The sequence below is a fragment of the Nicotiana tabacum genome, chromosome 8 (assembly GCF_000715075.1).
Source record: "Nicotiana tabacum cultivar K326 chromosome 8, ASM71507v2, whole genome shotgun sequence".
Classification (NCBI taxonomy): domain Eukaryota; kingdom Viridiplantae; phylum Streptophyta; class Magnoliopsida; order Solanales; family Solanaceae; genus Nicotiana; species Nicotiana tabacum.
The window spans coordinates 197,503,328-197,575,416 of NC_134087.1; the positions used below are offsets into that span (position 1 = coordinate 197,503,328).

General features: G+C 36.6%; 4 protein-coding genes across 4 annotated transcripts; 2 read left to right on the forward strand and 2 right to left on the reverse strand.

Annotated features, from left to right (window-relative positions):
* Nucleotides 1-26,626: 26,626 nt before the first annotated feature.
* LOC142163481 (uncharacterized) lies at nucleotides 26,627-27,160 on the reverse strand. The gene has a single exon (XM_075220770.1). The coding sequence runs from the start codon at nucleotides 27,158-27,160 to the stop codon at nucleotides 26,627-26,629; it is 534 nt and encodes a 177-aa protein (XP_075076871.1).
* Nucleotides 27,161-33,117: 5,957 nt separating this feature from the next.
* Nucleotides 33,118-39,717, forward strand: LOC107759651 (vanillin aminotransferase-like). The gene is made up of 13 exons (XM_075220771.1): nucleotides 33,118-33,124; nucleotides 33,262-33,359; nucleotides 33,459-33,539; nucleotides 34,175-34,427; nucleotides 34,755-34,843; nucleotides 34,931-34,958; nucleotides 35,341-35,414; nucleotides 37,186-37,273; nucleotides 37,370-37,448; nucleotides 37,936-38,026; nucleotides 38,118-38,196; nucleotides 38,278-38,393; nucleotides 39,198-39,717. Exons 1-13 carry the CDS (start codon nucleotides 33,118-33,120, stop codon nucleotides 39,336-39,338), a joined length of 1,224 nt encoding a protein of 407 aa, XP_075076872.1. The 3' UTR covers nucleotides 39,339-39,717.
* Nucleotides 39,718-40,165: 448 nt separating this feature from the next.
* Nucleotides 40,166-44,394, reverse strand: LOC107759669 ((21S)-21-acetyl-1-hydroxy-apo-melianone synthase CYP88A164-like). Its single transcript, XM_016577661.1, has 8 exons — nucleotides 44,168-44,394; nucleotides 43,161-43,629; nucleotides 41,962-42,234; nucleotides 41,798-41,887; nucleotides 41,100-41,178; nucleotides 40,895-41,001; nucleotides 40,356-40,477; nucleotides 40,166-40,244 (listed from the first exon to the last, which is right to left on the reverse strand). Exons 1-8 carry the CDS (start codon nucleotides 44,392-44,394, stop codon nucleotides 40,166-40,168), a joined length of 1,446 nt encoding a protein of 481 aa, XP_016433147.1.
* Nucleotides 44,395-50,644: 6,250 nt separating this feature from the next.
* On the forward strand, nucleotides 50,645-62,650 carry LOC107759660 (vanillin aminotransferase-like). The gene is given in 18 exon segments (XM_075220029.1): nucleotides 50,645-50,871; nucleotides 51,039-51,120; nucleotides 51,204-51,276; nucleotides 51,506-51,603; nucleotides 51,704-51,796; nucleotides 52,211-52,284; nucleotides 52,433-52,471; nucleotides 52,722-52,810; nucleotides 53,334-53,410; nucleotides 53,677-53,698; nucleotides 53,701-53,750; nucleotides 54,338-54,469; nucleotides 54,890-54,977; nucleotides 55,071-55,149; nucleotides 60,918-61,008; nucleotides 61,098-61,176; nucleotides 61,656-61,771; nucleotides 62,282-62,650. Coding segments are annotated over 18 exon segments (1,398 nt in total). The 5' UTR covers nucleotides 50,645-50,851; the 3' UTR covers nucleotides 62,378-62,650.
* The last annotated feature ends 9,439 nt before the right edge of the window (nucleotides 62,651-72,089 follow it).

A 72,089-nucleotide genomic window follows, 5' to 3' on the forward strand; every position in this document is an offset into this window, starting at 1 on the left:
CCAAATATTGGCAGCTACATCCCACTCTAGGTTCAACTTCTTCAATGCCCACATGGCCTTATGCTCTAATTCCACCGAGAGGTGACATGCTATACCAAATACCAACTGATATGGAGACATACCAATTGGAGTCTTGTAAGCTATTCTATAGGCCCATAAAGCATTGTCAAGTTTCCTTGACCAATCAGTTCGATTTGCATTGACAGTCTTGGATAGAATACTCCTGATCTCCCTATTGGAGACCTCAACCTGTCCATTTTCCTAGGGGTGATAGGAAGTTGACACCTTGTGAGTGACACCATACTTGGAGAGTAAAGTGTTAATCTTTGTTGCAAAAATAAGAACCCCCCAGCACTAATGATGGCCCTTGGGGTGCCGAACCTTGTGAATATGTTTTTCTCCAAGAAGGCCACCACACTCCGTATTTCATTGTTGGGAAATGCCACAACTTTAACCTACTTGGAGACACAATCCACAACAACAAGAATATAAGTGCTCCCACATGAACTCACAAATGGACCCATAAAGCTGATACCCCACACATCGAAAATGTCGATCTCAAGAATGGTAGTGAGAGGCATCTCATTCTTCTTGGAAATCCCATCGGCTATTTGGCACTCATCACACTGCTTGACAAGCTCGCTAGCATCTTTGTACAAGGTAGGCCAATAGAATCCATAGCTTAGGACCTTTGTAGCAGTTCTCGCCCCACCATGGTGACCACCGTAGTTCGAAGAATGACAAGCTTCAAGAATACCCAATTGCTCTTCTTATGGAACACATCTTCGGATAACACCATCGGTGCAAATTTTGAAAAGATATGGCTCGTCCCAATAATAATCCAAGCAGTCCCATTTGAGCTTCTTCCTTTGGTTTGAAGAGAACTCATTCATGAAAATTCCACTCACAAGATAGTTAGCCACATCGGTAAACAAAGGCATCCCAGTCAAAGACATGAAAAAGAGTTGTTCATCCGGAAATGAATCATTGATCTCAAGGCCATCATGGGGCCTCCCCTCCTATTCCAAACGGGACATGTGGTCCGCCACTTGATTCTCGCTCCCTTTTGGTCTGTGATTTCAAGATGAAACTCTTGTAGAAGAAGTACCTACCTCATCAATCTAGCCTTTGAGTCCTTTTTACTCATAAAATAGCAAAGCGTCGTGTGATTGGTGTGAACAATCACTTTGGTACCCATGAGGTACGGACAGAACTTTTCCATAGCAAAGATAATGGCTAAGAGTTCTTTCTCGGTCACCGTATAGTTGACTTGGGCGTCGTTCATGGTATTACTAGCATAGTATACCAGGTGGAATATCTTGTTGATTCTTTGCCCCAATACCGCTCCTATCATCACATCGCTAGCATCACACATGAGCTCTAGTGGTAAGCTCCAATTTGGTGCGGTAATGATGGGAGTGGTAGTCAACCTATACTTGAGTAGCTCAAAAGCCTTCATGCAATCATCGTTGAACACAAATTTTGCATATTTTTCCAACAACTTGCACAAGGGGTTCACCACCTTTGAGAAATTCTTGATGAACCAACGGTAAAACCCCGCATGCCCTAGAAAGCTCCTCACTCCTTTAACGGAAGTAGAAGGAGGGAGTTTTGATATCACTTCAATCTTTGCTTTATCCACTTCAATACCATTCTTGGAGATCTTATGGCCGAGGATAATGCCTTCCTCTACCATAAAGTGACACTTCTCCCAATTAAGCACCAAGTTAGTCTCTTCACAACGTGCCAAGACTTTATCAAGTTTACCCAAACACTCATCAAAAGAATCCCCCACAATAGTGAAATCATCCATGAACACCTCGAGGAAGTCCTCCACCATATCTATGAATATTGCCATCATACACCACTTAAAAGTAGCCGGTGCATTACATAGACCAAACGGCATCCTTGAGAATGCAAATATGCCATACGGACAAGTGAAGGTGGTCTTCTCTTGGTCTTCAGGTGCAATAAGAATCTGGTTATACTCGAAATACCCATCCAAGAAGCAATAATAAGCACGTTCGTCTAACCTATCCAACATTTGATCAAGGAATGGAAGCGGAAAATGGTCTTTCCGAGTCACTTTGTTGAGCTTCCTATAATCCATGCATACCCTCCAACCGATGATAGTTCTTGTGGGAATCAACTCATTGTTGTCATTTGTAATCACAGTCATGCCCCCCTTCTTTGGGACACATTGTACCGGCAAAGTCCATGAGCTATCAGAAATGGGATAGACAACCTCATCATCCAACCACTTGATAAACTCTTTCTTAACAACCTCTTGCATGTCCTCATTCAAACTTCTTTGATATTCCACGGAGGGTTTGGCATCCTCCTCCAATATCATTTTGTGCATGCAAAAGGCGAGGATTATACCCCAAATATCCAGCAATGTCCAACCTATTGATTTCTTCCTCCTTTGGAGCACCGCAAGGGTAGCATCTACCTGTATGTTAGTTAAGCACGAGGAAAGAATAACAGGTAAAGTGGAACAAGGGCCTAGGAACTCATACCTGAGGTGTAAAGGCAAAGGCTTCAACTCCAATATGGGAGGCTCCTTGATTGAGGGCTTTGTTGGTAGAGTCTTCCGGTTCTCAAGGTCCAAGGAAAGTTTTTGGGGCTCATATGTATATGAACCCATTCCTTGCAAAGCATTAACTTATTCAACCAAGCCATCCTTCTCATCCAAATCATGATTCAACAACACAACTTCCAAAGGGTCTTCCACATTAATCACAACATTGGTGTGTTCAACAATCACCTTGATCACAAGATCCACAAACGAACACACTTCGTTGCTATTAGGCTGCCTCATTGACTTACAAACATGGAACACAACTTTTTCATCGCCCACCCGGAAGGTGAGCTCCCCTGCTTCCACATTAACTAAAGCCTTCCCTGTGGCTAGTAAAGGTCTCCTCAATATGATCGGCACCTCGTAGTCAACCTCACAGTCAAGTATCACAAAATCTGCGGGAAGTATGAACTTGCCGACCCGAACTAGCAAATCATCAATTATCATCAGCGGCCTCTTAATTGTCCTATCCGCCATTTTCAATCTCATGGATGTGGGCCTTGGTTTCCCATTCCCCAATGTCTTGAACACAGAATATGGCATCAAGTTAATGCTTGCCTTTAAATCACACAAAGCTTTGGCGAAATCGGCACTACTAATAGTGCATGGAATTGTAAAGGCACCGGGGTCTTCTAACTTTGGAGCCTAGGAGTGCACAATAGCACTCACTTGATGTGCCATTTTGATCGTTTCATAGTTCATTGATCTCTTCTTTGTTACCAAGTCCTTCATGAACTTGGCATATCCTGGCATTTGTTCTAGAGCTTTAACCAAAGGCACATTTATGGACAAACTTTTCTTCATACTAATAAATTTCTTGAACCGGTGCTCATTGTTTTATTTTGTTTTGCTACCCTTTGTGGATATGGTGGAGAAGGCCTTGGTAAATGATCCTTGGCTTTGGACACCATTGTTTCCGGTATGTCTATCACGTGTTCCCTAGACGGGTTCACATCATTTTGTGTCTCCTCCATGTTGTCATCAATGTCTATCCTCACTTCATCATTCACAATCTCATCATTCACTTGCACCAACACATTATCACTCACAACATTTCTTGGATTAGAGTTACTTGTAACTCCACCTCTACCACTTCTTATAGTCACCGCCATAGCATGGCCCGTATTGTTCCCACCCTTCGAGTTTACTACTGTATCACTTGGTAGTGCCCCTTAGGGTGAGTATTCAAAGCTTGAGAAATTTGGCCAAGTTGGACTTCCATGTTGCGGATAGAAGTGTTGTGGGAGGCCAATAGGGCATCAAAGTTGGTATTTTTCTTCATCATTTGCTCAAACATTGTCTCTATCCGTCCCATCTCATTATTGGAAGAGTTAGGACCTTGTGATGTATATGGAGGGGGTTGTTTGGTTGTCGATACATCGGAGGCCTGTGAAAGCCCGGCCCCCGATTCCATTAATTATTGTTGTTCCAACCCTCTTGATTGTTATTGCCTCCCCAATTACTATTGTTGTTGCCACCCCAATTGCCTTGGTTTCCTTGGTTGCCCCAATTTTGATTGTTGTTGTTCCCCCAGTTGCTTTGGTTGTTGTTGTTGCCACTTTTCGAATTTCGTTGTTGACCTTGATTTCCCCAATTCCCTTGTGATCTCTGATAACTAGGGATTCTAGCCTATTTTATGCTCCTTTTTGCTTGAGTTTTGGATTAAAAGTGTGTACAAGTAATCCCAAAAGCTAACTCGTTGAGCTTGTTTGTAGTGTTTGGTCATAAAGAGACAAGGATGTCATAACCAGCTCAAAAAGGAGTGAAATCTGCACAAGTTCAAAGCCAAGTCAAAGCAGCGCTACAGCGAAAAACCAACCGCGGATGCAGAAGATCCACCACTTAGGCGGTCCTTTTATCCCGATCCGCGGTGTCATAGATTCAAAGAGATGCAATTTTTTGGATTTCAAGTCACCGCTGACTACGGTGTTTTTGTGCTGTATCGGTGCCTCTACCGCGACAGTGGTGCTTTTACCACAGTCCGCGAAGGAGAGTTTCAGAGAGTCTAAAGTTGAGCTGCAAGTTGAAGATTGTTGTCCGCGGTAGCCTCACCACTGCAACGATCCATTTTCCGTTGTCAGCGGTACCTCCGTCAGGGGCATTTTTGTCCGGAAAATTTAGCTGTGTATAAATACTTGTTTTTCAAATTTTAGGTCATCTTATTAGTAGTGAGCATGTGAACGCCGTCTTTTAGCTATTTTGAGTAATTTTTTTAGCTTGTTTAGCAATTAATATTAGAATCTTATCTTGTAATTACAATTTATGGGTTATTCTTCATCTCAATCTATAATTTCTTCTTCAATTATGAGTAGTTAAACCCATTATCTAGGATTGTGGCTTAACCATATTTTGGGTATTTGATGGGTCTCTTATTTTAGGGCTTAGATGTTTATGGGTGATTGATATTTGGCCTGATTCATGCTTTCTATATTGAATTAGTGGTTGCAAACACTAATTTGTGCCTTTTTGACTTATGCTCTTCTTGAGAAAGAGAGCTTAAGTCTAGGAAATTCAGGCCAACAAGGAATTGGGGTGTGTTCAAGAGATTGATAGCCCCAATTAAAGGGTTAAACCTAGAGATAGTAATACCCGACTTGAGACAACATTGCTTGCACAAATTGAAAACCCAATTGGGCTTGAGAAATCCAATTAGGGCAAAGTCACTAAAATACCGAGAGGTATAGAGTGAGTAGTTTCGTGCATTGGCTATATCAAATCCCAACTATAACATTATTGTCCTAAGTTTGAGATCCCATTAGATACTCACATAGGAGTAAGTCACTTCCCTATTGCCTTTTTACCCATTTAGAAAACCCTAAAAAAATATCTACTTAGCTTAATTTCGTGCATCTTTAGTATTAAAATTAGAAATAACAAACAAACAAGAATTATTGAAAGTGCAATTAATAGAACTACACATTGCTAAATTATATAGGAATCCAACTCCAAACATTATTTTAGCTCCCTATGGATTCGATCCTGACCTTCTCGCATAAAAGCTGCATCGACCGCTCTCGCCACTCTATAGTGGTGTAGGGTAGGACCCGATCAATCTCCACTGTTGTTGATTCAGAGCATTTCCCCCTTAACTCGGATAATTTTTCACATATTGAACCTCTTCACTTTGATCATCATATGTATCATCTTGATTGTACCTGCTACCACTTTGCTCAAATTGGTCCGGATTGTTTTGAACTTGTTGACCTTGTTGCCTTCTCTTATTGATCATCACATTCACTCCTTCCATGGCATTCACTTGTTTTGGCCCTTGAACTTGTTGCAACTGAGCCTCGTCCAATTGGTTCATGGTAGTAGTCAACTCGGCTATTGCTTGGTCGTGGTCATGGAGCTCCTTGTTTAGGTGAATAACATTAGGATCACCTTGTGGCACATTAGCTCGACTTTTCCATGCCGAAGAGGTATCCACAATCTCATCAAGTATTTCACACTCTTCGGCATATGGCGTGTTCATGAAGTTTCCTCGGTGAGTTGGTTAACTACACACTGGTTCGTAGTGTTGATGTCGCGGTAGAATGTTTGTTCGATCATGGCTTCAGTCATATCATTACTTGGACAATCTTTAACCATCATCCGATACCTTTCCCAAATCTCATGAAGCGGTTCATTTAGCTCTTGTTTAAAAGCAAGAATCTCATCTCTTAGCATCGCCATATGTCCCGAAGAAAAGAACTTTACGATGAACTTCTCGACCAACTCATCCTAAGCGGTGATGGAATGGTTGGGCAACCTTTCTACCCAATCCAAAGCCTTCCCCTTAGAGAAAATGGGAAAAGCCTTAACTGCAATGCGTCCTCAGAAATGTTGGTTTGCTTGCTCCCCCAACACGTGTCACCAAAACCTTTGAGATGCTTGTAGGCATTTTTGTGTGGAGCTCCGATGAAGAAACCCCTCTGTTCTAATAGTGTAAGAGTGATATTGGTTATTTGGAAGTTGCGCGCCCTAATTCGGGGCGGGACTATTGTACTTGCATAGCCTTTGTTGGGCAACACCCAGTGTGCTGCTCTTGTTGGATGTGAGGGAGGGTTTGGAATATTATCATGAGGCGGTCGGCCTCTCCTTTGTGCTTGAGGTTCAGGTTGAATCTCATCCACATGATCATCATCTACCTCCTCCCCCAATGGCAAATTTCCAAGGGCTCCATTGTTAAGAGCCATTTGGTACCTAAGAGCAATTCACACACAAATTAGAAAAATGGAAGGACAGAAAAACAAAACACACAAATACTCAAATATATAGCTAAAATTGTTTAACTCCCTAATAACGGTGACAAAAATTGATCGGGTCCAAGCCTGCACTACTATTGAGTAGTGAGGATGGTCGATGCAGTTTTACCCAACAAGGTAGGGATCGAATCCACATGGAGTTAATTTGTTTAGAGTTAGGTTAATATCCAAGTAGAGATGTGCATTTTGCACTTAATTACACTTCCACATATGGTTGGTTGGTTTTCTACTTCTACATCTACTCTATAGCATGTAATATTTAAAACTAAGTACAATGTTTTTGTTGTTGATTTTCAAAGGTTTAAAGGGACTACGGTAGTGACTTATACATAGGTGGATATCTAACGGGTAGCAAGAATCTAGGGCAATCATATGATTAATTAGGGTCGTAATATAGCTATCACACTCGGGTACTCAGTCTATACCTCTTGGTAGTTTGAGTGATCTTGCCCAATTTGGCTTTCTCAAGTCCAAATGGGTATTCATGCAATACAAGTGATATTAGCTCAAGTCGGGTATTATTATCTCTAGGTTTAACCTTTTAATTGGGGCTATCAATTTCTTGAATTCACCCCAATTCCTCATTAGCCTAGTTTTCCTAGAGTTAGTTCCTCTTTCTCAAGTAGAGACTAAGTCATAAAGGCATAAATCAGTGTTTGCAACCACTAATTCAATAGTTCTAGCAAGAACTAGGCTAAATACTACTAAGCCATGCACATTCAAGCCCTAAAATTCAATACCCATCTAATACCCACATTAGGGTTGGGTCACAACCCTAGTTATGGGTTTTTCTACTCATGGAAATAACAGAAATCAAAGATGAAATTAAGATAAAATCCATAATACTAGATTAAAAGATGAAAAACTAATATTAAAAGTTAAATCTAATATAAAATTGCACAAAATAAAATATCCAGCCTTCTCACGTGCTCAGCAAAAAATAAAACTTAACCTAAAATTGACAAAACTGTCTATTTATACTTGGCTAAAATTTCCGAAAAAATAACCCTGCGAAAGTTTCGCGGCCGCGTAATTCTGACCGTGGTTGCACTCTTACTTTCGCGGTCCGCGTAATTTTGATTGCGGTCCGCGTTTCTTCAAATTTGGGGACTGGGTTAAACCTTGTTACGCGGACCGAATGTTCATCGCGTCCGCGTGAGAGCCTTCTGCGGCCGCGTAATTTTGATGCGGACCGCTCTTAACATTTTTGCATAACTTATGAGCTCTCTGAACCTTAGAAATTGCAGTCGCGAAATTCCAATCGCGGTCGCGGAGGTACTTTTGCGGCTGCCACTTTCTGATGCGGTCCGCATCCATGTCTGTGCCCAAAAACCACCTCTCTAATTCTACATTTCACGGTTCGTGAATTAATGACCATTTTCGCGTTGATACTTACGCGGCCGCACTTTTGTGTCGCGGTCCGCGTTCTACACCTCTTGGCCCCGTCTAAGTTTGACTCCTTTACGAGTTGATTATGGTTTCTTTGGCTCATTTTGACCAAACCCTGCAAGCAAGCACATTAAGTTAGTATCCGAGAATACCTTCACGCATTTTTGGCCAAAAACATAAATAAAAGAGAGCAAATAATAGGCTAAAATCCCCACTTATCAACATTACCGATGAAGATGTTACACCCCGCAATATTACGATAATGTTACGCCATGCAGTATTACATTTTATAGTATTAAGTTACGACGATGTTGCACCCTGTAGTATTGTACGTTGAATTTGTCGTAAGGTAATTGACATCAGTCCCAGTAAAAGATTATTTGGAAATTATAAGGATTATGCTATTTCACATGTGATGAGTAAATTCGTGAAGGTGAAACGGGAAGCAAGTCAAAGAAAATAAATTTTCGTCAAAGTTTGGCATTTTGGGGTAAAATACGGCCCGAGCTAAAATATCCGGTATTTATGGACTAGTGCCATACAAGATACTACATGACCATAAAGTGTACAAGGTATGTTAAAAGAGAATAGTATTTTAAGTAAGTTGAGATAATATTTAATTATGCGAGTAATTAATTAATTATCGGGTAACGGGACATTACCTAATTACCTAATAAGTAGATAAATACTGAAAATTCTCCACTCCATCCCTCGTGGCAGCAAACTACTTTCCAAACAAGTGACAATTAGTCACCTTTGGTTAGGTGGCAACCCAAAATATTGGTTTCAAGACACCTAAATTCCAGGATCCTCTAGCTTTCTTCCAAAGCAATAGTGTTCGGTGGTCACATGTACCAAACTTGCTGACTATCTATTTGTGTGCCTCAATATTTAATGTGCCAAGGTCATGAAATATTCTTTTACCACTTTGTAAGTACTGTTGGACTGAATTATTAAATTTCATGAGATAAAGAAGAATTTCAACTGAGTTGTACTCATACAGTTAAGCTTGTATAATAGTACTTTCCATACATCATAGTGAATGAATATAGGGAAAAGATGCTAATGAATTCAGGCCTGATCATGTTGCTTCTAAATTTTTGCCGCCGGTCCCCAGAATTGTGTTGGCCAATCTTTTGCATTAATGGAAGCCAAGATCATATTAGCCATGTTAATGTCCAAGTTTCAATTCACCATTTCCGAGAGTTATCGCCATGTAATTGCTCTTTAACGAAAATTAATCTTGAGACAGAACAATTCCAACAAGATTTTTTAGCACCGTAACAACGTGAGATTTTGTGATTCTAAAGGAGTATGGTGCAACCTTTTCCAAGAATATCATACGGATTTTTACCTACTTCAGGTATGTTAAGGTTATCCCTTCTTTTTTTTGGCATAACCCATACGACACAAACAAAATATGCAAATGCACAATTTTCATACATGACTCTATTCATAGAAATATTAGAGGTGCTTATGTTCTTGATTCCCCATGTGCCATATTATTCTATAATTTGTTCGTGGGTCTCAGAAAAATATGAAAGTTGAAAAGAGTTTACTTTTTGATATTACTCAAAGGCAAAATGGTCTTATGACATTCCGAAAGATTTTATTAACGTACTTTTCATGCATTGCATTCATGTACATTGACCCATGACCAGATGGCGTGATATATGCATAAATATGTATGTATATATATGTATATGTGATATGGAAAAGGTTATGGTATTATATACGTACCACCACCTGATCAGCTGGTATACGTTAATGATTTTGCCTACAGTGGCCAAGATGATATGATGGGATGCCCTCAGAGGCTGATGATGTTATGAAACAGGTACATATGCACGACATGAAATTCATATGCATATACATGATACTATCATTATTTCATGATTTACAAAGTTATTTAAACTTACAGGTGGATTCATTTACTCTATATTTCCTCCATGTCTGTTATGTGCTTATTTATGTGCCTTACATACTCAGTACATTATTTGTACTGACGTCCCTGTTTGCCTGGGGATGCTGCATTTCATGCCTGCAGGTTCCGATAGACAGGTCGAGAGCCCTCCAAGTAGACTACCAGCTCAGCGAAAGATGTTGGTGCGCTCCATTTGCTTCGGAATTGCTTGATTGGTTAGTATGATTTAAACAGGTATTGTTTTGGTATGGCGGGACTCTGTTCCGAAGTTTATAAAAATTATATATTCGTAGATGCTTGTAGATAGATGTCATGTACGTAAAAGATTGTATGGCCTTGTCGGGCAATGTTCAGTACACGAGTGGATATTTTGGTCTTAAAGGCCCGTACTTTATATGTATAAGTTTGTATTCCCTTATGCTCTACTCCGTTTCATTTACCTGTGATAAAATAATATGAAAGATACATTACGTTGGTACTTGGTTGAGTAAGGTACCGCGTGCTAGTCACGGCCCATCGGTTTGGGTCGTGACAGAAAATACCACCACGCTCGAAAATACTAAGTCTCGTTACTCTATCAACCCAAACTTGAATATTTATAGTCTGATTGCCTTTCCACCACCAAAAATAAAATACCGAATCTCTGAACATGCACTGAGTAAACTCCTCTCAAGTCATTCACAGCCCCGACACATAGGCAAACATCTTACCATCACCTCAATACTGTGCGATAACGACTCATGAGCATCATAACAACCTGTACATAGCCTCAAAGCACTCAGAAGTATAACTACTGAGCTGAAATGACAGAATATCCTTTCACAAAGCGACGACAATAGCCCAATCAACTACGCAAGGAGAAACATCCTGCATTGCATCTATAGTACTATTATGATTCCTCAATTTCCGATTGATAGCAAGTGCTTCATGTCACATATGATTGAATTGGAAGAAATAAAGGCATAATCCCCAGAGGAATCAAATCGCACGATGAGGAATCAAGAAGGGAAGTGCTCCTAACAGCCATGTACCTCTCGAAGATAAATACAGACGTCTCCGTACCGATCCGCAAGACTCTATTAGACTTGTTTATGGCTCATGAGACCTAAGTGAACCTAGTGCTCTAATACCATGTTGTCACAACCCAAAATACGTTAAAGGTCATGATAGCGCCGGACACCACTATTAGGCAAGCCAACACTAAATAGTTAATTAAATTCTCATTTTAATATTTTTAAAATCATAAATTTTCCTTCAAATTAACTAGTAAAAGACGAACTTCACATAATAATAATAATAATATTTTCCAGTTTCAATACTGAATATCCCATAATCATTCCAAAATCCAGCGCCACAAATGCATGAGCAATTACTAGGAAATACAATGAAATACAATAAATGACCGGAATACAAGTTTGGACAGAAGAGAAAATACAAATACTCTTAAGGAGACTCTGCTGGTTGCGGATCGTCTCATAAGATGCAGCTCACCTAAGTCTCTGTATCAACTATGCCGTGCCCACTAGGCCACTAGACATACATGTGTATGTACAACAAAAATGTACAACAACTGTAGTAAGAGTACAAAAATAATGTGTACCCAGTAAGTATCTAGTCTAACCTCGATGAAGTAGTGACGAGGGTTGACTTCGATACTTACTAGTGGTCCAATAATATCAAGTACAGTAAAGAAGTAAATAAGTATGAGACAGGATAAATATATGAAACAAACAAGTATAAAATATGTGGTACAATTCCCCTCTTTACAATTTACTCAAGCTCTCAACTAGCAAGTTCCCTCCGTAACCAGAGCATATATATAGATATAGTGGATTTCATCAAAGAGGCTATCATAATTCAAATCAGGGAAAAACCATCAGATACATTGGCTTCTTGCCAAATATTACGCATGATTTTGTGAGGATAATATATATAAGAAATGCCGAGGTGTACGGACTGATCCAACATTAAAGTAAATTGTGCACTGTCGAGGGTTGAACGACGCGAACCATAGATGCATCTATTAACCTACCGAGGCAATCGGCCGCTCGTATGAGAGTAGTAGAAGGATTTACCCCGCTCGCGAATCATACTTGTGACACCGTCAAATATAAGTTTAAAAAATTACCCTGCTGGTAGATCATACTTGCGACGCGGTCAGATATAAATTTAAGGAATTACCTCGCTCGCGGATCATACTTGCAACGTGGTTACACAAAGTTTTCTTAAATTATTATAGTATTTTTCCATTATTTACAAAATACGAAGTTCAAATGAAAACTTTTAAGATCCCAAAATTTTCCTCAATTTCAACTCATTTCAAAACATTTAATAAGCAAACTCGATCTCGCTCCTTCTTAAGGCAAACAATCATCATAAATCAATAACAATATCAATGAGGCATGATGTAACCCTAAAACTACCCGGACATAGGCACATCTAGTAGTTACGTACAGACTCTCGTCACCTCGTGCATACGTAGCTCCCACAAATAGAAACACATAATAATTTAGTTCACTTATGGGGTTAATTCTCTCTTATAAGGTTAGAAAGGACACTTACCTCGCCCCGAAGTTCCATAACTGGCTCCCAAGCCCTTCTGACGACTCAAACTAATGCCCAACGCTCCAAAATTAGTCAATAATTATGCAAATCCATTTATATATACTCAATTACTCATTATAATCCTATTTACAATAATTTCCAACTCTACTTGAAAAGTCGGTAAAATCACCCGCAGGCCCACGTGCCCGGATTCCAAAATATTTCGAAGATAAAATTTGCCCATAACCTCATGAACTCAAATATATAATTTTTTTCCAGTTCCATGCCCAAATCGTGGTCAAAAATTCAAAATACCAAACTCTAGATTTTCTACCAAAAACCCACAATTTCTACTAATTTTCATGTTTAAATCCTTATACAAACCATGTATTTAACTTTCAATAAGTGAGGATCACTTACCTTGAGTTGCTTGATGAAAATCTCCCCTTGAAGCTCTCCAAACTCACCCAAACCAAATGAAAATAGGAGAAAAATGGGCCAAATCCCCGTTTATAAAAACCCTTCTGCCCAGCGGCATTTCCACACCTACGGAACAGTAGCCGCTTCTGCGGTGCCTTCTTCGCACATGCGTCCTTTTCTGCTTCTGCGACCTTTGCCTTCGCACCTGCGTGCCCGTAGGTGCACCCAAATGTCCACTCCTGCGATCCTTCCTACTCTAGTCCATTTTCTCTTCTGCGACCAATATGTCGCACCTGCGGCCAAAGTCACGGAGGTGCAATTACACCAGAAGCATTAAGCTTCAGAAATTCTTAATCCAAAAATCGATCTGTTAACCTTTCGGAATCAACTCCAGGCCTTCGGAACCTCAACCGATTATGCCAACACGTCCCAAAACATGACACAAACTTTTTCGAGGCCTCAAATCATATCAAACAATGCTAAAATAATAAATCACACTCCAGTTCAAGCTTAATGAATTTTAGAACTTCAAACTTCTATATTCGATGTCGAAACCTATCAAATCACATCTGATTGACCTCAAATTTTGCACACAAGTCATAATCCACATTACGGACCTACTCCAACTCTCGGAATCAGAATTCGACCCTAATATAAAAAAGTCTACTTCTGGTCAAACTCCTCAAAAACCTTCAAATTTCTAACTTTCGCCAAATGACTCCAAAATTACCTACTGACCTCCAAATTCACTTTCGGATGCGCTCCCAATACCAGAATCATCATATGAAGCTATTCTCAAACTCGGAATCCCAAACAGACATCGATAACATTGAAATGTACTTCAACCCAAATTTATGAAATTCTTCCAAATGCTAACTTCTACAATAGGCGCTGAAACGCCCCGGTGTTATCCAAAACCTGATCTAGACATACACCCAAGTTTAAAATCATCATACAAACCTGCTGGAACTTTGATATCCCTATTTTGAGGTCGTTTACCCAAAATCCAATCGTAGTCAATTCTTCCAACTTAAAGCTTTCGAAATGAGAATTTTCTTTACAAATTAAATCTGAACTTCCAGAAATTCAATTCTGACCATGTGTATAAGTCATAATATCTAAAGTGAAGCTACTCATGGCCTCAAACCGCCGAATGATGTACTAGATCTCAAAATAACCGGTCGGGTCGTTACATAGTAAATCTACTAAAAGTGAATTATAATTCTTATTAAGAGTAGAAAATGATATTACAATTTGGTATTGCTTGAGAGTATACATTTCAGGAGTTGCACTGTGTTTTAATTTATGGATACTTCATTGGTATTGTGGTGCTCGTCTAGTTGATCGACTGTTGATACTCAGATTTTGTGATATGGCACGGAAGAATCAGAGAAGCATTCCTCATGGGATGATCGTGTATGAGAGATGTGTCAGATATTCTGGCGGTGAAGTTGGGATCATGTGTTCTATGGATTTGGAGACTGGAAGTTCTCATGAGTAGATTGTTTCGTAGTTGTGGACTGTGAAAATGTAGCCAAGGTTAGTCAGAGAGTAGTGTGTGTTGTGATCGGTCACTGTGGATTTTTGGAGGTTTATTTATCTGTTGTGAGTGACCAGAGTTGATTTGGGGTTCATTGGTAGGCCCAATATGGATGTATGTTTTGCACCATGTCGAATTTGTTGACTCTGAACTACTATTATTGAGGGATGTGCCATTCGGTTGTTGTTGAGCTTATTTGTGTTCTGGAATGATCTATGAGTTACCCTTCTGTGTTACGAGGAGTTGTAATTCGTTGGTTATATGCACCTATGGTGCGGTTCTATTGGGGTCTTATAGCAAATTTTGAGCGGGAATAGTGTTGGGTATTGCTTGGTGGATGGCGTATTGGTTATGCTCTTTGGGGTATTGTGTGGCGTTGTGTCATTTGATTCTTCGTGGTTATGGTAATGCACTTTGGGTACTTAATGTCGAATCTCGCATGGTTATTGATTTTGAGCAAGGCGGCTTAAGGTATGCAGTATGGACTAGCATTTCGATGGGGTCACGCATTTCGGTGGAGTTATGATCCTTTGTGTTGGATTCGTGTGTTTTGGTTATACGGTGTGTGCTAGGCTCTTAGCATGGCATTGTGATAGTACTTGTTAAGCTTGCGGAACAGTTCTCTCATTTGATTCATTTTTCATAATTTGAGTACATTTGGATTGTTGCTTATTGGTGCACAGATTGCATGGGTTGTGGCTTTAGATTGTGTTGATGTGGCATGTCACTAGAATGATTATGTTGGATGAGATGAGGTCATTGGACCTAGAATGGACACTATGGTAATTTATTAAAGCATAGTTGGAAGGATAATATCGGAAGTTGGCTTAGAAATTGGCTATAGTTCTTGTCGAATGAGGGAGAGTTCCATTACTTGTTTGGTCTGATAAGTGGTTATGAGTTTTTGCATGTTTCTTTAATCATTGGCAGTGTACAAAGGTTCAGAACAAGATTTTAGTTGATATGAGGTTCGTTTCCAGTATTGAGTTGGTTATCGAGCAGCTATTGCAGTCGAAAGTTATCGCTATGAGTATTTGAGTTGTGTGGCATATCCTGTGATTGTGTCGTGGGTCATGGTTATGGCTTGATACAACTTTTTCAAACTTATAAAGTGTGTATATGTAAAGTTCGGGTCTTGTAGTATTCCGGATGCTGGAAATTGGATATTGTGGTTTACGGACTAAGGATGGAGTAATGATATTCAGTTGTGTGGTGTGGTCGGGCCTAGTTGAAATAGGTTGACATGGGATCACCCCCGAGTATGTGCATGGTAAAGTTATACGGCGATTTGATGGCCTTGGAAACAACTCTTGGCACATTCGAGGACGAACGTATGTTTAAGTGGGGGAGAATGTAACGACCTGATCGGTCATTTTGAGCATTTGCACTTTGCTTGGTAGTTTGGGGGAACAAGTAGCTCTGTATATTGTATTAGAACTTGTATGCAAAATTTGAGTTCATTCCGAGTTGATTTGATATATTTCGGCACAAGTTTTTGAAAGTCGAAAGTTCGAAAGTTCATTAAGTTTGATTTGAGGTGCGTTTCATCGTTTTGATGTTGTTATGCATGATTTGAGGCCTCGAGTAATTCCGTGTTATGTTATGGGACTTGTTAGTATTTTCGTACAGGGTCCCGAGGGGCTCAGGTGAGTTTTGGATAGAATTGGATTGTGTTGCGCTCGTTTTTCTTATGTTTCGACGTCGTTTCTTCAAGCATAAATGGTATCACATTAAACAAATGTGCTCCAATTTTAGTTTTGGTTGAAGCATTAGATCCGTATCGTAATTATAGATCCATAGCAAAAAGAATCATCAAATTTGGACATCGTATGAGGATTTTATGGTCATTTTACTAAGAATTGGGGTGCTAGATTTTGCAGATTAATTACGAAATTGCCACTTCGTATTTAAAAATCTGCAGTATTTTCAAATATTGAAACCAACATATCTCCTTCATTATAAGGTCAAATGGAGTGATTCAAAAGCCTATCTTGACTGAAATTTCACAAAAAATCTATTGTAGGCATCAAAAGTAAGTTTTGGGATTGTTTGGCATGCAAAACGAGGCAGAACAGCTGGGCAAAAGTACTTAATATTGAAGGTTTGTTCATTTGGTCATATTTTGAGTTGGGGAGCTCCGATTTGGACACTTTTTGGAGGCAATTTTCACCATATGGATTAGGAAAGTGTTCTATACCCGATTTTGGTTATATTTCATAAATCCATCTTCATTTTTGACATTTGATTGATGATTTCAAAGTAAATTTTGGGGCTTTTGTCTAAAATTTCATAAAGTGAATTTTGAGTTTTGAACATTGATTCGGAGTCGGATTTGAGTGAAACTAGTATGGTTGGACTCGTAATTGAATGAGTACTTGGATTTTATGAGTTTTGTTGGGTTCTGAGGCACGGACCCAGGTTGGGCTTTTTGACCGATTTTGGGCTTTTGATTAAAGATTCGATCTTTTTCGATTGAGATTGGTTCCTTTCGAATTGTTTGATGTATTTGAGTTATTTTTGATTAGTGTCAAGCCGTTCGGAGGTCGGTACGCGCGAGATGGCATTTTTGGAGCATCGCTTGGCTTACTCGGTATTGGAATTGGCTTGTTCGAGATAAGTAACTCTTCTAAACTTAGTGCTGAGTGTATGAAATCCCGAATTATATGCTATGTGATAGGTGTTGAGGTGATGCACATGCTAGGTGACGGGCTTGTGGGCGTGCACCATGAGAATTGTGACTTCGTTGCTTCTGCGGTACTATGTAGTTACCTGATCTTACCTGTAACCGTGAAATTTCTATGTACTTAAGATATTGAGTTGTGATCCATGCTAGAATCCATATATAGGCTACATGCTTATCCTATTGGGACCACTGAGGTCATTTCTGTTGTTGAACTATCTGCTTTCATTGCATTATATACTCAGTCATACTCATTCATATGCATGTCATATCTCAGTCTCTGTTACTATTTATTGATACAGTACATCATTATTTTTGGGCTGATATTTCATGACATTGAGAGCCTGAGAGACTGGAGAGATTGATGACTAAGTAAGGCCGAGGTCTAGATGGTGAGGATATATATATGGGATCGGGTTGCACGCCGTAGCATGTTTTACTGATATATGCCATGATTAGCTTGTTATAGCACTTGGGCTAAAGGAGCCCATCCAGAGTTTGTACACACCCTAGTGAGCGCAGGTACCTACTGAGTGCAAGTGCCGAGTAATTGGGAGGATTGAGTGACTGTGAGGACTGAGTAACTGTGAGGACTGAGTGACTGGGAGGACTGAGTGAATTGATACTCTGAGAGTATACATATGGTTTTATTACTGAGTCTCATCGCATTTAACATGCACATGACATACAGGCATAGGGATGCATTTTACTCATGCCGTACGGTATCACGTCATTCATGACTTCTCTCAAATAGTGACATATAGGCATAGGGTGGTATTTTGCACTTGCTATCTGGAGAGAAAATGAAACATCATATTTACTGTTGAAAGAATGTTTGGGAAAAACTCACAGTTTTCAAACTTACTTGTATTTTCGAGTTTTTCGGTAAAAGAGTTGGGTTTTCACTGATATACTTGAAAAGCGAATTACTATTTTCGGAAAACTATGAAAAAGTTGAGCATTTTATCACTGAGTTACTTCTTTATTTGATTACTTTATGTTGTTATGAACTGTTGTTGGCTATTGGTGTTGGAGTTGACCTTTGTTCAAGCTCGTCACTACTTTTAACCTAAGGTTGGGTTTGTTACTTACTCAGTACATGGGGCCGGTTGTATTGATACTACACTTCTGCACATTGTGTGCAGATGTTAGTTGTTGTTGTTGGTGTGCTCGATAGTTGCCGGATTTGAAGAAGTACATGCGTTCCGGTTGTGGCTGCCTCTTGTTCATGGTAGTCTTAGATTTATCAAACTATGTTTATATACTTTTCAAACAAAGGATGTATTTACTTCATATCGGCTTTGTAAATTCTATTCTTAGAAGCTCATGATTTGTACTACCAGTCCTTGATATAAGATTCAGATAATTCCTTTGTTTAACCCACTTATTAATATTTCAGAAATTGGTTAGTTATTAGTTGACTTACCTAGCGGGTTGGGTTAGGTTCCATCACGACTAGTAACAAGGAAACTCTACTGATATACACATACATTTTAAAGGAATATTTACACAATCAGGTAATTCAAAAGATATCAACAGATTACTCTCCATAAAAAATATTTATTTATTTATTTTGGAAACAAAATAGCATATTATTTACTACAACAAATAAGAAGATAGTAATATGATAGTATAAAAAATCTATAATAAGCCGTGGTGAATATGACTAAACTCATCAATTGGCGCTCAGAACTTTGCCCTTATATATTATCTTTGGACATGCAACTTATTTTGTCGACTGTCAACTCCTCTCTCTCTTTATTTCTTTGCTTACCTCCCTCTCTCTCTTGTTCTTTGTTCTCGTCTATTTTCTCCAGGCTTTGGCTACTATATATCTTAGCCTTGAAGAATAAAGAGAGCAGAGACAGATATAGTTTCTTTTATATAGTTATAATTTCCAAGAAATCTTGTAGGAATGGCCACTAATGGGTAAAGTATCTGAGTCTCTTTTAATGTGAAAAACATACTCTTGTAGTTCTTTTTTTTTTGTTGACAAAAAAGGGATATATATATTATAACTACGTAATAGAGTTTGTTACATCACTACCATAAGTAAATGACTTAAGGACACTGACATTGCCTAATTGGCAAGATTAATACAGGTACTAATAGGTAGAGTCTTAATAAAATAAACATAACCATCCCTATCTGTATCAAACTTATTTATAACGAAGGGGTGGCCTATCTAACACAACATGAGATTTTGGATTGTTGAGAGTATCCTTTGCCAGCTTGTGTGCAACTTGATTTTCATCTCTAAAGTTATGCTGGATTGGTTGGTCCTCCAGCTGGTGCATTAACCACCTATAAGAAGAAATAATTATGTGGTGAGATTGGTAATTTTCATGCAATGCTTTAATGACCTCAATTGAGTCAGTTTCTATTACTAATGGAGTAAGTCCCTTATTCAAGGCTAAGTTGAGACCCTCCTTGAGTACTTCTAACTCTGAGTGGAGGGCTGAAGATGCCGGACACTGGTGTTGAAATCCCAGAATCCAATGGTCGCTGCTCTCTCTTATGGTTCCTCCTAGTCCTGCCAAGTATTCTTTTTCTCAAAAGGCACCATCAATGTTTAGCTTAAGATAGCCATTGTGAGGTTTGTGCCACATAATGTTGATTGCATGGGTGTGAACACTCAAACTTTCATTTTTAGTGAAGAGTTTATATTCAGTGGCCAATTTGATAGAATTTCCGAGGGAGAATTTGTGAGAAGTGTTGTCTACATTGTTTTTATTTCTGTTAATCCAAATGTTCCAAATAAGAAAAAATGCATAAGTACCCCCTGACTTATACTCGGATTCCCATCTACACACTTTTTTTTTTGCGGGAATCCTATTACCCCCCCTAAACTTATTTTAAATGGAATTATTTGCACCCTAAAACTAGACAACCAAACTCTTGGCAAGTTGTGAGCTACACGCGCCCCCACATGTATTTTTAGTACTTTTTTTATTCCTTTTCTTTTTCTTATCCTTTTTTCTTATTTCTTATTATTCTCATTTTTTTGGTTATTTCATTTTCTTTCTTTTTGTTTTGGTCACCGGCGGCATAAAATGGCGGTCGCCGGAATTTCACAAGCACCATTTTTTTCGGCGAATTTTTTTTTCCGGCGACAAATTTTTATCCCGATCTAAGTGTGTTTTGTTTTATATATATAAAAAATTTCTTGAAAGTATAATTTATAAGTGGGAGGAAGAACAAAAGAAATAAAAACGAATATAAGATGAGAAAACTTTTTCTAGTTAAAATTTTAATACATCATTTTTTTTTTCCGGTGTGGGAAGGTTTTCCGATGATAAATTTTTTCCCCCAAATCTGAGTGTATTTTGTTTTGCTTATGAATAGATCTTTTTGAGAGTTTAATTTGTGTGTGAAAAGAAAAAATGGAAGAAAATGGTTAGACAAAATCGCCGGTGAATGAATATCCGCCGGAATTAGAGAAGAAACGAAAAAAAGTAAAAGAAAAAAGACAAAGAAAAAGGAAAAGGAAAAGGAAAAGGAAAAAGAAGTCATAAAAAATGGTAAAAAAGAATAAAAATAATCTGAAAATCGTTTTTTCTTGTTTCTCACTCTCCTAAAGGAAAGTGAAATACACACACTTTGTCATGTCAGCGTTAAGGGTGCAAATAATTTTATTTAAAATAAGTTTAGGAGGGTAATAGAATTTCCGCAAAAAAAAAAGTGTGTAATTAAGAATCCGGACATAGATCAGGGAATACTTATGCATTTTTCCTTCCAAATAATAAAAGGGTATAGCTCTAACCATGTGAGGAAAGGAGATAACATTGGAGTATGGAGGTCTCTTATACCCTTGATAGGGGTCCTTTAGTTATAGAAAAGTCAGAGGTTAGATTTGTGTCTTTTTTTTCTTTGGTTTATTACTTAAAAGAAATTTGAAGGAGAGCATTCGCGTAACTGCGCGCTAAAGTTGTTATGTGACCAGGAGGTCATGGGTTCAAGCCGTGAAAATAGCCTCTTGCAAAAATGCAAAGTATAATGCTTAGCGGAAGTTTAGTGTATCGGGCAGCCCTATTATTTAGAGAAACTCGGAGGGGAGCCTTATAGAAACAATAAAGTTATTTCCGTATGACTTATAGGTTATGGGTTCGAGCCGTGAAAATAGCCTCTTGCAAAAATACAAGGTATAATACTGCATACAATAGACCTCATGTGGTTCGGCCTTTCCCCGGACCCGCGCATAACGGAGGCAGAACTATTACTCAGAGAAACTCGAAGGGGAGCCTTATAACAACAATAAAGTTATTTCCGTGTGACCTATAAGTCACGGGTTCGAGCCATGGAAATAGCCTCTTAAAAAAATACAAGGTATAATGATGCATACAACAAACCCCTATGGTCCGGCCCTTTCTTGGACCCGCACATAACGGAAGGCAACCCTATTACTTATAGAAACTCGAAGGGGAGCTTTATAGCAACAGTAAAGTTATTTCCGTGTGACCTATAGGTCACGGGTTCGAGCCGTGAAATCAATCACTAATGTTTGCATCAAGGTAGACTAGCTACATCATACCCCTTGGGGTGCGGCCCTTCCTCAGACCCTACGTAAATATGGGATGCTTCGTACACCGAAGTGTCCTTTTTTAATTAATTACTTGAGAAACTTCTTCTGTGTTTTAACAATATTTTATGCAATTTGGAATAGGGTTCTTATGTATATGACACAGACGGGAAGAAGTACCTTGATACTTTATCTGGTTTGTGGTGCAATCCCTTAGGTACGTTATATTCCTAGATTTTTCCTCTAAATATTTAGCATAGATACTGTCTTATGAGCCTTTTCTTTTGTTTTATGTCTCTATTTAGGCACATTATTGTTTTTATATTACCACGGTATAATGTTCATATCACTTGGTTTACTTTCATCTTCTTTTCTCTGTTGTTTATATTTAGGGTGTTGTTTGTTATTACCGAAAATATTTCCAGAAAATCCGAGAAGAAATTTGGGATTGTTACTTAAACAGCTGGCCAGATTTAATATTTACTAGCCGGTATACATAAATTATACACTTTTATACATATATTATACATGAATAATACATATATTATACATCCGATGACTATTTGGGTTAATTCTTCAAGAAATTTCGTCTTTAAATTGCAACTGTAACTATGCGCTTAGGCCTGAAACATAGTGTAACCGAGTATAAAAACATTTAACATATAGTGAACATAATATTTTCTTTATCTCGAGTATGGGTAACAAAATAATTAAAAGAAAACAGTTATCCACCCATATTATTCATTAAAAAATGGGTCAAATATGGATAAGAACCATATTATCCATTTAAAAAATAGATAATTAATGTGTTTAATTTTTACGTTAGCAAAGACTTAAATTGGTAGTCCTCAAATTTAAGAGACTAGGAATCTCCCTAAAGTGATCATATTCGAGAAGCTATGGACAATATGGATATCTATATTATCCACCGATTAATCCATTTTTTATCCGATTAATATGTGATGGGTCAGATATTTTATTCGTTTTTATTATGGTTTTGACCCGCCCTTATCCGACTCGACCTGACCGTTTGAGATGAGTAGAGGACTTTAATGGCGACTAGAGGAAGTCGCCACATATAATTCAGACTAAAAGTTAAATTTCGTAGCCCGCCAAAATGAAAATTTTGGTTGCCAGTATTAGCTGCGACCTAGTCGCCATTGAAAATGAATCACTGTATTTTAAAAAACTCTTAAAAATAAAGGTGAAATTATATGCGACCTAGACATATAATTCAAGACTAAAAGTGAAATTCCTAATCACCCAAATTCCTTCTCCATTTCAAACCTTCTGCCCAAATCCCTCTGTTTAGCTCTAAATCTGTAACTGAGCAGAGACCCGTTTGTAAAGCTAAGATTTTTCTCAGTCTCAATCAATACTTGTTGTCCTTAGACTGTTTTAAAGAAGCAAGTCTTGATTCCCATGAGTTAGAAAATTCTGAAACCCTTAAATGGCTATTTATAAAGGTGCAAAAAGTTTGAATTTTTCTCAAGATTTTTCCTTTAATATACCATTGAAGGCTGCTTCCCCAATCTCTTCATTCATCTCAGAGGTTTTCCAGTCTCTGTCATTGAAGCCAAAACCCTAATTTGTTGAGTTGTTCGATAATCTCTCATCCATTAAAGGATTAAACTTATGTTTGGTGTTTGATTGTTGAGTCCCACAATTGGGTGGGAAAATATAAATGGGTCTCCTTATATGGTCGGATAGTCCTTACCTTATGAGCTATTTTATCAGGTTAAGTTACCCCCAAAGTATATTTCATATCAATGGTATCAGAGCTCAGGTTCATCCCAATTTCCCGATGTTGAGTCACGTGCTGGAGTGTTTAGTCCCACATCGGGTGAGAAAGTATATATGGGTCTCCTTATATGGTCGGATAATCCTCTCTTCATGATCCGACATTGGGTTGGTCGGACAATATAAACGGGCATTTTGGTGTTTGAAGTTTTAATGGATTCACATTGAACTTGTTGAAAAAAGAATTACGAGCACGGCTTCCGTTGGACTCATCGGAACCTCGCTATCATTAATATCTTCAGCATTGTTGTCTTTGTCATGATCTACGAAGGTATCTATAAAGAGTTAGTAAGTCCATATGTTCTTTTCATTTTTTATATCGTGGAACTGTCTCTGTTTATGGGGTTTCTGTAAGTTCATCATTTTATGGGTTATCTTGTTGTTTTTTAAATTCTTTACTAAATATATATTGTATGATTTATTGGCCATTTGACACGTACCAAGCTAGTTAATTAGGAAAAAAGTACTGCTTAAAAAATGTTGCCACTTGAGAACGTAGGAATCCTAAAATTGAAGTCTACAAAAGTATTTCAGTACCGCTTCCTCAAAGTTGAAATTTGTCTGATTATAGATTCTTGGTTATTTTAAGCTATGTTGTTTGAATTCTTTGAAAATGTCTCCAAGTGCCTCTTTGATCCTCAAAAGTAGTGCATTTTTGGAGGATTCGTCACAGGTGTGGCAACATTTTGGAGAGTTCGCAAAATATAGGTTCTAAGAATACTCTGATCCTACTTGGTAGTAAAATCTTGATAGAGATCATGGATCCACATATTGAATACTGATCTGCTCTATGTCGCACACTCGCACTGTTTTGAATTCTCCTTTTAAACTGGAGAGTTCCTGAGAAGTACAACAAAAAACCCAGTTTGATCCCATAAATGGGGTCTGAGGAGGGTAGTGTGTACGCAGACCTTACCCCTACCTTATAGAGATAGATATGTTGTTTCCAATAGACCCTCGGCTCAAGGAACAATGAAGATAAAGCAACCAAGTAGCAAATAATATTAGCAACAATATAACATGATAACGGGCATGAATGCCACAACATGCATAATAAAGAACCATAAATAGGAAATTACAAAATAGTCCTAGTACTACTAGTCGTCCTAGGAGGAACACACTACCATCTGTCAACCTACAACCCTAATCCTCGACCTCCATACCTTCCTATCATGGGTCATATCCTCAGTAAGCTTTACCTGTCCCCAATACTTCTTAGGCCTACCCCTTCCCTTCCTCAGAATCGCCATGGATAACCTTTCACACCTCCTCACCGGAGCATCTATGTCTCTCCTCTTTACATGCCCGAACCATGTCAGTCGCGATTCCTACAACTTGTCCTCCACATATGTCACTCCTACCTTATCCCTAATAACTTAATTCCTAATCCTATCTTTCCTAGTATGCCCACACATCCATCTCAACATCCTCATTTCAGCTATTTTCATCTTTTGGACATGGGACTTCTAGACGGGCCAACACTCAGCTTCATACAACATAGTCGGTCTAACCACCACTCTATAGAACTTGCCCTTAAGTTCAGGTGGCACATTCGTATCACGCAAAACCCCGAGGCGAGCCTTCTTCTCATCCACCCCGCTCCAATACGATGAGTAACATCCTCATCAATCGCTCTGTTGCTTTGAATAATAGACCCAAAATACTTGAAACTATCTCTTTTTAGGGATGACCTGGGTACCAATCCTCACTTCCACTTCTTCTTCATGCACCCTATCACTGAACTTGCACTACAAGTACTTAGTTTTTGATCTACTCAACTTGAAATCTTTAAACTCCAGCGTTTGTCTCCAAACTTCCAACTTAGCATTAACTCCGCCTCGCGTCTCGTCAGTCAGGACTATGTCATCAGCAAATAGCATACACCATGACACCTCCCATGTATGTGACGCGTCGGGACATCTAACGCTAAGGAAAACAAAAAAAGGCTAAGAGTTGATCCTTGATGTAACCCCATCTCCACTGGGAATGATCTGAGTCTCCTCCTGCAGTCTCACCCGAGTCTTCGCTCCCTCGTACATGTCCTTAATCACCTTAATGTACGCCACCGGAACACGCTAGCCTTCATACATCTCCATAGGATCTCTTGCGGGACTTTATCATAGGCCTTCTCTAGGTCGATGAATACCAAATGCAAGTCTTTCTTCCTCTCCCTATACTTCTCCACCAATTTCCTCACAAGGTGAATGGCTTCTGTAGTAGACTGTCCCGGCATAAATCTGAACTGGTTCTCAAAAATAGTAACACTATGTCGCACCCTCATCTCCACCACCCAACCCCCAAACTTTCATAGTATGACTCAACAGCTTGATATCCTTATAGTTGTTACAATCCTGCATATCACCATACAATGGGATCATCCAACTCCGCCGCCAATCTTTTGCCATCTTCTTCGTCCTGAAAATGACATTAAACAAACCACTAAGCCACTCCAAGCCTGCCTGACCCACTACCTTCCAAAATTCCACTAGGATCTCATCTGGCCCAGTAGCCTTACCCCTGCTCATCTTCCGCATCACCCCCTCCACCTCTACACTCTTAATACGCCTACAAAACCCAAAATCCATCTGACTCCACTGAATTCTCCAACTTACCAAGCACAATGTTCCTATCCCCTTCCTCGTTCAAGAGCCTATGGAAGTCCTCCTTCCATCTACATTGATACGCGCCTCTTTCACTAGAACCTTACCATCTTCGCCCTTGATGCACCATACTTGGTCCAAGTCCCGAGCCTTCATCTCCCTAATCTTGGTTAACCTGAACAACTTCTTGTCGCCTTCTTTGCCCCCAAGATCCTCGTACAGTCGCTCAAAAGCTGCGGTCTTAGGCGTTGTGACTGCCAATTTTGCCTCTTTCATTGCGTTCTTGTAACACTCCCTACATGTCCTCTTCTCCTCCTCAACTAGCTTCAGATATGCTGCTTTCTAAATTTCCACTTTTGCTTGGGCCTCCTCATTCCACCGCCAGTCACCTTTGTGGCCTCCCGAATAACCTTTTGTTATCCCTAGCACCTTTGTGGCCTCCCGAATAACCTTTTGTTATCCCTAGCACCTCTCTAGCAACTTCCCTAATGCAGTTCACTATTGTGGTCCACATGCTACTTGCGTCCCCACTACTCCTCCAGACCCCTATGGCCAACAACTTCTCTCCCAACTCCTGAGCATTTACCTTAGTCAATGCTCCCCACTTAATCTTAAGTTGGTCGTAAACCACTCTCTTCTTCCTTTTTCTTCTAACCTCCAAGTCCATTACCAAGAGCCTACGTTGCGTCGACAGACACTCCTTCGGTATAACCTTGCAATCAGTGCAAAGGCCCCTATCACCCCTCCTAAGGAGAAGATAATCAATTTGAGTCCAAGCTACCTTACTCCGGAAGGTGACCAAGTGATCCTCCCTTTTATAGAAACACGAATTAGCTAGCACCAAGTCAAAAGCTTTAGAAAAATCCAACAGAGAAGTACCACCTTCGTTCCTAACTCCGAAACCAAACCCGCCATGCATATCGTCATAACCCGTAGCAATCACCCCAATATGGCCAGTAAAGTCACCCCCTATGACGAGCTTCTCAGTGTGTGGAATACCACGCACAACCTTGTCTAGAGAGTTCCTGCGAAGTAATAAAACCAAATGTTGGGCCACTAGCCAAACTTCTGAAATAAATGAGAAATGTGTTATTATAGACCTTTACTCTATTCATCTGCCACATAGTTCTAATATTTAGGCTGCTGCAAAGTTTATGAGATACATCAGAAATAGAATAATAGACTTTTACTGACGATAGTTCTAGTTTCTTAATGCAAGTGGTGAGGCTATTAGGGTTGAATAATACAACAACAACAACAACAAACCCAGTGTAATCCTACAAGTCTGGGGGAGGGTAGTGTGTATGCAAGCCTTACCCTACCTTGAAGGTGGAGAGGCTATTTCCGATAGACCTTCGGCTCACGAGATATATTAGGGTGGGAAAGTGTTGGTTTATGTTTAGTCAACAATGGCATGTCAATTGGAAGAGTTGTCATGGACTTATAGATTGCAAGAATTAAAAAGGAGAAGGAGACGCTTGCATGTGCTTTTTTGCTATTTTCATTGACTTCAGGATATCGTGATACTGAGAATTCAATGATGTATAGCAAAGAGCCTATCAAGTTTGAGCAAGTGCGGCAAGCACTTAACTCTAGTGATGTGCGGAGGTACATTGAAGGAGATAGAAATGACCAGGCAAGTGGGCTCTTTGTGAGAGGCCGGACTAGTCAACAAGGAAAGAGCAAATCAAAGCACAGATCAAAGTCTTGTGTGAACAAGAAGAATACAGAGTGTTGGGGTTGTGGCAAGAAGGGGCACTTTGAACGAGATTGCCCAATGTCAAAGTCCTAGGAAAAGGCGAGTGCCTCTATAGTTGAACATGTACATGATTTTGATAATGATTATGTACTAACAACATCGTGTAATAATAATAGTAGTTATGAAAACAAATGGGTGTTAGACTCTGCTTGTACTCTGCATATGACGTTCCGAAAAGACTGGTTTTAGATGATACACCTACTGGTCCTTTTAATAACCCAACTGATGTACCACCCGACCCACCTGTAGAAACCCCTAGTTTTAATAGACAACCTCCTAAACGCCTAGAAACATCATTAGTTTGGAATTTTTTTACCCAAGTAAGAGAACAAAATAAGGCTAAGTGTAAAACATGTGGGAAATTACTGGCGCATAAATATACTGGAGACCGTAGCGGAAGGGGAATTTGACTAGGCACATAAAAACACACCCTAGAGATAAAGTTAGATATTTACAAATGAAAGCGCAGCTAGAGGGGACACGTGTAGATTGTGCGGATAGCCCTAGTACAGGTTCAAATCTAGTTCAACCAGGAATTAACACTGTGACCGGAGGTATTTTATATTACGATCCAAATAGAGATCGTGAAGAATTAGCAAAGATGGTTATTGTTATGTGCTTACGCTATTCTTTTCCTTCTAATCCAAATTGGGTGCATTATATTAGAAGAGTTTTTAATCCTACTTATAAAGGTTGGCATCGCGCAACAGTTAAGAGCGATATTTATAAATATAAACATGAATATGAACAATATTTGTGGTATTTATTTACTCATATAACTAATCGGATTTCTATTACTACTGATATTGGTAGAAGTGGTAATGATTGTGATTATCTAACTGTTACAAGTCATTGGATAGATGAAGAGTGGACAATGCAAAAATGCATTATTGCGTATAGAATAATTAATTCACGTCACACATATAAGTTTATAGCTAACACTGTTGCAGATATTTGTAGATATTTTTGCTTTAGAGATAAAATAATGGCAATTTCTATGGATAATGCTTCTAGTAACACTAGTGCTATAGGCATACTTACAACAACACTAAATCCTGCATTTAGGAATATATTCCATGTTAGATGTGTTTGTCATATTTATCATTTAATTGTCGGTGATGATATGCGAATTTTAAATTTAGAAATTGAAAAGGTTAGAATAGCTCTTAATTGGCTTTTTTATTCAAACCGTAGAAGTAGACTTAGAGATTATTTTAAAAAATGTGATGAATACGGCCTTAGAGAAAGAAAGGTTCCTAAAGCTTGCCCGACTAGATGGAATTGTATGTACGAAAGTTTAGTAGTTGCATATGAATATAGAAACCCAATTAATGCAACGTTTAATGCTCGGGTAGGTGGTGAGGATGATGATGAAATGCTTACTACTCAAGATTGGACGAATGTTAAAATTCTTATAGATTTTTTAGAACATTTTCAAATTGCTACAAATGCATTTTCTGGGCAATATTATCCTACTATTTCAAACTGTTTAGTTTATATTGCAGCACTATGTGATTTGTTTGTTGAATTTTCGGAGGGTGAGGAAATTTATCAACTTGCTATAAATGAAATGAAAGAAAAGTTTAAAAAATATTTTTTCCCTATCCCTCCTATTTATGGTGTTGCTGCAATGTTAAATCCTACAATGAAATTAGGAGGTCTTCATTTTTGGTACTCAAATATTTATAAGGCTTTAGATCTTTCAAATGAGGAATTTGCTACACTTGCAGATGCAAAAGCCTCAATTACAATTAATGCTCAAACAATTTATAATGATTATCAACTTGCCTTAGAGCATGCTAGGCCAAATGTTCCAACCCCTACATCGTCTAGTTCACAATCGTCTAAAAGAGCTGCGGGCTTAAAAGCACTTAAATCCTGGACGGAGTTCAGGGGTTCTCAAGCTGATAATTATGATGAAACTTCACATCTAAATGAGCTTCAAGTTTATTTGTCGCAGGGACTTGAAAAGGAGAATCCAGACGGCACTTTTGATCTTTTGGAATGGTGGAAGGCAAGGGAAAAATATTTTACGGTTCTTGCAAGGATGGCTCGGGATATTTTATCTATTCAAGCTTCAATTGTTGCATCAGAGAGCGCTTTCAGTCAAGCAAGACTTCAAATAGGTGATCATAGAGCGTCTATGAGGGAGAGCTTGGAAAAATCTGTACTGTTCAAAGATTAGATCCGCTTAGAAAGAAGAAACTTTGGAATTGCGGAATCACAACCGGCGATAGATGAAGTTTATGAAGAAATGATGGCGGAACTTGCGGAGGATGCTGCTTCGCCCGGAAGTGGTGATGAACAAGCTTCTTTTCCACCACCAACAACGCAACCTCCTCCGAACCTTGAAGGATTTATGAGATTTGTTAGAGATACAATGTAGATTATGGTGTAACTTGTACTTTGGCACATCTTCTTTTAGTTTTTTCCCTTTTAATGGTGGTATTAGTACCTTGTTGTGCTCATTCCATTGGGGGAGGAAGACTAAGAAAGATATGCCATTTTTGGTAATAAAAATTATAAGACATGCCCTTGAATATCTTTTTGCAATATTTTTTTGTCTTTAACTTGCAATTATTTATAAGCTATAATATATATACATAACATACAATATATACTACAAGAAAATATATAAGGGAATATATATACATAACATACAATATATACTACAAGAAAATATATAAGGGAATATATATACATAACATACAATATATACTACAAGAAAATATATAAGGTAATATATATACATAACATAACATACTATATATATATATATATATATATATATATATATATATATATATATATATATATATACTACAAAACATTATAAGAAATTATATTTGGAAATATATATACATAACATACTATATATAGTATACTATACTAGTATACTATATATACTACAAAACAAGATTTTTCAAAATTCAAAATGAGGGCCCCACCCTTCAAAATGAGGGCTCCACCCCCAATGACCACCAACGGCCATATTGCACAAATAGCCATTTTTTTTTCAATTTACAAAACTAACCTTCTCTAACACTATAAATACCCCGCTCCCTCTTCTTAATTTCAATACTCAATACTCATTTCTCAATCTAAATTTCTCTCAATCTCTCAATCTCCAATTTTCAAAACTTCAAGTCTCAATCTTAATTTTCAAGTTACATCATGCCTCGTTCGGAAAGAGTGCGCTTATTTGTTTCGCATTACTATGAAGTGCTTGAAGAAAATGAAGAAGGCCAAATATTAAAGTGCAAGAACTATGGAAGAGTCTTAAACTTTCGTTCAGGTTATACCACAGGCATTTTAAGGAGGCATATAACGTATTGTGTTGATGGTATTTATCCGCAAATTCGTCTTTAAGATTTTTCAACAATTTGTGTTATTTTAAAATTATTAGACGTATTTATGCTTCATGTTGTACTTTCTTATTAATTTATTATGCATGGCAATTTAGTTTTACTATTGTTTTGTTATTTTACTTTTTCGTCAAGCACTTTAATAATTAGATTTCTACATATATACTACATATATATTTTTTATATAGCCAGTCATGATATGGTTTACAAGAAATTGCCTTAAACAAAAAAAATTTAAAAAAAAAGCCCGGAAATAAAAAAGCCCGTTAGGCCCGCTAAGCCCACGATCCCGGCCCATTTAGCCCAGGACCATATGGGCTTAGGCCCGTCACGGGCTGGTTCCACCCGTTGAGCCCACGAAGCCCGGGACCGTGAGGCCCGGGACCGCCAGAGCCCAGGCCCGTTAAGCTCGGCCCGTTTGGCCCATTTAGGCCCGGGCCCGGCCCAGAATACAACATTATGTTGAACAATGGTTTGATTCTTCTTTTTTCTTACAACGGGGTTGCCCAGTAAGCTTAGAAGTTTTGGCCAGAGTTGTTCACACGCACGCTTGAAACGCAAACCAAGGTGGAGATTGAAAGTGTTGGTTTATGTTTAGTCAATAATGGCATGCCAATTGGAAGAGTTGGTGGAAAGAATTGGTGTGGATGCTAGGTGGAAGCTTCCTCCTTTGATATCACCCATGACATCAAGAGGGGTAGTTTGATGTCACCAATGACATCAAGAGGAGGTCTTTACCTCTATAAATAGATGCACTCCTTCATTTGTATAAACCATCCCAAAAATAATACAATACATTGTAGTGAGTAGAGAGTTAAGAGAGAAATTCTCTTAAGTGTAATTGGAAAATCTCCTCTTCCTTTGTTAATATTAAAAAGGCAACTATTCTCTGGTGGACGTAGGATTATTTTGCCGAACTACGTTAAATCTTGTGTTCTTTCTTTTACGTTTCCGCTAACAGGGTGAATAGTATTTCTCAAATAAAGAACACAAAGAGCTATGGTAATCACAGTTGCACATTGCTCAAATATTTCTTGTTCAATTTCCCAACAGGATCTGTATTGGCCAAATCTACCAGTAGAGCCCTTAGTTGACTCTCTTTGTTTATAGTGTAGATACCTTTAAATTTTGGTTTCTTCTTTGCAAACCATTCCAATCTACTTCTCCCTACTTCTAATCATCTCCATAAGCTTCCAAACTATGTTCCAAATATGTTGTTATAGCATGATATTATTGTTCTTATCTGTCGCCTTTGTTAGCACACTAAATGATGTACTTAATATTGGTTATGCACTATAATGACTTAGAAGGTTAAGAAATTTTTAGGATCGCTACATCTCCTACACTCTCTAGATATAGAAATTATTTCAAATGGAGTAGTGGAAAAACATGAGCAAAGAAAGTCGTTTTCCCCTTTTAATTCCATCGTCAGGAAATTAAATGAATTACTTTTCGGAATTTTTTGTATGGAAAATGTTTTAGTTCATACCAAACATACCCTTAATGTGTGTTAAAGCACACTTATGGAAATTACTTAAGATATCTCAAGTTCACCTGTAGAATTGATTATTATGTTGATTGTTGAAAGCTATCCTTTGATGATTCAAGTATAGAAAATTTATAACATGCAGCAAAATTAATTTAGAATTTAATTGGTTCTTGATAACCAAGAACCTTGGCGTAACTGGTAAATTTGCTGTCATATGACCAAGAAATCACGAGTTCGAGCCGTGGAAACAGACTCTCGCAAAAATGCAGGGTAAGGTTGCGTACAATAGACTCTTGTGGTCCGTCCCTTCCCCGGACCCCGCACATAGCGGGAGCTTAGTGCACCGGGCTACCTTTTAATTGGTTCTTGATAACAATGGAACTTTAACGACTTACACATTATTGTAGGGGGAAATGAGCCTCGTCTTATTGAAGCTGCAAATAAACAGCTCAACACATTGCCATTTTACCATTCATTTTCAAATCGTACAACAAAACCTTCTTTGGTATGGCAAACTCTCACCTGAGCCAAATTTAGCTATTAAGTTTTACTTTATTAGATCACTGGCTGATTTTATTTTTCAAACATATGGGATCTTGCAAAGGAGCTCCTGAATATGTTTACTGCAAATAAAATGGCGAAAGTTTTTTTCACAAATAGCGGATCAGAATCCAATGACACTCAGGTTTTGCTTATTGCCGGCCTTCAGACATTTTTTAAAATTCTAGCTGCTGCTCATATTTCCTTTCCAAAAGCCTGCTAAAAATAGAAAGAATATCTGTATCTTTCTGCGAATTCTGAGAGGATAATTTAATATTTTTATGTTCATTTTTTTTCTTTTGTGTTTGCATGTTGACAATTGGCAGAGATGAATAAAGTACTTCATCTGTTCTACTTTATGTGATATTTTTTTCTTATTAGTCCGTTCAAGAAAGAATGACACATTTGTATGTTTGAAAATAATTTAACTTTACACTTTTTATTTTATTATTACTTTTAATAAGAAGTTTTTATAGCCACACAAATGCTATAACATGTTTAAGACTTTCAAAATACTTCATTTCTTATTTAAACTGTGTCGTGTCAACTTACGTTGTATAAATTGAAGCAAAGGGATTATTAGATTTTCATCAACTGTTTGTTCTCCATGATATATATGCTGCTACAGATGTTTCCGATTCTTTGTTTTTGTTTGTTTGTATGTGTGTGTGGGGGGGGGGGGGGGGGCGGAATGGGCATCGATTCTTAACTCGAGGACAATCTGTGGAAAGATTTTCAAGGATATTAAATTACCTTTGATCCTTACATGTCAATCTGTAGGTGAAGCTGGTATGGTATTACAACGATGCACTTGGGAGGCCAGACAAAAAGAAATTTATTGCTCGAACAAAATTGCAATCTTATTCCTATACTCCTGCTCTTTTTTCTGTCTTTCTTTTTTCCTCTTGTTTATATTTTGTTGTTTTTCTTTTGCCTTACATGATATTTTTCATGCATTTCACCTTTAAACAGATACCATGGATCCACTTTCATTGCCGCCGGTCTCTCTGGGTAATATTCTTATCCATTCATGGTAATCACTTATTTACTCTGCTTCGTGAGGTGTTTGATTAAGCACAGAATTTAATGAAGAAAGAGTCTTAGTGTGTATATCAAAAGTATTCTTAGAATTTGTGGTCTTAAATTATATCATATCATGACATTTCTATAGCTATAAGAACATGTTATTAAGGTTAAAAGGAAAAAATTCAAAGTTGAAAAGTTTCCAAATACAAAGAAGTGTCATTTTTTTTTCAAACAGACTATATCTTAAAAGAAAAAGAAAAGAGGATCGTATAAAATAGAGCGGAGATAAAGTATTTGTTTTTCGTATTCTTTATACTAATATTTCCTTTTGCAGTCTTCCTGCACTACATCAGAAATTTGATTTGCCACCTCCATTTGTTCTGCACACTGACTGCCCTCATTATTGGTGTTCTCATCTACCAGGTTTCTATTTGTCCTTTATTTCTTGTTGTACCCTGATCTTATATGGTGTAAAATGTAAATAACTATGTGCTAAAATGTTCGTACCAGGTGAGACGGAAGAGGAGTATTCGACCAGGTTGGCCATTAATTTGGAAAATCTAATACTCAAAGAGGGGCCTGAAACAGTATATTCCATCTACTTTTATCACTTTATCTTATTTTCTTTGCATCATATATCATATTTAGATGTGATGACTACTAACAAAGGAAGCAGCTAGACAAAAACTCTCTAGTAACTTTGTATACTTGGCAGTTCCTCTTTTATTTTTGGCATTGTTACGGTAGACAAGTTAGAAATTACTTTTGCCAGAAAAACGCCCGATATTACTAGGCTAGACAGGCTATGATGCATATTAATTAATATTATATACTACTTATTATCTTTTGCACCCGAAAAATATACTATATAAATGCCAAAATGGTGAACTTATGATGATTAATTTACTTGTTTCACCTAGGTAGCTGCTTTCATTGCCGAACCGTCATGGGGGCAGGAGGTGTCATTCCTCCTCCAGCAACCTATTTTGATAAGGTCAGTTTTATTCCTTCCAGTACTCTTATGTCTGCTCCTTTCATTTTAAAGAGGGGGGTAAATACTACTATGAATTTCTAGTTTTTTTGAGTCATTTGTATTTACGAGATATCTGAATACAGTGCCCAATAAAGGAACACGAATTGCGTTCTCTTACTTGATCCTTAAGAGAGTGTTTTTCTGAGCTTATTGACAAGCAAATGAGCATTTTTTGTTTATATACGTGTGTGATAAAGATCAAAAGTGCTTATAAATTAAGTGCTTATAAGTCAAAAGCAGCTAAATTGGTCAGCTCATAAGCACTTCACTATTTTGTCTCTAAATATCTTTTGTAATTTGTGAAAATATCCTTCTCAAAAGAATACCCCCCTATTTTCTTCTGTATTCTATTTCCGTTGTTCTTCCTTGTATTTTAAATCTTAGAGAAGGTATATGACAAGGTCCCTAGGGACGTTCTTTGGAGGTGAAATGTGTGTCGGTGGCTTACATTAGAGCGAGAGCTATGATTCGGGTTAGGACTGTGGGAGGTGACTTAGAGCCTTTCCGGTGGTTATGGGGTTACACCAAGGATCTGCCCTCAGCCCGTTCTTATTTTCTCTTGGCGATGGACACACTAACACACCATATCCAAGGAGAGGTGCCATGGTGTATGTTGTTCGCTGATGATATAGTTCTGATTGATGAGATACGAGGTGCCGTTAATGGGAGACTGGAGATATGGAGGCAGGCCCTGGAGTCTAAAGGTTTCAAGTTGAGTAAGACTAAGACAGAATATGTGGAATGTAAGTTCAGCAACATGACGGGAGAAGCGGATGTGGAAGTCAGGCTTGACTCATAGGTCATCCTCAAGAGAGAAAGTTTTAAGTACTTAGGGTCAATTATCCAGGGAGATGGGGAGATCGACGGGGATGTTACGCACCGTATTGGAGTAGGGTGGATGAAATGGAGGTTAGCGTGTGGAGTCCTGTGTGACAAGAAGGTGTCACCGAAACTCAAAAGTAAGTTCTATAGAGCGGTGGTTAGACCGGTCATGTTGTATAGAGCTGAGTGTTGGCCAGTCAAGAATTCACATATCCAGAAGATGAAAGTAACAGAAATGAGGATGTTGAAATGGATGTGTGGGCACACTAGGCTGGATAAGATTCGGAATGAAGATATTCGGGAGAGGGTGGGCGTGACTCCCGTGGATGACAAGATACGGAAAGCGCGGCTTAGATGGTTCGGACACGTGCGGAGGAGAAGCCTAGATGCACCGGTTAAGAGGTGTGAACGGTTGACTTTGGCAGGTACGAGAAGAGGTAGAGGGCGGCCTAAGAAGCATTGGGGCGAGTTGATCAGGCAGGACATGGTGCGGCTTCAGATTTTCGAGGACATGGCTCTTGATAGGAACATGTGGAGGTCGAGCATTAGGGTGGTAGGCTAAGGGGTAGTCGAGAGTTTCTCCCTCTTTGTACCGGGTAGTCTGATAGAGTTTTGTTTAGGTTTGTTAGCGATCTATGTTGTGCTCACATTGTTGTTTTGCATAGTTTTGTGTTATTGTCCTTTCACTTATTTGTTGTTGTTGAAATATTATACTGTACAAATAGGATAGAATTAAAGTCTTTTGGTTATATATAAGCTGTTGAATCCCCTCGACATAAGAGAAAATTCTAGTGAAATGAAAAGAGGGTTAAATAATTGCTACTTTTGAATCGCGTATAAATTTCTGACTCCGCCACTGATAATCTTTTACAGTTAAACTGAATATGTCTCTGTTTAAATGCTCTTTCAGGCACTTTCTTCTGGATATGTGCCAATTGGTGCTGTCCTTATAAGCCCTGAAATTTCTGATGTCATATATTCTCAAAGCAATAAAATTGGTGAGCATAGATAATATCAGTTTGATAAGATATAAAATCCTCTACCTTTTGTTACCAAATTGTTCATAACCTTTTTTTTTTCCTTTTGCAAATTAGGTGCTTTTATCCATGGATTTACTTATTCAGGCCACCCTCTCGCCTGTGCGGTTGCCTTGGAAGCACTGAAGATTTACAAGTATGCAACCTTTTTTCTGACAGAAAATATGTTTTTTTTTGTTCGAAAATAAAATTTCTCCATCTAATTTAGTAATTACTGATTGTTGTTGGTGATATGACTGAGTGGCCCTTATGCACTAAAATAAATGGGCATTTGGCTCGATAATCAACAATTAAGTTAAGTATGCACTATCAGTGTAAAGATTTATTTAGGTAAATTTTAGCATGTGATAGCAAGTTAGCTACCGTTTTTACTATATTACCAATCATAGCTTATCAAGATATTTACCTATAATTACTTTATAAATGATCTGAATTTGTACATTTTTTTATGCCTGTCTTTCTTTCTTCTTCTTCTTCTTCTTACATTCTCTCTACCTTCACTGGGTAGGGGTAAGATCTGCGTACACATTATCCTCCTCATACCCCACATGTGAGAATATACTGGGTATGTTATTGTTGTACTTGTTGCTAAAACACTGTATAAATTCAAAATTATTTTTCAGGGAAAGAAATATTGTTGAGCTAGTGAACAAAATATCACCAAAGTTCCAAGAAGGTTTGAAAGCATTTTCTGACAGTCCCATAATTGGGGAGGTAATAGTAATTATCATGGTAGAAGTAGCTAATTAAAACGTCTTAATTACCTATTAATTGTTTATTTTATTCAAATATATATTTTTTTCAGACAAGGGGAACTGGTTTGGTTCTTTCTACAGAGTTTGTAGATAACAAATCTCCTGATGATCCCTTTCCTCCTGAATGGGGTATGTTTTTTAATCTTTATCTTATCTGAGGTTAAGTTAAATTCTAAGATCAATTTGACAAATTGTTCATTATTTGCTCAGGTGTTGGTACATATTTTGGAGCACAATGTCAGAAGTTCGGGGTGTTGGTAAGTTATATTGGCAATTACATAAATATGGCTCCTCCATTTACTCTGACTCTTGAAGAACTTGATGAGGTATGTTCCTGAGAAATGTTTGGCACTATCACTTTACATTTGTTAGAGTTATTTAAAGATGTTTTTTTGACAGACAAATTAGGAACTTTTGTAAGAACAACTACATATCGTACTAGATTACATCTAGACTAAATGTTCAAGGTCACATTGTACTATATCCCATTCTGTATTTTGTTATGATGCATATCAGTCGTAAGGAATGAGAGCCTTGGAGCAATGGTTAAGTTGTCTCCGTGTGACCTATAGGTTACGGTTTCGAGCCGTGAAATAGTTGTTGATGTTTGCATCAGGGCAGGCTACCTACATCATACCCTCTTGGGGTGGGGCCCTTCCCTGGACCCTGCGTGAATGTAAGATGCTTTGTGCACCGGATTGCCCTTTTTTATCACATTTATATGCATTATAAATCAATAAGGTTTTTCATGGTGATTCTTCATGGAGACTCCTTTAATCGTCACAAAAGTAAGGATTTTGGTGGCGAATAATAGGAGTTGCCATGAATAAGTTTTATCAATTGGAATACTCTCAACAGTCTTCTTTTTCAAATTATGCGCGAATTTTAATTAATTGCTACTAAAGGTCTCATTTGTTGTAGTGTATTGAGTGTTGCTTTCCTTAGACTTTAAGTTGCTATTGCTGGAGATTCTTGATTTTGATTATTCAACTATTGAAGCTTGTATCGGGGTAGGCTACCTACAGCAACCCTTCTCCTAACCCTACGTTAACTGCCTTGTTATTTCTCTCAGATTATGAACTGTTTCGTGCAAAACTGAAAAAAGATTAAAACCGTTCTCGTTTTTGCAGTTGATAAGCGTATATGGGAAAGCACCGAAGGAAACTGAAAAGAGTGGAAGAACTCAAGGCCCAAAGGAAGGAAAAGCTGATGGCAAATGCTTGAAGACAAAAAATAAAAATAACAGAGGAATAAATTTCAAGTCCAATTAATCAAACTCTGTTAGATATTGCTATGTGTAGATTCTGAATTAATAAATGTATCCCAAGACTAGCTAGGCTTAACTGAGCCGAGGGTCTTTTGGAAACAGCCTGTCTATTTGCCCACCTATGGGCAGGGGCGGATTTATGCTTATCGAAGCGGTGTCACGCGACACCGCTTCGTCGAAAATGTTTATTAAATATATGTATTAATATTGTACGAAAACTATTAAACAGAAAAAAATGACACCACTTGACATAAATTGTATGTTGGTGTGTTGGTAATGTGTTTGATTTTTCTATAAGAGGTTAAAGGTTCAAACCTCAACTAAGACATTTTTATTTTGTAAATATTTGCTTAAGACTCAATAAAATCAATAGATTAAGACTATTTCTTGTCTAAAAATATGACAATCAAAGTTATATTTCAGTTTTTTTTTATAAATTTTGACACCGCTTACAAAAATTCCTGCGTACGCCCCTGCCTGTGGGAATATATTGGATATGTTATTATTATCTCAATACTAGTTGGGATCTGCTATATGAATCCTCTGTGCTTATTTAGATTAGTTTCTCTAGTTGTCAATCTATATAAACTACTATTCTTTATCTCTGTATTTAAGTCAAAAGGTTCATATTTTCAAGTTGCTCTCTACTTTCTTCAAAATTTCAAGCATTTTAAGACATACTCATGAAATTTAAATCATGCACCACTTGAGTTATAGATTGAAATTGGAATATCACTAGGCTGCGACTTTAATATATCGATAAAATTATTTTCTGATAAACTTATTGTTTTCGAGATAATTACAATATGAAAAACTAATGCAACTATTTCACTAGGCTGAGATCTTCTTGAATCTCACAAGGCAATTTTCAGGAGGATCAGTTTTGATATCTGGATTAAGCTGCTCAAGCCTGCATCATAACAATTAAATTGAAATATGATCTAATCAGTAATTGATATTTTCTTTTTGTTTCATATAATAATTAGTGAATTTCAGATGATTAGTAAAGAGTTACTAATACCTGTAGTAAAGAAGAAAATAATGAAGAATTACTGAAATCTGAAGCCTGGCCAAATTGGATCCTGGGCACATTCTAGGGCCTATTGAAAAAGGAAGAAAGCAGCCTGGCTTGGTTTCAAGATCCTGCAAATTAATTTTTTTTAATCACTAATTAATGTGCAATAGTTACATGGATATTCGCTCAGTGAAAACCGCTTGTGATGTGCTAGTTAGGTGCACGTCATGGATTTCAAGCTTTGGTCTAATGGTAAGACCGCAGCTTGTGATATGCGAGTTAAGTACACGTCATGGATTCAAAGCTTTGGTCTAGTGGTAAGACCGCAACTTGTGAGTTGTGATGTGCGAGTTAGGTATACGTCATTGATTCAAACTCTGCTGGAAACAAAAATCTAGTATTTAAGTGGAGAAGAGTAGAGCTACCGAGGATACACCCATTATCTACCGAGTTTCGAACCGTGCACTACTAGCCCCTCGAGAATTTCTCGGTTATTAAAAAAAAGTGAAAGAAATTTCATGAATACACAAGGGCATGTCACTTGCATCCCATCTTGAAGGATTAAATTCCTCAGGTTTGGCATAAATATCAGGATCCATACGAATACTCCATAACAATGCAAAAAATTTCCACCCCTTAGGTATAGTGTACCCTGCAAATACAGTAGATAAAGAAATGATTCATTGGATTTAAGTATGAAATTATATAAAAAGGATAAATATTTAGAAGAAGTCAAGGCTGAACACTAACCATTTATGTTATAAGGAGTATTTGTGTCTTTAAGGAATATTGTCTTGCTGCTAGCAATACGGAGTGTTTCATTAATTACCTTTCCATAATTGAAAAAGATAAAGCAAAAAATACTTTGGCATCTTTCTTATCTTTTTTACTCCGTTCAAAAAAGAATGACGATATCTAAATTTAGAAACCATTTTGTTAAACTTTTCAATTTATCTTTAGCGACAAGATTTTATAGTAATACAAATATTATGACATATGGTCTATCAAAAACAACCACTCTACCTCCACAAAGGTAAAGTAAGGTCTGCGTACACTATATTCTTTCCAAACCTCACTTGTGCGATTTTTATTAGGTTTGTTGTTATTATCATTATTACAAATGTTATGACATATTTAAGACGACAACAAGTTTCAAAAGTCTTTTTTTCTTTCTCAAATTATGTATCATATCACACTAAAGGAAGCCCGGGCACTAAGCTCTCGTTATGCGCGGGTCCAGGAAAAAGCCGGACCACAATGGTCTATTGTGCGCAGTCTTACCTTGCATTTCTGTAAGAGGTTGTTTCCATAACTCAAACCCGTTACCTCTTGGTCACATAGTAGCAACTCTACCAGTTACGTCAAGATTCTCCTTCAAACAGAGGGAGTAATTATTTTACATAGTGAATTGTGTGCTCCAATCCTAGTAAAGAAGACTAATATCTTACCTTACTAAGATACTTCATTTGTCTAATCTCGTCAAAATTAAGGCCAGCATTTGAAGACGGTCTTCTCTGGATTATATCCTCTTGTTCCTCCTATAAATAAATACAAAAATTTAAACTTCGTACTCAATCAAACACCGTCTAATAAAAGTTATGATCATACTTACTTTTGCTTTATGTAAGAAGTCAGGATGTTTTTCCAAATGCATAATTGCCTTTGTTGCCATTAGAGCAACAGGTTCATAACCACCAAATGAAGCAAAAATTAGCATGTTAATGATCTTCTCATCGCTTAATCCTTTTCCTTCATTATCATCGTCATCTTGAGTGTCTAACATCATATCAATTATGTTGGACTTTAGCATTGCTTTATCCTTTGCAATCATGGCTTTTCTTTCTTCTAATATTTGTTGAAATATCTTAACTAGTTCTCTTCGAGCCTGAAATGATAAAATTAGGATTAGCAGAGGATTGAAATCTAAAATTTTACTTCTAGATTTTTTATGTGTAAAAATAAAGATCTTTTGAGAAATTTGACGTAAAACTAAAAGAAAATTTTTAATGGGCCATGGAATCATTTGATCCTAAGACGAGATAGTCACACAATTTTACATGAAATATAGGGATGTATAAACCGAATCAGAAAATCACACCAAACTAAAAAGTCAAACCAAACCTATAAAAAAATCTGATTAGATTTGGTTTGATTTGATTTTGTATTGAGTAAAACAACCCGAACCAAACTGATATATACATATATAATTTTTATATATACTTTTAAGACTTTTCATAGAATTTTCTTTAAGAAATGTCTAAAAATATTTGTGATTCTCTTATGGGATGTAATATCTAGTTAAATATAAAGTGCTCTATTTGTATTAACTTTAAATGGGTTGTATGATCACTTTCTTATCAAGTGTTAGTGAAATACGTAAATCTCTTTGTTCTTCCATATTCATAAGTCAATATCTATTAAATTCGTATATCTTTTTACGAATTTGAAGTAATATTTCGATAATTTAAAATTAAATAGAACATATCATTATATAGGTATCATATTAATTTTTATCTTTAATTATTAAATTCATTAACTTTGAAAGTATACATCAACGGAAAATTATTGTCAGCACGACTAAAAAAATAACTATCATATGTTACTATGAAAATTCTCCCATAAGAATATGTTATAAATCATATGTTTATTAATTTTTTTTAAATTTTTATTAAACATATATTTACATATTAAAAATTTAACAAAGTAAGATCGAAATAATATTAATGTAACAAAAATTGTCCGAAAAAACCCCGAAAAATCCGACAAAGACCCGAAAAAACCCGAAAAATGGCAGAATTCAACATATCTTACCTTGATTGCCTTATTGTAAGCAAATCCAGGGATATTAATGGGCAAGCTGTGAGCACCACTCATTAGCAAATTATTCTCCTTGAACACAGCATCAAACAATTCTTTAGCAACCTCACCACCTATAAGAATTCTCATAAAAACCTCAAATGTAGGTTTTCTCATCTCAGTGAGGAACTCAAAAGATTCCTCCGTAGCAGCGTATTTGTCGAATGTAGTTCTCACAACATCGTTTATACAATCAAAATAGTCGGATAATAATCCGTGACTCTTTATCGGAGCTATTGATCGACGAATTCGCTTGTCTTCTTCGATTGAATTTGTTATTCCAGCTAGCTTTGATATATATTCAGGCATACCTCTGTCAATATTTTCTTCATCCATCAGGATTTTCCTAATTGTTTCTGGCTTTGTAATGATAATGCTTGGCTTTCCAAATATGTGTGCCTTGTACATCCCTCCTGGCCCAAACCTATTCTTTTTTCAAAAATAGATTAAAAATTAAGGCAATTTAACAACCAAATTTAAAACAACAGAAAAACAAAACATCATGAATTGATCAGAGTGTGTTAGGTACAAGTTAACATTTTCTGGAATTTTTTTTTTTTGAAAAATAAGTCATTTTCTGGTAACCAACAAAAAATAATCCAGTAAAATTTCACAAATGAGATGTGGGGAGGGTAGTGTGTACGTAGAGTCGTCATAGACCTTACCCCTACTTGAAAAGGTAGAGAGGTTGTTTCCGATAGATCCCTCGGTTTAAGATATTTTCAAGTAACCAAACATCAAAATGCAATTTTTCTTGAAAAATATTTTCAACTAAAAGAGGAAAAAACGACTTTTTCGCTTATTGTTTTCTCCATTAATCCCTTTGAAATATTTTTTAAATATCATAGAGTTTTGGATGGTGACCGAATTTATTCTGGAAAAAAGCTATTTCTTCATACCAGACACACCCTCGATATCGAATAATTAAGTACAAGAATGACTATGAGAAATTTAATTATTACCTAGTAGAAAAGTAGGATAGAAATGAGCCATGATCGCCAGCAAAACTGAAGAAAAAAAAAGTATTTCCAATAAATGGCCAGCCCATTTCACCTGGAGGTATGATATATTTCTTCGAACTAAATTTTATTGAATAATACCATCCATTTGCTCTCTTTAGTAAACTATAAAGAGTTAGAATCCCTACTGCCAAAATTGTATAGAAGAAAGCTAAATTGTAGTACTCCATTTTTAGCTTTTTAGTTAACTAATTGGAAAACTTTGTGACACTGATTGAGTGAATTGGTTTTATAGTAGCATGTTTGGCCGTACTTCTAAAATTAAACTTAAAAGTACGAGAAGCAGTCAGTATATAATTAATCAATTAGAAAAGTACTTTCGAGTAGCAATTATTATTTGACTAAATATCTTAACTTTGAAAAAAAATACTTCTGAAAAAAATACTTTGCCAAAAAAGAAACACGGCCAAACATGTTATTAATATATGCTTGACTTGTCTCCTCGTAGGACGAACTAGCAATGGCGGAGCCACATGCACTCAGAAGTGTCAACCGATCGACACCCCTTAGTCGAAAAATTATACTGTCTAGTTAGATAATTTTTAAAAATATGTATGTATATATATATATATATACTATGTATTGGCACCCCTTAATTTCTTGGTGAGTTTAATTTTTATATTTTGACCCCTCTTAATAAAAATTTTGACTCCGCCATTGCGAACTAACTACTAGTAGCTAACAAAAGAGTGTACACAAGTATGAATTATTTTTTGTTTTGGCATTAATACATCAATATGATCTGAACTTGGCTCTATTTATTTACTCGGTTGTCTTAATTACACCTTGGACTTGACAATTCGGTATTCCTCCCGTTTTGTTTAACTCCCTCCGTTTCAGTTTATGTGTACCTATTTTCTTTTTGGTTCGTTCCAAAAAGAATGACCCCTTTGTAAATTTGGAAACAATTTAGCATAAACTTACACTTCTGCCCTTAATGAGAAGCTTTTATAACCATACAAATATTCTGGCCCCTTTTTAACTTATTTAGGACCACAAATTAAAAAAGTCTTTATTTATTTTTTAAACTCTATACCCAGTCAAACATGTTCCAATAAATTAGAACGGAGGGAGTAGTTGTTATATGTTTTTCTTTTCGAAAGTTAATTTGATTAATTTTTAAAGGTAAATTGAATTAATTTAATTTAATATTTTAAAAATTGAATTAGATATTAAATATTTATACGAAAAGTACTATACGTTATAATTCTTCTTATATTTATATAATAACAAATACATTTCAAAATATTGGTCAAATTTACATAATTTAAATCTTGAACAAATATATTTGAGAGTAAGGACGAGGTCAGTACCTTTGACCCTTAAACGATGTCATTTAAAGAATCAGGCACACGAGTTTTAATGCACCTAGCTTCTTCCATCCTCTTTTGACAATGACATAAATATTAATCTATTCGTGTGATATATTTTGTTTCTTAAGATTCAAATTATATTAATTATAATTAGTATTTAATAATTTTTTTTATATTGATATGAAAAGAATCACAATTTATTATACTTTGTATATAATTTTAGAATATCTAAACTTCAATTTAACTTCGAAAATTAATCAAATCAACTCTCGGGAACCACAAAATATTACATAAATTGAGGAGGGATTAATAAATGACAAGCTATAATAAACAAAAGCGTAATTGAGCGCGGAATATAATGCATGGCTTGCTTGGTGTTGCATGCAAAGAGGAAACTTGGCTTCTAAAAACTGATCATATATGGTACGTGTAATAAACTTGCATGCATGCAACCACTAGTCAAAACTGCAACTACCTAAATATTATTATTATTATTATTATTATTATTATTATTATTATTATTATTATTATTATTATTATTATTATTATTTTGGAGCGCCAGAAAAATTCAAGATAATTATCCTTTGGGTGAGCACTATGTGGTGAGCATTTGTGTACACTGGGTAAATTTCTCCTTGTGTAATAGCCTGCAAATCACACAAGGGATGTAAACCGTACTAGGCAAGCCATATGCGACAGGCTCAGACCCGGAAGAAATTGACGGTGGATTGATCATAGGTCATCGATATGGATACTAAATATTATTATAACATATAAATTAGAGACGGAACCCAAATATAAATGATAACAACTTTCTACGGTTACAATTTTTGCGAAGAGACAAGAGAGGAGTAAAGCTTTGTCATCTTTCATTTTCTAAACGGTCTTCTCCATTTAATTAATTTGGTAAGATCAGTTTTGAAAATTATCTCATTATATAAATAGGGTAAATTTCTACCGTTACAATTTCAGGAAAAAGACAAGAGAGGGATAAAGTTTTGTCAACTTTCATTTCCTAAGCCTCTTCATCATTTAATTAAGTAAATTTGTAGCCATTTGCCCATGAGCTTCCCTCAAACTTTTCTTTGAATTCATGAATATTTGCATGGCGATTATTAATTTCACGAGATTTTTTCGTTTATTCCAAGTTACTCTTTGCATACAGTAATAACCGATTTATGAAACATTATTAATTTTTACATTATTAAATCATTCAAAAGCCAATAACAAGTAATCATCTATATTAGCTTAAATTGGACATAATTGCATGAATAGTCACCCAACATTCATGATATTTTATCAAAGTCAATACAACAACATATCCAGTATTATCTCACACCGTGAGGTCCGGGGAAGAATAGTGTGTAACCTTACCCCTACCTTATGAGGATACAGAGATTGTTTCCATGAATAGACCCTCGGCGTCATTAAACTATTTTAAGTCACTAAATTATTTTTGTATTAAAATTTTACTTAACTTTTCTTAAGTATATCACATAAAGTTATTATAGTTACACACATAAAGGTGAGACAACCACTAGTAACTTCTTAATAGGTAGGCAAAGTTGAGTAACTTTTCTATTGAAAAAAAAGTGTGATAACTTTCTGTACTATTAAGAAGTTGGGTGACTTTTTACTACAACAAATAGTACTTTAGTAACTTTGATGCAACAAAGAAATTTAAACTAATGACCATATATCCGTAGTAATTGACCCCTTATACTAGAGGTAATAAATTGTTTCTTGTTTTCTAAGACATATTGTGTTGAAATAATTAAATTTATAACAACAACAATATACTAAGTATATTTCCACAAGTGGGATCTAAGGAAGATAGAATATATATACGAGACCTTGCTCCTACCTTGTGCAGGTAGAGAGGTTGTTTCCAAGAGACTCTCGACTCATACAAGCATATTACAACAATAAAAAAAATGAAATATAGTACCGAAATAGTCATGGAAAAGAAGCAACAACAACAACAACGAGATAGTAAAAAACCGTAGCAGAAGCAACCTGTATAAAAGAGAATTACACTCTACTACCTACTAACATTCTATCATAATCTTCGATCTCCACAACCTCCTATCAAAATTATTAAACAATATTTTTTTATAATGGAAGAGTAGTTTAACAATTAGCTGCCGAACCTTGAATGTGGATTGTGATATCAATGGGAGTATAATTTATATACACTAGCTATAAGTCACTCATAAGATTCAATAAATGTGATGACCCAAAAGGTCATCTCTTGTTTTAGAATTCGAATTCGGGTTTCGAGGCCTTGAAAACCTCATTTTTCTTCTCTTCGATTTGTGAGCGCAGTCCAAGCGCATTTCCGAAAACCTTTGTGTGAAATTTAAGAAAAATATTTAAATTTGCCTTTAAAATTGATTAAAGTTTCAGTTAATATTTTTGGCAAACGGACCCGGACCCGTAATTTGACGGTCCCATAGGGTCCGTCGTAAAATATGAGACCTGGGCGTCTGCCCGAAATCAAATTACGAGATCCTATCCCGAGAAATGAATTTTTGAAAAAAGTTTATTTGTTGGAAAATATAAGGATTTTTAGAAATGGAATAGTATGTGATCTCATTGGTATCGGGCCTGTATTTTGATTTCGGAGTCCGCTACAAGTTTGATATGGTATTAAGTCGTATCTGTAAAATTTATTGAGAATCGAAAGTGATTTGATGTAAATCGGACCCTTGGTTGAGAAAATAGAAATTTTGAACTATCTTGAGAATTTCATGAGTTTTGGTGCTAAATTCGTTGTTTAAGATGTTATTTTGGCAATTTGATCACACGAGCAAGTTCGTATGATATTTTAAGACTTGTGTGCATATTTGGCTTAAAGCCCCGAAGGCTCGGGTGAGTTTTGGATAGGCTAAGGAGTGATTTTGAACTTAGAGAATTTGCTGGTATGCTTCAGCAGAGTTGCAGGCCTCTGATCTCGCAATTGCGAGATCAGGCTTCACATTTGCGAGCTTCACAGGCTTGGCAATTGCGAGGCTTCCATCGAAAATGCGAAGGAAGCTGGGCCTGGGCATGTTCGCAACTGCGAACTTTTATTCGCATTTGCGAAGGAAATAGGGCAGGGGGAACTTCGCATTTGCGACCAAAAGGTCGCATTTGCGATAGCAGCAGAAATGCGGAAGGTTCACAATTGTGATGCCTTTCTCGCATTTGCGAACTTCGCAAATGCGAAGCTCTAGTCACAAATGCGACATCTGCAGCAGTTAATCTGGGACTTGAATGGGATTTTGAACTCATTTCCCAAAATTTCAAACTCTAAGCTCCCATAGGCGATTTTCCAAAGAAGAGTTCTTCCCCAAATCATAGGTAAACGATTTCTAACTCATTTTCTTCAATCTATTTCATCTCAAAATCTAGGGTTTCCATGGAAAATTAGGTATTCTTGGGTAGAATTTAGGAATTTCAAAATTTGGGGATTTGGATCTCAAATTTAGGTCGGATTTCAAAAGTAATTGCATATTTGGTTCGTGGGTGAATGGGTAGTCGGGTTTTGGTTCGAACTTCGAGTTTTGACCAAGCGGACCCGGAGTTGATTTTTGACTTTTTGGGAAAAACATTAAAAAATCTATACTCATGCATTAGAATTGATTTATTTAGCGTTAATTGATGTTAATTAGTTAATTATGCATAGATTCGGGCGGTTTGGAAGTGGCAATCAAAGGGAAAACGGTAATTGAGGCTTTATTTTTTGCCGTGGAAGGTAAGTGTTTGGTCTAACCTTAGCTTGAGGGAATAAGTGTTGTTGTCTTATTTGCTACGTATTAGTGTTGAGTACGACGTATAGGTGTGGTGATGAGTAGCTATACGTTGATGTTGATCATGCTAGTGAGTCTTAAACTGTGACCGTTGTGATTCTTATTATGTACTATTCATGCCTAAACTGATAATTCTCTATGATGAACAAATCTTATGATATTTTTTTCTTGGCATTGGATAATTGTTAAGTATTGACTCGAGTTGAGACTTACATTGTGAAATTAACTGTTGAAATGATATTGGTTATAGCTGATTTCCTTGTCGGGATGTTATTGTTTCTATTGTCTGGGTAGGAAGAGTGTAAAACACGAAGGGTGATGCCATGCATGATATCGTGAGAGAGTGTTAATGCACGAAGGGTGATGTCGTGCCATATTCAGTGAGTGTTAATGCACAAAGGATGATGTCGTGCCATGATTATGAGAGAGTTAATGCACGAAGGGTGATGTCGTGCCGTTTCTGTTGGTTTATGGTGAGGACAAGAGTAAAAGCACGAAGGGTGATGCCGTGCACGTGTTACTATGTTATCATTTTTGTTGGTTCAAGTTTGATATTTACCTTGCTTATTTATTTTGCTATTGTCATAATCTGATATTCCCCTTAACATGTTTCCCCTTTCCCGTCTTTATCTGATAAATTTTTGTTATTATTGTTTCTCGTATATAATTTAATTGCATAGGTTTATATGGTTGCCGTGTCCTAGCCTCGTCACTACTTTGCCGAGGTTAAGCTCGACACTTACCAGTACATGGGGTCGGTTGTATACTGATACTACACTCTGCACTTTTTGTGCAGATTTCGGTGCCAGGCCTCGTGAGTAGTGTTGAGGTTGCTGCCTTCAATCCATGAGAGACCCAAGGTAGATCTGTTGGCGTCCGCAGACCCTGAAGTTCCCCTTCCCCCTATTTTGGATTATCTGTCTCTTTTCATTTTGAGAATAGTTGTAATTCTTTTAAACCAGTATTTGTAGAACTTCTTAGACGTTTGTGAATTGTGACACCGGATCATTGGGGTAGACATGTATTGGAGTATTTTGAACTATTATAACACTTCCGCACTTTATATCTGTTCAGCTTTAGTTATTACTTATTTCTGTTTGGGTTAATTGTTAATGTGTTAAAATCGTAATTTTTGGCTTGACTAGCATTCAAGAGTTAGGCACCATCACGATCGCGACAGTGGGAAATCTGGGTCGTGACAATAAATTACTTGCTACAACAGATAATACAATTTAATAATATAAAAATCTTTATGTTGTTAGTGTATATAAGTTAAATTCATAAATGGACCCTCACAACTTTTTTTTATAAATATCTTTAACTTCTTTGGACATATCGATTTTCAACCTCTCTATCTCTTGTTCTTTGTTTCTTTGCTTGCTTCATCTTTCTCTTTTGTTCTTTGTTCTCCTCAACTTTCTCCAGACTTTGGCTAAAATAAATCTTAGCTTGAAAAAGGAAGAGAGCAAAGACAGATATAGTTTCTTTTTATAAAGTAATAATTTCCAAGAAATCTTGAAGTAATGGCCATGATTACTAATGGGTATTCTTCTTCAGTCACTTTCATGTGTTAAAAATACTCTTATGGTTTTACGATAAAATAGTGATCTTATTATTATAGCACATAAGATTCAGTTACTTCGGCGCAAAAAAACTTATTTTATGACTTTACTGTTATAGTAAGTAACCAGAATGTATTTACATTTGCAGATTTGGAGGACATGATATGTTGGCACCATTCACTGCTGGGTGGCAGAGTGATATGGGGCCTTTAATTATAGAGAAATCAGAGGTTAGATTTGTGTCTTTCTATTGGTTTTTTACTTGAGAAAATTTTTGTGTTAATTTAACAATACTTGTGTAATTTTGGCATAGGGATCCTATGTTTATGACATAAATGGGAAGAAGTACCTTGATACTTTATCTGGTTTGTGGTGTAATCCCTTAGGTACGTTACAATCTTTTTATTTATTTAATTATATTTTCAATACATCCTTTACGTATGGTTTGATTCTTTTTATTAGTCATAACGTGATATTTTTTATTTTTTTTATAATGGATGACGGTGAGATTCGAAACCCGGACCTTATTTTGATACCACATTAAAATATGTGATCATCTTTTTAAAAAAGTTTAAGCGGTTAGAGAGAATATCTTAATTTACTTAATTATTGTAGGGGGAAATGAGCCTCGTCTTGTTGAAGCTGCAACAAAACAACTCAACACATTGCCATTTTACCATTCATTTTGGAATCGTACCACAAAACCTTCTTTGGTATGTCAAACTCTCAGTTCAGCAATTAATGTTCAAATTTGGCTATCAAGTTTTACTTAATTAGATCTATGGCTGATTTAATTATCAAACATATATACAGGATCTTGCAAGGGAGCTCATAGATTTGTTTACTGCAAATAAAATGGCGAAAGTTTTTTTCACAAATAGCGGATCAGAAGCCAATGACACTCAGGTTTTGGTTATTGCCTTCCGACATCACTACTACTACTATTATTATTAATGTTATTATTATTATTATTATTATTATTATTATTATTATTGTTATTAAAAGCCATCTTAGGGTGGCGAGATATAGGATAGTGACCATTACCTTCAACTGCACCAAAATGTGCAGTCTAGTGCACAAAGTAACTGCGCGTTCATGCAAGGTTTGAGAAAGTGCTGCACCGAGAATGTAATGTAAGCAGCCTACCCTGATGCACACATCAGCGGCTAGTTCTATGGCTCGAACCCTCACCTATAGATCACACGAAGACAACTTGACCGTTACTCCAAGGCTCTTCAATTGCACAATCTGTCAAACTCAAGGACATTTTGTGGAAAGATTTCAAGGATATTAAATAATCTTTGACCTTTCACTCTGTAGGTGAAGCTAGTTTGGTATTACAACAATGCACTTGGCAGGCCAAAGAAGAAGAAATTTATTGCTCAAGCAAACGCGTACTCTGATTCCTCAACCCATGCTCTTTTCTTCTTCTTTTTTTCTTTATTTATTTATTTATTTATTTATTTTTATCTTTTTGTGTTCTATATTTTATTTTTTCGTTTGGCTTACATCATAATCTTCATGCATGTCACTTTCAAACAGATACCACGGGACCACTTTCATTTCCGCTAGTCTCTCTGGGTAATATATATTTTTTAATTTATATGGAGGTCTTTGATTCATATTTTATTGGAAAAAAAAAAGTTAATTATGATATTTCTAAGGCTTTAATTAAGAGCGCATTTTATTAAGGATAAAATTAAGATATTAAAGCTAAAAGAATTAATATGAAAAATTAAAAAGAAAAAACCCTGGTATAAAATGGAAGAAAGGTAGTATTTGTTTCAAGTATTATTTATAGTTGTATACTAACTAATATTTTCTTTTGCAGTATTCCTGCACTACATCACAAGTTCGATTTGCCAGTTTCATTTGTTTTGCACACTGACTGCCCTCATTATTGGCGATATCATTTGCCAGGTTTTATTTATCCTTATTTCTTATAGTACCCTAATCTTTTGGGAAAATTAGTAATTTTGGCTCAAATCCGTATGTGTTAAGAAATTAAATAAATTTGTACTGTAATCAAATTCAAAACTTAGCTATTAACACGCGAGATCGTTATTCTAAGATCCAGAAATCATAAAGTTCAATCTTGAGTCCATATCTGTTGATCTTCTATGGTCATAGGCGGACCTACCCTTTAATTAAGAGGATCACCAACATTCGGTAACTTTTGAAAAAATCTACGTATATATGGGAATATATCTTGAATAACATGTACATATTTTGATTGATATTTTAAGACTTAAAGTTTAGGCAGTTGCATTTGTCGACTTGAGGGCACATCTTAACTTTTAATGTTCTGCCTTGGTCCGATTTCCACTCCAGTATTTCCTCAACTTTTTATTCGGCAACGATGCCCCGCCTATTTCAAATCCTAAATCCACCTCCATCTATGTCGTAAGTTATTAGAAGTTTCCACTAACATGTTGCATGTCAGGTGAGACGGAAGAGGAGTTCTCGACAAGGTTGACCAATAAATTGGAAAATCTTATACTCAAAGAGGGACCTGAAACAGTAATTTCCATTTACTTTTGTGTTTCCTTTGCAAATTTAACCGCAATGAGTGTTTACACTCAATCAGTACGTATAATACTATGTATATACATAGGTTTATTTCGCTCAATTATCGTTAATCAATGTATATTATCACTTTATTAAATAACTTAACCATGGTAAATTGATACACGCGGTTTGGTGAAAACAACGGATGCATATAAATTTTTACTATATAAATGCCAAAATGGTGAACTTATGATGATTAATTTACTTGTTTCACCTAGGTAGCTGCTTTCATTGCCGAACCGTCATGGGGGCAGGAGGTGTCATTCCTCCTCCAGCAACCTATTTTGATAAGGTCAGAGATTTCCTTTTTATTTTATAGAGAGAATCATATACAATAATTAAGAATTACAAGCCTTTTAATTTGTATTAACAAGGATTGTTCAATAAAGGCAACAATACATCACCTTCCTCTGCCTTATCTTTGATATTTATTTAGTGTAAACATCTAAATATTGACACCCTCCCTAATTTTCCAAGTAATTTTAGTACTTTCTTATTTATTTTGTGTTTGGTTTAATTTTAATTTGTAGTTCAATATAGAAAATGCAAATGTTTGGTTTTTGTTTTGAGATTATTTTTTAATAAAATGTTTGCTGATTTTAGCTAGATATTTTTATTTTTTTTAGTCATTAAATAAAATAGATAGAAGAATGAGTTTGGGCTAAGTGCTTCTTGTCTTGTTTTGAATTGAAGAATTAACATAAATAGCCTCTTACGCTTAACCTAAAAATAGCCAGACCTAATTTTCCAATTGATGTATGTATAGTATGTGTATCATTATATATAATGAGTATATAATCTATATAAACCTTGAATATACCGTCCTAGAGTTTATACTTAAAAATAGCTGAAACAATAATTCTTATTACTCTTTTTTAGATCCAAGTTGTTCTCAAGAAGTATGACGTTCTGTTTATTGCGGATGAGGTCATATGTGGATTTGGAAGGCTCGGGACAATGTTCGGCTGTGAAAAGTACAACATTAAACCTGATCTTGTCTCTGTAGCAAAGGTAGATTAAATAACTATGTTCAATCTATGCAAATTACAACTGAGATTTAATTAAATACACCGAAAACCTACAGTAATATCAATGTATTTTAAGCCGTTATTGAAGGTTGTGTAATGCATTTTTGTGTACCAATTAGGGTTGCTATAGAATTTTACCCATTGAATCCCCTCTGACGAAAAATTATACAGTGTAAATAGGACATAAGCAAATATTTTGGTTATGTATATAAGCTGTTAAATCTCCTTGACATAAGAAAAAGAGGGTTAAAGACATAAGAAAAAGAGGGTTAAAGAATTGTTACTTTCGAATCTCCTTGTATAAATTTCTGACTCCGCCACTAATCATCTTTTACATTATTGAAGTATAAAGTTAAATTTATATCTGAATTTTGGATATGTTTCTCTTTAAATGTTATTTCAGGCACTTTCATCTGGATATATGCCAATTGGTGCTGTCCTTGTAAGCCATGAAATTTCTGATGTTATACATTCTGAAAGCAATAAAATAGGTGAGCATAATATCAGTTCAATAGGATATAAAATCTTCTCCTTTTTGTTAACCAAATTGTTCGTAACTTCTTCATTTTGTTTTTGTCAACTAGGTGCTTTTTGCCATGGATTTACTTATTCTGGACACCCAGTCTCGTGTGCGGTTGCCTTGGAAGCACTGAAGATTTACAAGTATGTAACATTTTTTTCTGACTGAAAATCTGTTTTTTCCAAAACAATCCCCATATAATTTACTTTCAACCATCACTGCTTGTTGTTGGTAATATAATTGAGTGACCCGGCATTTTTCTTGATAATTAGGGGAAAATGACACTATATAGCCGTTCAAAATAATGGCGAAAAATAAAATAATACATGTTGTATGTTATATACAAAAATTATACAAATTTTATATACTTTTTCGGCTACTGAATGTAAATGGTTTATGGCACGGGCAAGAAGTGATAATATCCCGATAATCAATAATTAACAAAATACTTTATTAGTTTCAGTTTTGCCGATGGTCTATCGGAAACAACCTTTCTATCTTCACAAGGCAGGAGTAAGATCAGACTATGCTGCAACCACAGAGCATACTTAGACAGTACCTTGGCTCTGATACCAATTGTTGCGGAAGCCAAATGTATATAGTGTGAATAAGTCACAACTACTATACCAAAAATTATGACAACCACCAAATAATAAATAAGACAATAAAACAACAATAAAGGAAACACCAGAATTTACGAGGTTCGGCTAATTTTGCCTACTCCTCGGACACAACCAATATTTTATTCCACTCCAAAAATACAAGTGAAATAATACTAAAGAGAGAAGATACAAATGCCTTAAACAGATGAGAAGGCAAATGAGAGGTGTGTCTCAATCCTAAACATTAGGCCTTCTTTTATAGGGGAAAAATCCCCTCCAAACTTAACTCCCAACCAATGTGGGACTTTGGCATTTTGCCAAACTTCAACAAATTTCCACCTTGGCAAAATTCCACATTTTCAATTCTCTCTCAATAACAAATTTTGGTTGTGTCTTCATCTTCAATCTTCAGTGTTCAACAATGTTGATCAAATCCAAACAATGTTGAAACTTGACCGCAGTCACCACCTTTGTCAGCATATCAGCAGGATTCTCTGTAGTATGAATTTTCTTCACCGTGACTCCACCTTCTTCTATGATTTCTCGTACGAAATGATACCGAACATCAATGTGCTTCGTCCTTGCATGATAAACTTGGTTCTTCGCTAATTGAATAGCACTTTGACTATCACAAAAAATTGTGATACCTTTTTGTTCAACACCAAGCTCCTTTAGCAATCCTTGAAGCCAAATTGCCTCTTTCACAGCATCTATAATAGCCATGTACTCTGCCTCTGTTGTAGACAAAGCAACTGTTGACTGCAAAGTAGACTTCCAACTAACTGGTGCCTTTGCAAAAGTAAACACATAACCAGTAGTTGATCTTCGTTTGTCCATATCACCCGCAAAATCTGAGTCACAATATCCAACTACAGACTGATTGTCTTCCTGCTCAAAAACTAACCCAACATCTATAGTATTATGAATATACCGTAGAATCCACTTCACAGCTTGCCAATGCTCCTTTCCTGGATTGTGCATATATCTGCTAATAACTCCAACAGCTTGTGAAATGTCAGGCCTTGTGCAAACCATTGCATACATCAAGCTACCAACAACATTTGCGTATGGTACCTTTGACATATACTCTCGTTCAGCTTCATCCATTGGCGACATAGTAGTACTTAGCTTAAAATGGGAAGCAAGTGGAGTACTAACTGGCTTAGTCTTGTCATCTATGTCAAAACGTTGAAGTACTCTCTTCAAATATTCTTTTTGAGATAAACAGAGTTTCTTTGAACGTCTATCTCTAATTATCTCCATGCCAAGAATTTTCTTTGCCTCACCCAAATCCTTCATCTCGAACTCCTTCTTCAGTTGAATCTTCAACTTATCAATTTCTTCCAAATTCTTGGAAGCTATCAACATATCATCAACATATAGGAGAAGATATACAAAGGAACCATCTTTAAGCTTGTGCAAATACACACAATGATCGTATTTGCTTCTCTTGTACCCTTGCCGCAACATAAACTCGTCAAATCGCTTGTACCATTGTCTAGAAGATTGTTTCAATCCGTACAACGATTTTTCAAGTTTGCACACCATATTTTCTTTTCCAGCAACTTTGAATCCTTCTGGCTGAGTCATGTAGATTTCCTCCTCCAAGTTTCCATGTAAAAACGCAGTTTTTACATCCATCTGAACTAGTTCCAAATCCGATTATGCTACCAAAGCCAACATAATTCTAATGGAGGAATGTTTTACAACTGGAGAAAACACTTCATTGTAATCAATTCCCTCCTTTTGAGCATATCCTTTGGCCACCAATCTTGCTTTGTAGCGAACATCTAATTGGTTAGGAAATCCTTCTTTCTTTGCAAATACCCATTTGCACCCAATTGCTTTCTTTCCCTTCGGGAGATTGGCCAATCTCCATGTATGATTCTGATGAAGGGACTGTATTTCATCATTCATGGCAATCCTCCACTTATCTTCTTCTGAACTTTGGACAGCGTCTTTATAAGTAGTAGGAACATCATCAGCTACAATTGAGGTTGCACAAGCAACCGTCTCTATGAGACGAACAGGTTTCGTTATTGTTCTTTTTGGCCTGTTGGTTGCTATTGATTCAAGTTGTTGTTGAAGATTCCTGAGTTGGAATCTCCTCTACTGGCTCTCCTTCCAGAGGGTAATCTTCATTTGTTTCCTCCTCTGCTTCTTGTGTAGGAAAAATAAATTTTCCCTCAAACTCCACCTGCTTAGAAGCACCTTCATTTTGTTTGGTATCTTCTGTTACCTTATTTACCATAGCAAATTCATCAAAGGTAACATCTCTGCTGAATATTACTTTCTTTGTCATAGGATACCATAAGCGATATCCTTTGACTCCAGAAGTAATTCCCATAAAAATAGCCTTCTTTGCCCTTGGATCCAATTTTGACTCCGTCACATGATAATATGCAGTTGAGCCAAACACGTGCAAAGAGTTATAATCTACAGCAGGTTTTCCGTACCATTTTTCAAATGGTGTTTTGCCATCAATAGCAGCAGATGGTAGACGATTAATGAGGTGGCATGCATATGTAATTGCCTCAGCCCAAAATTCTTTGCCCAAGCCAGCATTGGACAACATACACCGTACCTTCTCCAGCAAGGTCCGGTTCATACGTTCTGCCACTCCATTCTGTTGTGGTGTATGTCTAACAGTGAAGTGTCGGATGATGCCATCATTTTCACAGACCTTATTGAAATGATCATTTTTGTATTCACCTCCATTGTCTGTGCGAATACACTTGATTCTCCTGCCTGTCTGATTCTCCACCATCGTCTTCCATTTGAGAAAAATTCCCAACACTTCATCTTTGCTCTTCATTGTATACACCCATACTCTTCGGGAAAAATCATCAACAAAGGTTACAAAATAGTGCTTCCCACCCAATGAAGGTGTTTTGGAAGGACCCCAAACATCAGAGTGTACATAATCCAAAATGCCTTTAGTATTATGGATCGCTGTACCAAATTTAACCCTTGTCTGTTTCCCTTTAACACAATGCTCACAAAACTCCAAGTTGCAAGCCTTTACTCCTTTTAACAATCCTTGATCTGATAGAGTTTTCAAGGATTTTCCTCCAGCATGTCCCAAGCGCATGTGCCATAGCTTGGTTGCTTCTGCCTCTTTGTCGTCACTGGATGTTACTGTCGCTGTCCCAATAACTGTACTGCCACGATAGCGGTACATATTATTATTCTTCCGATTAGCCTTCATTACCACTAGTGCACCGGAGCATACTCTCATCACTCCATTTTCTGCAATGATTTTGAACCCTTTTGATTCTAGGGCTCCCACAGAGATGAGATTCTTCTTCAAATCCGATACATATCGAACATCTATCAATGTTCTGATCATTCCATCATGGTTCCTTAATCGTATTGAACCAATGCCATATGAGGTAAGAGGGCTGTTATCCGCTGTGTGGATGACTCCATATTCTCCTTCTTGAAATTCCACGAACCAGTCCCTGTTGGGACACATATGATAGCTACAAGCCGAGTCCATCAACCATATGTCTGATGATGTTGATGACTTTGTTGTAACTAATGAGAAGTCTGAATCATCACAATCAGCTACATTTGAATCCATAATAGCCTTTCCATTGTTATGTTTGGCCTTATTCTTCAACTTCGGACAGTCTTTCTTCCAGTGCCCTTTTTCTCGACAAAAGGCACATTCATCTTTGCTGGGTCTGGATCTTGACTTGGATCTTCCCTTCTTTGTCCTCGTTTGATTTTGAGGACGACCCCTCACAAACAGTGCTTCTCCTTCTCCGCCCTTCTGTTTTTCTCGCTTTCTTTGTTCATAGCTGTACGAAGCTGAACAAACTTCTCTGAGAGAAATTTCGTCATTTCCATGGAGTAGAGTAGTTTCAAGGTGCTCGTACTCATCAGGAAGTGACGCCAACAACATTAAGGCCAAGTCACCATCATCATAAGTTGTATCCATATTTTGCAAATCTGTGACCAACTTATTGAAACTGGTGATATGTTCATTCATCGTGGTACCAGGAACATAGGTGAAGTGAAACAGTCTCTTCTTCATGTACAATTTATTTTGACTGTTTTTCTTCAAAAATTTATCCTCCAGTGCTTTCCATAATTTACTTGCAGAAGTTTCCTTTGTGTATGGATATTTCTGCTCTCTAGCAAGGTAGGATCGAATGGTACCGCAAGCAACACGATTGATAATTCTCCAATCTTCTTCTCCAATAACATCTGGTTTCTTTTCTTCAATGGCCAGATCTAGCCCTTGTTGAAAAAGGACATCTAGAACCTCGCCTTGCCACATCCCAAAATGTCCGGACCCGTCAAAAATTTCTACCGCAAATTTCGCATTTGACACAATTCTTGTCATAAGCGAAGATGCCAATGATGACGTATTGTTGACACTTGATGTAGATTCTTCTTGTTTATTGTCCCCCATATTTGACACAAATATTATTTAATAGCTGACGACACAAATCAAGATTATTTCCTTTCTGATGTAGAAGATCAGACTAAGCTGCAACTACAGAGCATACTCAGACAGAACCTTGACTCAGTTACCAAGATAAATCTTTTCTGATGTGGAAGATTAGACTATGCTGCAACCACAGAGCATACTTAGACAGTACCTTGGCTCTGATACCAATTGTTGCGGAAGCCAAATGTATATAGTGTGAATAAGTCACAACTACTATACCAAAAATTATGACAGCCACCAAATAATAAATAAGACAATAAAACAACAATAAAGGAAACACCAGAATTTACGAGGTTCGGCTAATTTTGCCTACTCCTCGGACACAACCAATATTTTATTCCACTCCAAAAATACAAGTGAAATAATACTAAAGAGAGAAGATACAAATGCCTTAAACAGATGAGAAGGCAAATGAGAGGTGTGTCTCAATCCTAAACATTAGGCCTTCTTTTATAGGGGAAAAATCCCCTCCAAACTTAACTCCCAACCAATGTGGGACTTTGGCATTTTGCCAAACTTCAACAATTGTTGTTGTTGTTGTTGTTGTTGTTGTTGTTGTTGTTGTTGTTGTTATTGTTTCAGTTTATATGAACTTAGCTTATTTTCTTCAGACTAGTTAAAAAATTATGGTAACTTTTTAAAATTAGAAAAATTAAACTTAAACTTCTCATCTTATCCTTGATGAGAAGCTATTATAGCTACACAAGTATTATTAATCTTATCCTTGATGAGAAGCTATTATAGCTACACAAGTATTATTACATGTTTTAGATTACAACATTTTCCTTTTATTCTTATACTCCGTATCGACTGTCAAACTACGAACATATATAAATAAATTATTTTTCAGGGAAAGAAATATCATTGAGGTAGTGAACAAAATATCGCCAAAGTTCCAAGAAGGTCTGAAAGCATTTTCTGACAGTCCCATAATCGGGGAGGTAATAGTAATTATCATGGTAGAAGTAGCTAATTAAAACTTCTTAATTACCTATTAATTGTTTATTTTATTCAAATATTTTTTTTCCAGATAAGGGGAACTGGTTTGGTACTTTCTACAGAGTTTGTAGATAACAAATCTCCTAATGATCCCTTTCCTCCTGAATGGGGTATGTTTTGTATCTCTCCTCTTATCTGAGGTTAAGTTAAATTCCATGAAAAAGAGGCCAAATATACCATGTACTAGGAGAAATAGTTTAAAACTACTCCCCCCTCTTTCAATATTCGTCTATAGCTAACCAGACCTCACCATTATACAGTTACTCAAATTTACCCCTAATGCTAATAAAGGGGACACGTGGAGGATGTTGGTCGATATTATTATCTACTGGAGGGGAATGGGTCGGATTATAGGTTAAATTGAGTGGTGGATTTGTAAAAGAACCGGATATTATATTTGGGGGTGGGCTTGAGTTTCTGGCCTGCCACGTGTCTCCTATGTTAGCTTTAGGAGTAAATTTGAGCAATTGTATAACGGTGAGGTTAGCTATCGACGGATACTCAAATAGAAGGTAATTTTAGACTATCTATTTGGTACTTTTTCGTAAATTCTAAGCTTAATTTGAGAAATTGTTCATTCTTTACTTAGGTGTTGGTCCATATTTTGGAGCACAGTGTGAGAAGTACGGGATGTTGGTAAGTTGTGCTGGCGATTACATAAATATGGCTCCTCCATTTACTTTGAGTCTTGACGAACTTGACGAGGTAAGTTCCTGGGAAAGGCATTTGACAGTATTACTTTGCATTTGTTACAAATATTTAAATAATCACATTTATATTCACTACAACAAATAAGGCTTTTCAATGGTGACTTTTCCTGGTTCTTGAGTCGAGGGTTTACCGGGAATAACCTTTCTACCTTCGTAAGATAAGAGTAAGGTCTGCGTACATACTATCTTTCCCAGACCCTACTTGTGTAATTTCACTGAATTTGTTGTTATTGTTGTAACGGTGGCTTTTCCTGGCGACTCCTTTAGTAGTCACAAAAGTAAGGTGGCGAATTTTCGGAGTCGCCACGGGGAAGTCTCAGCAACTGGAATATTATCAGTGACTCGTTTTTTCACCTATGTGGCGGCTTTAAATTATTCGCTACTAAAGGTCTCATTTCTTGTGATCATTTGAATGTTGATTTCCTTGGACTCTTTTGATTATCAATTTTTATCAGATTACAAACTGTTTCATGCAAAACTGAAAAAACCGTTCCCGTTTTTGCAGTTGATAAGCATATATGGGAAAGCACTTAAGGATACCGAAAAGAGAGTGGAAGAACTGAAGTCCCAAAAGAAGGAAATGCTGATGGCAAAAGCTTGAAGACAGCAGAAGAAGAAAAGATGAACAAAAAAATTTCTAAGGCCAATTAATCAGACTCTGTTAGCTACTCTTAGATGTCTAATTTATATCAAAATATTAACTAGGCCAGAATCCATAACAAGCTGGGATCCATTATATGAATCCTCTATATTTATTCGGAGGATTTATCATAGTTAGACTTGTTTTACTCTATCAACTTGTTAGAAACTCTGTGCTTTAAACTGCTTTAGCTTTGCTAAATAAAGTCAGAAATTTAAAGTTTTCCATTTTCAAGTTGCTCTCCTCTTTTCTATTAATAATGTTGGTTGCAGCTTTGCACTCCGAATTTTCTATTGAAGGAGTCTGGTCAATTGATTCCAATGATGTTGATTGTCACACTATAAGTGTTTCATTATTCGAAATTGTTATTTCATGCACCCCCGAATTGAGATTCATGTATCGTAATCATGCCACGGGAACCGTACCCATGGCCACGATAATTTATTATTGATCGCGCCTAAAGCAAACTACGGTGTTCATAAGTTGATATTTCCTAAAGCTTGAGATTAAGGCCGAGAGTTTATGGAATTTATTTGTGAAAAACGGGGCAAATTTTAACTAAAAGATGGCGAGGCATGTATACTACAATCATTCAATGATTCTGTCCATTCATAAGGGAAATGCGACAATTATTAGAAGGTATGGGATTGAAATCATTTGACTTAAAATGCAACACTGACAGATGAATCATCGCATAAAAAGGAATATATCTACTGCTAAAAGACAAATAACTGGCACAATTCAAACATCTTGACAAATGAGATCATATTAAAATTAATTTAAACCCATATTGTATTAACAAATTGATTCACTTCATACGCTAACCCATTTAGCACATACGGGCTGATAAAGAGAGATCAAGACAATGTAATTGAGGAAACGCGATGTTATTACTATTCGTGGGTAAAAATGATCTAAGAAACGAAAAGGGACTTTGTGTGAATCTATGACCATTTGGTGATATTTTACATCTACACATTTGAATATTCAGCAAGAACATCAATGTCAAAACAAGGGAGGATAGTTCATTAACATAAATGAAATAGACTTACAGAGTAATTAATGTGTTTACCTCTCAGCAGGAGATACAAGAACAAGTAACCAACTAAAGCTAGAATGCGAGAAGGGAGTTTTGACCCACTGATTTTCCGTGAAGCATCAACAATTTTAGGAGCTCAATCCGCAAATAAAGACCAGAAATGAGTCAGAATAGAGCGTTAGTAGAGAAGGGCAACAACAGAGTTCAACGAAAAACCAGATTTTCGGCCATAAAATCTCAGTATCGATTTGCCTCATGAAAAGGTCGCCGGAAAATAGCAAAGTCGAAGGAAAGAACAAAATACGGCCACAATCCGGATCCTCCCTTGAGCGAACGAGACAAGCCTCTTCAAGAAGAAAGAGATGGCTAGTTTTCTGTTAAGTAAAGGTCCTTGGTTTAGCTTTTCTTTAGAGGGGTCTGTCTAATCTCTCTCTATTAGGAAAGGGGAATCTCATTGTTGGAGACAGCTGAAGATACTCGATCCAGACGAGAGTTCTTCTGTTGTTTTCAATTTAGGAAATTAGGTCCTTGGTATAGAAGAAAGACCCGCTGATCTCTCTCCTAGAAGAGGCGTCGTTTCTCTGTATTTCTTGAGAGGAGCAACCTATGATCCCTTTTTTTTAGGTCTAGGTTATTAGGTGTTTAAATAAAAAGAAAGAAAAAACAATTGGGTCAGGTAGTGAAATGGGCTGGTATTGGGCCGATTTTGATTTGGGCTGGAGAAATTTGTTTGGACTGATTTTGGCTTTAAAATGGCCCAAGTTCCGAATTTAAACCCAATTAATTAAATCCCTTATTTCCTTTTCTTTTTTTTTTTCCCTTTTTTTTCTTTTTTTTTAAATTAAAAATCCTAGAAATTAAAATCCTAGATTATCTAAAAATGTGAAATTAAACTAATTAACTAATTATAAAAAGCTACTTAATCCTCAATTAAAAGAGAGAAAAAAAATAATAAAAGTGTAAAAATGAAGCATTTTTTGTGATTTTCATTTTTTATAAAACAAGTAACTACCGATTAAAAATAAAGCCTAAATGCCATACGTGATATTTTTGGTATTTTTCATAATTTAAATAAAACTTAAACATGCAAGAAAAATGCAAACAATTAATAAAATCTACGAATTTGCAAATAATGGAAAAAATTTATTTTTCTTGAATTTATGGGAGTAATTCACATAGGGCAATAATCACGTGCTCACAGCTGCCCCTCTTTGCTCGGAAACAAGAAGTGTTTTCGGGCAAAGATAAAGTGAGCAATATGAGGGATTTTTGCCCGTTTGAAACTCCATGAGAAGCATTTTTGAAAAGAACCTGACCGAACCCTGCTTCAGAGGTTGCCTACATATCCTTGGCTATAAAGGAATTAGGTCAGTGTAGTTCTGGAAGTTTCGGTAGCTGAGACTACCGGAAAGCTGTGATTTCACTGCTGTTGCTGCTGTTTCTGCTTGCTGAGCTCCTTATTACACCAAACAGAAAAATAAAAAAGCTAAACTAAGTGTATCAGCTACGAGTTACAAGATTCATATCTATAAATCTCTTGAAGCTTGATCTTGAGTCTTGGCTGGTTCTTGCTGCAGACTTTGATCTGAATCTTAATGCTCGTCAACTGTGACCGCTGGTTCATTCTTCAGCTTTGGATCAAGGCGGGACATGCGAAGCTTATGATTTCAATCATATCTCGAGTAGTCCTCTTATTTCTCTGCTTCTACACTTTAAATTCACTTCTTGTCTTTATTTTTGTGTATTTTTTTCTTTTTATTCTGGATTGTGACTAACTTCTGTTGATCATCTTGGATTGTTGATTCGCATTCTTGCCGCGAGCTTCTGCTACTTCTAACTTGAATTGAATTCTGAAATAACTTCTCTTGTTTTTCAGGCAGGCGCCTGATTGCTGAACCTGAACCGTCTTCTCTTGTTACTTGACACTGTTTTCCCTTGCACGCTTGAACCATTTTCCCTTGAAACCTGAATTGTCTTCCTTTGAAACTGCTTTCCCTTGAAACTTGAGTTGTCTTCCTTCGAAACTGCTTTCCCTTGAAACTTGAGTTGCTTTCCCTTGTTCTCCTGGTGGGCGCCTGATTACAACAAAACAGACAAAACAAAAGAAATTTTTCTGCCCCAGTTTGCACTAGGAAGATTTGTGAGTTGTTAGCAAACTTGTAAACTACTTGTACTATTGATGCAATGATGAGAGTAAACTAAAGAATAGACTAGGAAAACTATAAACAAAGCTTGGCTAAAGTAAAGACTGACCCTATTCTCCAGGCGGGGCCCCTGATTTCAAGAAAACTAAACATTGATAATTTAAGAAAACTAAAAATTGACCCTTTTTTTTTTCAAATCCAGACTTCTTCTTTTTTTAAAAATATCCTAGGAGAAAATTCGTCAGACTAGGTTTTCTATCTTAGGAGAAAGATTCATCATACTAAGATGTTAATCCTAGGAGAGAATTCATCAGACTAGGTCCCTTTTTTTGTTTGTGTTTGGTATCTTAGGAGAAAGATTCATCCGACTAAGACGTTTATCCTAGAAGAAAATTCATCAGACTAGGTTTTCTATCTTAGGAGAAAGATTCATCAGACTAAGATTTATATCCTAGGAGAAAGTTCATCAGACTAGGTTTTCTATCTTAGGAGAAAAATTCATCAGACTAAGATTTTGATCTTAGGAGAAAATTCATCAGACTAGGTCACTTTTGATATCTTAGGAGAAAGATTCATCATACTAAGATTTTGATCCTAGGAGAAAGTTCATCAGACTAAGATTTCTATCTTAGGAGAAAGTTCATCAGACTAGGTCTTCTATCTTAGGAGAAAGATTCATCAGACTAAGATTTTGATCCTAGGTGAAAATTCATCAGACTAGGTCTTTTTTTTTGGTATCTTAGGAGAAAGATTCATCAGACTAAGTTTTTTATCCTAGAAGAAAGTTCATCAGACTAGGTCTTCTATCTTAGGAGAAAAATTCATCAGACTAAGATTTTTTTTTGTATCCTTGGAGAAAGATTCATCAGACTAAGATGTTTATCCTAGGAGAAAGTTCATCAGACTAGGTTTTCTTATCTTAGGAGAAAGATTCATCAGACTAAGATTTTTATTGGAAGGAAAATCCATCAGACTAGGACATATTACCCTAGGAGGAAAATGTAAAGAGCGATGGCATGACTTTATGCATATTAACAAGATAAATGAAGGCAAAAATTTGAGAAACTTCTCTTCGTCGGCTCTTCTCTTCTTTTCTCTGTCTTTTTTTTTTTTTGCTTTTCTTTTTCTATTTTTCTCTTTCTTTTTTTTCTCTTTTCTTTTCCCTTCTTTCTTTTTTTTCTTTTTCTCCTTTTTTTTAGAATCTCTTTCCTTGCACTGCTTTGTTCCTGTTTCAAACAAAGAAAACTTTGTTAGTTTTGAAAGTGATGGTCGGTTTGGGGCCTTGAGTCTTGAACATCTTGGCTTTTGCTCGATCAGCCTGAGTCGGTCTCAAGAGACTTTTATTCTGCACCAACTCTGATTGTTTCACACCCAGTATCGTTTGTATTTGCAGCTCAAACAACCTTATCCCAACTGGAGATCTTTGCTTAGGTGACTTTTTCTGATATCTTGAATGACTTCCCGCTTTTGAGCAATTTGTCTGTCAAAAAGAATCAGCAGTTATCTTTGCTTGCTCCAAGTAGGCTGACAAGAGTCTTTTGGGGGTGCCGTTGCATGAATCCTCAAGGCACGTTGACAGTAGCAACCGATTGTGCCGGCCAAATTTACTTTGTGCAACTGAAAAATTGGTAGCAGATTTTGAAATCTTTTCTTACTTGTTTTGACAATGACTGACTCAGAGTGAAGGACACAATGATGCAAATAAACTAATATTAACAAGAAATGCCCCCTGTCGGAAGGACAGAAGGAAGAGTTTTTTTTTCCTTTTTTTTCAATAACTAGTCTTAATGGTCATGACATGCATTTTGGACTCAACGGCCTGATATATCAAACTAATCCAATATTCCCTTTTGTCATTCTTATGACCTTTGAAGTCGGGCTTGTTTGTACCAATCCTTCGCATCATCTTCACGACTCACTTTCGACTAGTGGTGCCCCGAGAGGTTTTCACCAATAAGTCTCTCTCATTTTTTCATCTTTGCTTACCGTCGCCTTATAGTGCCCGTGAGGGTTTCCACTAGTAAGACTCTCTCATTTTTCTTTTTCTTTTTCTTTCTCCTTCTTTCTTGGTGAGCAACTTGACAGTGTTTTATGTCGCGTTACAACCGTTGCTCATTGCATGCTTCTCTTAACATTCTTGAAGGCTTATCAGGAGGTCTTATTGGGAAGGTTTTTGGATAGGGTTGGAAAGAAAGGTCGGCATGAATGCTCAAAATAGACTCAAAATAATGGGGTTGTAGACTTACAACTCTTGGAATCGACTCTTTCAAAAAATAAAATCTTTGCCCCAGTTTCAGCTATTGGGGATCTTTGGAATTTTTTTTGAATTCTTATTTGGTTGGACCAAACCGTGAGGCTGCCTACGTATCCTTTTTTAAAGGAATCAGGTCTAGCGTAGTTCAAACATCTGGCCTAAATTATTTTTCATCTTTCTTTCTGTTTTTCTTTTTTTTTTCTTTTCTTTTTTTTTCTTATTTTTTTTGTTTGCCCCATCTTCTATTTTTGAGGGCATGGATCTTTGACAATTTTTTTTTTGAAATTTCTAAGAATTGGCCCAGTTTGTACTCTTGGGACATGGATTTTTTTTTTGACTCTAAACTTGATTCCAAAAGAGGGTAGTTAAAGAAAAATAACACAGGCTCAAAAGGGGAGTGTAGGATATAAAGTGTTTGGATAGCAGAAAAAGGGCCTCCCAACCTCGAGAACGCCAAACATAGTATCTTTTCGCAATCACAACATTGACGAACATGTTTGTCTTCTTGGTGTGTCACACTTTCTATCCCTTACTTTCCTCCAAACTTCAGTTGACTAAACATCCTCAAGCCCGACCTCCACAATGATTTGACGGTAAATTTTACTCGACCTCAATTCCAAAGTATCTCAACTCTTTATTCATCCTCAAAAGTATCTTTTTTTAGTTGTCCAATTCAAACTTAAATCAATTTTCTAAGATCTGGCCAAAAATTCCGCATGCATGTCATGTCATTAAAACTAGCGGGAAAAGAACTAAGCATGGAATGACGCATGTGAGCACGTGATTTTTTCCCTATGAGAACTACTCCCAAAAAATTCAAAACAAATAAAATGGTGTTGTGTTGTTTGTGCATGTTTATTTCTACTTTAATTAAGAAAAATACAAAAAATATATGTTGCATGCACATTTGGGATTTAATTGTGCACTTAGGAATTAATTGAACCATGTTTTGTTTTTAAGAGAAAGAAAATTACAAAATAATGTATTTTTGCATTTTTAGCATTTCATGTCCAAGTTATGTGATTTTATTTGATTGTGTGTGTTAATTGTTATTAAAAGTTAGTTAGTACTTTTATAAATTAATCTAGTCCTATAAGTTAATTTAGGATTTTTGGAATTTTTAGTTTTATTAGTTTAAGAAAAGAAAGGCAAAATAAAAGAGTGTTAAGTCATATTTGGGCCAAATCAATTTAAAGTCCATCATCCCAAATAATTTTTCTTCCCCTTTGAAATTGAAACCCAGATACCCAGCCCATACCCCATCCCCGACCCGGTCTGCCCCATAGCCCAAACGACCACCCCCTTCTTCCATTTTTCATTTCTCATTTCCAACCCCTAACAACAAACCCTAAACCACCCGCCCCCTCTCCTCTTCATCTTCTCCAAACAGCTCCTCCAGCTCCCACGACCACGTCCATGGCTGCCCTCCGTCTTCTTCTTCTCCAAACGACCCCTCCAGCCACCACGACCACCCTCATCGCTGCCCTCTTCTCTTCATCTTCTCCAAACGACCCCTCTAGTCCAAAACGAGACCAGCCACCCTCCAGTCCAAAACGAGACCAACCATCCAAGGTCGTGCTAAGTCGTACGTCGAGGGAGTGCGTCGAGGTTCCGTCCGAGTCTGTGTTTGTAAGTCAAGCGTCGAAACAGTGTTGTGAACGAAGCTGTGTTTCATCGGAAGTTCAGCATTGTTCGACATCGGATCGTTAGCATAAAGGTCAGCCATAGCTCGTTCATGGATTTTTTGCTTTTTCTTTGGAGTTTCGTTTTCACTGTGCGTAACGGAGCAAGAAAGTGCAGTAGTAAAGGTCATATCTCTTACCTCGAATCTATGCTATTCACGGATCTATTTGTGGTTTCGTTTTAATGTGGGTTCATTTTGATAAAGTTTTCGCATGAAGTATCCTACTGCATATTCGTTGAAATTATATGTGTATGCGTTTTGACGACTTTCCTACTGTTTTGAGTTCAATTGATGATTGTGTTTAGTGATTTGGATATACTTGTTTGTTCTGTTAAGTTTGTTCTGATATGAATCTGGCCTTGTTGAATTGTCCTAATGTTGTTGATTGGGAGTTAGTTTCATATGTTTAGTTAGTTAATTGTTAGGATTTTTCACTTAAGATTGGTTATAACTGCTATAGTTTGGTTAATTGATTAGGAGGATTGGATATAGCGGATGGGGTAGAATGGTAATTTCAATAGTTTCAGGGGTATTTTAGGATTTAAAGTTTTAAAAATGATTAATTTGAGTGCTCTGTCCACTAAGCACTAATAATATTAAAATAAGGCATTGTTTAATACATAGTGGGGGACAAGACATTTGCTAGTGTGAAACAAGACATTTGCTAGTGGGGAACAAGGCATACAAGTATGGGGAACAAGACATTTGCTAGTGGGGAACAAGGCATGCAAGTGTGGGGAACAATACATAATGGTATGAAAAGCTTAAAAAGGATTGATTAAAATATGTTGCCCATACCTGTTTTTGGGTTATAAATAGGGCCATTTCAAGAGAGAAAAGGGGTTGATTTTTGGAAGGAAAAAAGGAGTTCTCTTTCAATTTTTTTTTCATAGAGTTTAGGCTGAATTTTTAACTTTTAAAAGTTCAGTAATTTGAGAATAAAAAACAGGCTGGTTTTTAATCCTAAAAGGTTCAGTGTTTGGAGAGCTAAGACACTGAAAAGTGAGTCTTTTCTTTTACTGCTGAATATCAAAACTAGTACTATTGCTGTTTCATTGGTGTTGTTAGTTGGTATTTCTGGGGTTTCACTTGGTTCTTCTTGAGTTTGCTATTGGTTATTGGCTACTGTTTTCATTGGGTGTTGCTGGAACTCTGTTGGTTCCCTTTTTTTTAATCTGCCACTGGGTTGTTCTGTCACTGCGTTGCTGTGTTATTACTGTTGTTGACTGCTCCTTCATCTTCTTGTATTTCTGTTATCCAGGTACATGTTCTACAGCTCTCAAATTTGAAGGAAAGGAAGTAAAGAGTTGTTGGAATGGATTTCTGAAAATAACTGTTTCTTTGTGTTTAATTTGATGTATAAGCATTAGTTCACTTGATATTTCATAGTATGTATTGGAATGACTTTGAAATGCATAAACTGGACTGATTGAACCTATTTCTACAAACATGGAATATCAATTGTAATTAATCTGAGTTGGTGATTACTAGTTATGAAATATACTGTATTTAATTCTTTTTTCAGTAGTTGTGAAATAGTTTCAAATAGTTTATGTCACAAAACAGGTTCAAATAGTTTATGGAAATCAGCATGTTGGTTTAATAGATCTAATTCTGAAATTACGAGTTCACTTGAGCAAATAACATCATTTTAAATAGCAATGTAAATAATATTGGTAACTAATGTTAGTTCTCAAATGTTAGTAATTAATGTTAGCTTGATGACAATTTTTAAGCATTGATGCATTTTTCAACAAATCGTAAAAAGAGCTCAAAAAATGGCTTTGTATGCCACATAGTTAATTCCAATAGTCCAATTCATATAATAAAGTTAGGTTGAACTGAATCGAAATGGTAGCTGGTTTGTTAATATTTACAACGGCTGGCGGCGGATCTTAAGTTAGGTAGCGGGTTCAAACTAGAAGGTGTTTCCTTTCGTTTGGACCCGAACTTGAACTTGAAGCCTGAACTTTTAATGCTAATTGATTAGGATTTTCTTTATTCTTAGAGACAAATAAATAGAAAATCATAGTCGCTTTAAGATATCCTTGAATAAAAATGAGATGAGCCTCGCCGAATAAAAAATACAAAATTGCGGGGCCCTCAAAAAATATTTGTTGTTTTAAAATACTTAGACTTAGGGACGGGCCGTTTAGCGAATTTCACGGCCTTCCCCAAAAGATAATAACGCGCAAGTCACTTCCGGCGCGCTTTAAATAATTTACTCTCTTAAACTCGGGTGCACATTTATGTGACCCAAATCCAAATCTCAACGAAGTTGAAATGTGTCGCTAATCACGGGTACATTGATTGTGATGTGGTTCGAGATGCATTTCCACGACGTTGCAAATTCCTTTTAAAAATAATGAATGAGACGAGCCTCGACAAACAAAAATACACAAGCTGCGGGGCCCTCTATACGTGTTGGTAAAATTACTTAGACTTCGGGATGGGCCGTTTAGTAAAATTTCACGGCCCTACCCAAAATAATGACACGCTAGTCGCTTTAGGCGCGTATTTAATAATGTTATCTTCTTAAACTCGGGTGCACA

What these genes read in the sequence shown, in the direction of transcription:
- LOC142163481 (XM_075220770.1), bottom strand. Translation starts at nt 27,160, where the DNA reads ATGCATGGCGGGTTTGGTTTCGGAGTTAGGAACGAAGGTGGTACTTCT.
- LOC107759651 (XM_075220771.1), top strand. An exon ending in CAGCAACCTATTTTGATAAG is followed by an intron (nt 35,415 to 37,185) that starts GTCAGTTTTATT and finishes ATGCTCTTTCAG; the next exon opens with GCACTTTCTTCTGGATATGT. An exon ending in TCCCTTTCCTCCTGAATGGG is followed by an intron (nt 38,197 to 38,277) that starts GTATGTTTTTTA and finishes TTATTTGCTCAG; the next exon opens with GTGTTGGTACATATTTTGGA.
- LOC107759669 (XM_016577661.1), bottom strand. Translation starts at nt 44,394, where the DNA reads ATGGAGTACTACAATTTAGCTTTCTTCTATACAATTTTGGCAGTAGGG. An exon ending in ACTTCTTACATAAAGCAAAA is followed by an intron (nt 41,888 to 41,961) that starts GTAAGTATGATC and finishes ATTTATTTATAG; the next exon opens with GAGGAACAAGAGGATATAAT. An exon ending in TATTTTCTTCTTTACTACAG is followed by an intron (nt 40,245 to 40,355) that starts GTATTAGTAACT and finishes GTTATGATGCAG; the next exon opens with GCTTGAGCAGCTTAATCCAG.